This window comes from Panthera onca, chromosome B2 (assembly GCF_046562875.1).
Source record: "Panthera onca isolate mPanOnc1 chromosome B2, mPanOnc1 haplotype 2, whole genome shotgun sequence".
Lineage (NCBI taxonomy): Eukaryota > Metazoa > Chordata > Mammalia > Carnivora > Felidae > Panthera > Panthera onca.
The window spans coordinates 604,492-676,580 of record NC_138343.1 but is presented as its reverse complement, the minus strand read 5'-3'; the positions used below and the strand labels follow the sequence as shown (position 1 = coordinate 676,580).

Below are 72,089 nucleotides of genomic sequence, written 5' to 3'. Positions count from 1 at the left end.
AATGAAATCTTGCCATTTGCAACTGTGTGGATAGAACTGGAGGGTATTATGCTAAGTGAAATTAGTCAGAGAAAGACAAAAATCATGACTTCACTCACATGAGGACTTTGAGACAAAACAGATGAACATAAGGGAAGGGAAACAAAAATAATATAAAAACAGGGAGGGGGACAAAACAGAAGAGACAAAAATATGGAGAACAAACTGAGGGTTGCTGGAGGGGTCATGGGAGGGGGGGTGGGTTAAATGGGTAAGGGGTATTAAGGTATCTACTCCTGAAATCATTGTTTCACTATATGCTAACTAATTTGGATGTAAATTTAAAAAACATTAAATTAAATTAAAAATAATAATAATAAATAAACATTAAAAAAATAGATGGTGTATGGTATGTGCTGGAAGGTTGGCTTGTGCATGCACACCCTGAATGTATTACTCATGACCTTGAAAATGTAGACATCCTGACCTCTCTCTATAGTCCCGTGAAGCAGAATGTGCAGTACTGCTGTTCAGCATTCAAGGTCAGGGTCTGCAGGTGTGTCCAGCCCAGAGGGTCTCCTTTGTAACCATGAGTGAATGAGTGGCCAGACTTGATCCCCTGGGGGTGCTGGTCATGTGAGGAGAGGACAATCTACAGATGGCTGCTGGGCTAAGTTGCTATGCTATAAAAGTTTGCTGTACGTAGATCCCAGCAGCCTGATGTTTTGTCCAGCCAGCTGCTCCTGAACTTCCTGCACAAAAGTTCCCCCAATACACCTGGGTCTCCTCACTGTCTGAGTTTTCTCTTTGGCTTCACCAGACCATCTCCCGCCCTAAGTACAGAGTCTGCTGGGATGCAGTTAAACATGATAACATTCTATATCCAAGACTAAGAACAAATTCCAGAAATCTCATCCTTATCCTGTGGTTTGACAATTAACACAAAGTCCCCTGATCCCCCCAAGTCAATACCTAGGGCCTCTTGGTCTCATGAGCCCACTGTGTTCTTCTCCTCAAGTATCATTTGGCATTAGTGTAGACCACAATGTTAACACAGCATGTCTCTTTGGGCAGAGCCTGATCTTTGTTACTGGAGGAGCAAAGGACAATACAAAGAAGATAGAAGTCACAGCTCCTGCCCTTGGAAAGTTTGATCAATAATGAGCAGACAGACACAGCAGAAAGCAGCAGCATCTATGAAAAACATAGGCAATACTAAAGTGCAATTATATAGACACAGAAAAATGTCTGATTTGATTAAAGTGACTTAAGTCCGGCATCTCTGCATAGAGTTTGTTAACTTACATTTAAGGGCTAACCATGGATATGTAGGCTGAAAGTCTAGAAATTTTCGCTTTCATGGAATTGATATTCAGTTAAATGATTTTTGGTGAATCCAACCACTTTCCCATCACAACTCATCCAATGCATTACTTTGGCCCTGATTAACATAAAATGTCCTTCTACAAATTAATACATTTAGAAAAAAATTAAAGAATCATATAATTTGCCACACAGCATATAACTGGCTCTAACACCCAGTGAGGACTTGAGGATCCTGGCAGCTGGCCACATGAGCCCAGAGATGGCTGAGCTGTGGCTGACACATCTTTATTGCAGCTGGCTGATTCCCAGGCAGTCAGCTAAGCTGTACTCAGATTTTTGATCCCTAAAAATCTTGAGGTTAATAACCATTTCTTATTTTAAGCTGCTAAATTTTAGGGTAACATGTTACTCATGAGTATAACTAATAAAAGTAACATTCGAATCTCTTTTTTAAATTTGAAAAATCTACAATCGAAGGAAGCCATGTTAACCCAGAAAAATTAGTACAGATATAGTTGGCAACTTATGTAATATATATTGTACATATTTACAAAGTGCATAATTAAGGAACAGTTTGTGTGGAAGGTACATGCTCAGCTGTGCCCTAAATGCTTCATAAGAAAATCAACAAATTCAGGGGCACCTGGGTGGCTCAGTCCAGCATCAACTCTTGGTTTAGGCTCAGGTCATGATCTCATGGTTCATGGGATCGAGCCCCATGTCGGGCTCTGCACTAACAGTGTGGAGCCTGCTTGGGATTCTCTCTCTCCTTCTCTCTGCCCCTCCCCTGCTTGTGCTCTCTCTCTTTCTCTCTCTCTCAAAATAAATAAATAAATGTAATTTTTTTTTGAAAAAGCAAAGAGAAAAAAAATTACACAAAAGAATGTTGTTCGTCTCAAATGGAAGTAAAAGCTGGAGAATTACATAAAAGCCAGTAGTATAAATATTTAAGGCATCTAAGTTCACGGGGAAGATAACGCCAAAAGAAACCGTGGGTGGCTGAGGAAGGAGCCATGTCTCAGACTCTCGCATTCCCTCTCTCTCTCTCTCTCCCCCTCTCCCTCTCTCAAAAATAAATAAACATTAAAAAATTGTAAACATGTAGCTAGTGGATAAGCTTGGAACATGAAATTGTAGACTTAGTAATACATGGCCATTTGTATTACCACAAATTTTATTTTTTTTATTTTTTCCCACACAAATTTTATTTTATTTTCAGATATCACAAAAATACTGAGACTTCGAATTGAATCTATACAAATTGGGGGGAAGGTGACATCATTAAATATTTCAATGCATAATATGGTTTATCTCTCCATTTTTATATTTTTAATTTACTCTCAATAATATTTTAGACCTTTTCCCCTTAGATTTTCAAATAATTTTTGAATAATTGCTTACCTAATCTTTAAAAATGTTGTGTGTTTTATTTTATTTTAATTCACTCGTTAGGATCTTCAGTATAATGTAGAACAGAAGTATTGTTAGCAGAAATCCTTCCCTTTCAAAATTTCACTATCAAAAACCATGTATTCTGTGGGTATTATGTAGAGATTTTCTATCAGTTTAGGGAGGTTCTCTCTTAGTCCTAGATTTCCATGAATTGTGGTTTTTTATAATGAATAAACATTGGATTTATCGCATGCTTTTTCTATGCATCCACATAATATATCACACTGATGGAGTGTTACTATTAAATCAACTTTAAATACCTGAAGGAAGGCAATGTTAGCCACAATGTGTATTTTCACTGGAATCGATGTGATCCTATTTTGTTCAGGATTTTCACTTTGATGTTCCTGGTTGATATAGGCCTGCAAGTTCTATTTCTTGTACTATTATTGCTGGTTTTTACATGAATGTTCTAATAGTTTCATTGAATGCTTAACAGATACTTCTTACTTTTTCTATTCTATGGAAGACTTGGTAAGATTGGCATAATTTTATTTTATTTTTTATGGAATTTGCCAATAAAACCATCTAATAAAACCATCCAGGAAAACCACCTGATTTTTCTTACAGGAAAGTTACAATTACAGAGTGAATTCATCCAAAGCTCTATGATGAATGCATGACTCCAGCTTTTTTATTCTTGTGTCAACTTTGGTAAGTTAGGTTGTTTGTTTATGCAAATTTTCAAAAGAGTTGACATAAAGTTGTTCATAACAGTGCCTTATATTTTTCAATTGGGGGAAAAGAGCAATTATAATTTGGAAATGACATAAATTTGTTTTTTTTTTTTTAATTTTTTAATGTTTATTTATTTTTGAGAGAGAGAGAGACAGACAGAGCATGAGTTGGGGAGGGACAGGCAGAGAGGGAGACACACAGAATCCGAGGCAGGCTCCAGGCTCTGAGCTATCAGCGCAGAGCCCAAAGCAAAGCTCAAACTCATGGACCATGAGATCATGACAAGCTGAGTTCGGACGCTTAACCAACTGAGTCACCCAGGAGCCCCTAAATTTCAGTTTCTTGTTGTTCAGTGCAGATGATGCTAGCCTAACATGGGGTAGGCACACCAGACAAGCTTAAAAATCACCAGTAGTGATAAATGCACACCGAGATGTAAAGAAACCACTATACAAAAATTTTGACATTCATTTTTCCCTCAGATCCTAAACTACATTTGTTTCATTTATTTTTAATGAACCAGATATGAAATTTTATACTAACAAATTAACTCATTTGAATAAGTTTTTTTTTCATTTTCAAATAAAACTGCCCAACAAGGCACAATTGTTAAATGTGGGCATGACTGTTAGTGCGAATGAAAATTGGTGCAGCCACTCTGGAAAACAGTGTGGACGTTCCTTAAAAAATTAAAAATAGACCTACCCTATGACCCAGCAATAGCACTGCTAGGAATTGACCCAAGGGATACAGAAGTACTGATGCATAGGGGCACTTGTACCCCAGTGTTTATAGCAGCACTCTCAACAATAGCCAAATTATGGAAAGAGCCTAAATGTCCATCAACTGATGAATGGATAAAGAAATTGTGGTTTATATACACAATGGAATACTACGTGGCAATGGGAAAGAACGAAGTATGGCCCTTTGTAGCAACGTGGATGGAACTGGAGAGTGTGATGCTAAGTGAAATAAGCCATACAGAGAAAGACAGATACCATATGGTTTCACTCTTATGTGGATCCTGAGAAACTTAACAGAAACCCATGGGGGAGGGGAAGAAAAAAAAAGAGGTTAGAGTGGAAGAGAGCCAAAGCATAAGAGACTCTTAAAAACTGAGAACAAACTGAGGGTTGATGGGGGGTGGGAGGGAGGGCAGGGTGGGTGATGGGTATTGAGGAGGGCACCTTTTGGGATGAGCACTGGGTGTTGTATGGAAACCAATTTGACAATAAACTTCATATATTGAAAATAAATAAATAAATAAATGTGGGCATGAAAAACGGGCCAGCTCAACAGTGTAATATTTATTGGCAAACATGATTTTAAAGAGTCCACTACATGCTTTCTTATATTTAAAGCTGTGTAAGACTCATTTTAGCTTGATCAGTTGGGGACAGGGCACCAGTCAAATAATTCATGAAGCTAGCTTGTGTGTTTGGAATGAAATTATTTTGTAAGAGGTAAGTAAAAGATTGAATTTTATCCTAATGGGAAGGAGGATGAGTTGAAAATACTTTATTTCCAAACCATCATCTCTATTAATTCTTCATTCCAGACTTCTGCATTTCCATCAGTCTCTGCCTGTGTGATGATTCCACCATCTTCTTCCAGCAGTAACACTTCCCCTAAGCTTGTCAGTGTGAGATGTGACTCTGCCTTGGTGCCGTCTAACCATTATCGGCCTTGTTGAAAAACTCAGAGTTACCTGTGGATCTGCCTTTACACTCTGTGTCTTTCATTTTTATAATCATCATGGTAAAATTTCTGGCAAATCAGTGGTACATTGATTTCTTTCATTACATCTTGTATTTCTTCTGGGTGCCAACTGAGAGAAGGTAGGAAAGCCCCCACTTCCTTTGTTGTAACAACACTGTCGCCATTTTTGAGAGATGGATTCTTCTGTTTGGTCACAGATCAGCCGCCATATGTGCAGAGGAAAGACAAGGGGTCAGACAAGTTCAGGGGGTTGAGTACCTGTGTGTATACCCCTGCTACTGCTGGGCACACTATTGCCACCCTGGAAGCAACCTGCATGTTCCTTATGTGAGCAGAAGCATTCTTCATTCCTGATATTGATTATCCTGACTTCCCTCACTATCACTGATCAATCTTGCCATGGATTGTAAATTTTATTAGCTTTTTTTAAAAATTTGAGTACAGTTGATACGCAATGTTCCATTATTGTGAGGTGCACAGCATGGTGATTGACAGGCTCACACATGATGCTGTGTCCACCACCTGTCTCCAGACATCACTGTTACAGCATCACGCACACATTCCCTACCCTGTGCCTTTTACCCTGTGACTTATTCATTCCTAACTGGATGTCTGAAAAAACCAACACTTCACTTTAATTGTTAGTATTTTTATTCTTATATTCATTCTTTCAAATTTTCTACCTTCTTTAGGTTTGATTTCCTCTTCCTGTCTAACACATTGAGATGGATATTTACATCATACATTTTTGGTTTTTCCTCAATTCTAATATATGTATGTAAGGCTATAAATTCCTCATGAGCACACCCATAACAGAATCCAGTAACTTGAAATGTCATTTATCTCTCATTCCAAAATGTTTCCTAATTTCCAATGCAATATTATATTAACCCATGCATTGTTTAGAAATGTAGCCCTTAATTCCTAAGTAAATATTTTATTTTTGTTGTTGATGACTAACTTAACATATTGAATGCCTTCAATTCTCTGAGTTTGTTAAAACTTTTAATTGTCTAATGTATAGTCAATTTTTACAAATATTCCACTTGCCTTTTGAAAAACACATACTCTGAAACATTGAATTTAATGTCCTATGATGATCATGATGAACTCATCTGTAATTATAGTTCAAATTTTAATCTTTACTCGTTTTAGTCTGCTTGTCTTAACAGTTACTGAGTGAAATGTAACATTTTCACCATGTAATTGTAAATCTATGTATATTCGATATTGGTGTTGTAGATTGTTTATATATTTTGAAGCCACTTAAAAACAGGAGCATACAACTTTAGAATTGTTTCATTTTACAGATGAATTAATACACATTGATTTTTAGTGATCCTCTTTATCCCTGGGCATGAATAAAGGTTATCCAGAGAATCAGAACAGAGTGTGTGTGTGTGTGTGTGTGTGTGTGTGTGTGTGTGTGTTATTATTTTATATGTCTCTATCATCTATCTATCCTGTCACCTATCTACCCATCTATCTATCATCTATCTATTGATAATCTATCACCTCTATAACTATCATCTATCTATCTATCCATCAAGAAATTTTTCATAAGGAATTGGCCAGTGTCATGACGGAGGCCATCGAGTCCACAACCTGCACCCAGTTCAAGTCTGACAGCCAGCAGTTTGCACGGATATCCCCATTCAATGGCTCTCAAGCAGGAGAAGTCTATTGCTTAGGAAGAGTCAGCCTTTTGTTCTTTTCAGACCTTCAGCTGGTTACATGAGGCCCACCCACATTACAGATGTCAGTCTACTTTACAAGTCTACCAATTTAAATGTGAATCTCATACAAAAACACCTTCATAGAAACATCCAGCATAGACACTTTGTCGGAGGTTCCGGATGATGGCGGCGAGGGAGGACGCGGGGCTCACAGCGCGTCCTGCCGATCACTTAGATTCCACCTACACCTGCCTAAAGAACCCAGAAAACCGCCAGAGGATTAGCAGAAGGGAGTCTCCGGAGTCAAGCGCAGACGAGAGGCCCACGGAAGAGGGGAGGAAGGGCGGCGAGGCGGTGCGCGCTCCACGGACCGGCGGGAGGGAGCCGGGGCGGAGGGGCGGCTCGCCGGCCAAGCGGATCCCCCGAGTCTGGCTGGCAAAAGCGGAGGGGCCGGACGGACTGTGTTCCCACAGCAAGCGCGACTCAGCGTCTGGGAGGTCAGAAGTGAACAGCTCTGCTCGGAAAGCGGGAAGGCTGGAGGACAGAGGGAGGGAGAGCTGCCGAGCCCCCGGACGGCAGAGCTCAGCTTGGCGGGGAACAAAGGCGCCAGCGCCATCTCCCCCGCCCACCCCCCAGCCAAAATCCCAAAGGGAACCGGTTCCTGCCAGGGAACTTGCTCGCTCCGCGCAAACACCCAACTCTGTGCTTCTGCGGAGCCAAACCTCCGGCAGCGGATCTGACTCCCTCCCGCTGCCACAGGGCCCCTCCTGAAGTGGATCACCTAAGGAGAAGCGAGCTAAGCCTGCCCCTCCAGCCCCCGTGCACCTTGCCTACCCACCCCAGCTAATACACCAGATCCCCAGCAACACAAGCCTGGCAGTGTGCAAGTAGCCCAGACGGGCCACGCCACCCCACAGGGAATCCCGCCCCTAGGAGAGGGGAAGAGAAGGCACACACCAGTCTGACCGTGGCCCCAGCGGTGGGCTGGGGGCAGACATCGGGTCGGACTGCGGCCCCGCCCACTAACTCCAGTTATACACCACAGCACAGGGGAAGTGCCCTGCAGGTCCTCACCACGCCAGGGACTCTCCAAAATGACCAAACGGAAGAATTCCCCTCAGAAGAATCTCCAGGAAATAACAACAGCTAATGAACTGATCAAAAACGATTTAAATAATATAACAGAAAGTGAATTTAGAATAATAGTCATAAAATTAATCGCTGGGCTTGAAAACAGTATACAGGACAGCAGAGAATCTCTTGCCACAAAGATCGAGGGACTAAGGAACAGTCACGAGGAGCTGAAAAACCTTTAAACGAAATGCAAAACAAAATGGAAACCACGATGGCTCGGCTTGAAGAGGCAGAGGAGAGAATAGGTGAACTAGAAGATAAAGTTATGGAGAAAGAGGAAGCTGAAAGAAAGAGAGATAAAAAAATCCAGGAGTATGAGGGGAAAATTAGAGAACTAAGTGATACACTAAAAAAAAATAATATACGCATAATTGGTATCCCAGAGGAGGAAGAGAGAGGGAAGGGTGCTGAAGGGGTACTTGAACAAATTATAGCTGAGAACTTCCCTGAACTGGGGAAGGAAAAAGGCATTGAAATCCAAGAGGCACAGAGAACTCCCTTCAGACGTAACTTGAATCGATCTTCGGCACGACATATCATAGTGAAACTGGCAAAATACAAGGATAAAGAGAAAATTCTGAAAGCAGCAAGGGATAAACGTGCCCTCACATATAAAGGGAGACCTATAAGACTCGTGACTGATCTCTCCTTTGAAACTTGGCAGGCCAGAAAGGCTTGGCACGATATCTACAGTGTGCTAAACAGAAAAAATATGCAGCCGAGAATCCTTTATCCAGCAAGTCTGTCATTTAGAATAGAAGGAGAGATAAAGGTCTTCCCAAACAAACAAAAACTGAAGGAATTTGTCACCACGAAACCAGCCCTACAAGAGATCCTAAGGGGGATCCTGTGAGACAAAGTACCAGAGACATCACTACAAGCATAAAACATACAGACATCACAATGACTCTAAACCCATATCTTTCTATAATAACACTGAATGTAAATGGATTAAATGCGCCAACTAAAAGACATAGGGTATCAGAATGGATAAAAAAACAAGACCCATCTATTTGCTGTCTACAAGAGACTCATTTTAGATCTGAGGACACCTTTAGATTGAGAGTGAGGGGATGGAGAACTATCTATCATGCTCCTGGAAGCCAAAAGAAAGCTGGAGTAGCCATACTTATATCAGACAAACTAGACTTTAAATTAAAGGCTGTAACAAGAGATGAAGAAGGGCATTATATAATAATCACAGGGTCTATCCACCAGGAAGAGCTAACTATTATAAATGTCTATGCGCCAAATACCCGAGCCCCCAGATATATAAAACAATTACTCATAAACATAAGCAACCTTATTGATAAGAATGTGGTCATTGCAGGGGACTTTAACACCCCACTTACAGAAATGGATAGATCATCTAGACACACAGTCAATAAAGAAACAAGGGCCCTGAATGATACATTGGATCAGATGGACTTGACAGATATATTTAGAACTCTGCATCCCAAAGCAACAGAATATACTTTCTTCTCGAGTGCACATGGAACATTCTCCAAGATAGGTCATATACTGGGTCACAAAACAGCCCTTCATAAGTTTACAAGAATTGAAATTATACCATGCATACTTTCAGACCACAATGCTATGAAGCTTGAAATCAACCACAGGAAAAAGTCTGGAAAACCTCCAAAAGCATGGAGGTTAAAGAACACCCTACTAACGAATGAGTGGGTCAACCAGGCAATTAGAGAAGAAATTAAAATATATATGGAAACAAATGAAAATGAAACTACAACAATCCAAACGCTTTGGGATGCAGCGAAGGCAGTCCTGAGAGGAAAATACATTGCAATCCAGGCCTATCTCAAGAAACAAGAAAAATCCCAAATACAAAATCTAACAGCACACCTAAAGGAAATAGAAGCAGAAGAGCAAAGGCAGCCTAAACCCAGCAGAAGAAGAGAAATAATAAAGATCAGAGCAGAAATAAACAATATAGAATCTAAAAAAACTGTAGAGCAGATCAACGAAACCAAGAGTTGGTTTTTTGAAAAAATAAACAAAATTGACAAACCTCTAGCCAGGCTTCACAAAAAGAAAAGGGAGATGACCCAAATAGATAAAATCATGAATGAAAATGGAATGATTACAACCAATCCCTCAGAGATACAAACAATTATCAGGGAATACTATGAAAAATTATATGCCAGCAAATTGGACAACCTGGAAGAAATGGACAAATTTCTAAACACCCACACTCTTCCAAAACTCAATCAAGAGGAAACAGAAAGCTTGAACAGACCCATAACCAGCGAAGAAATTGAATCGGTTATCAAAAATCTCCCAACAAATAAGAGTCCAGGACCAGATGGCTTCCCAGGGGAGTTCTACCAGACATTTAAAGCAGAGATAATACCTATCCTTCTCAAGCTATTCCAAGAAATAGAAAGGGAAGGAAAACTTCCAGACTCATTCTATGAAGCCAGTATTACTTTGATTCCTAAACCAGACAGAGACCCAGTAAAAAAAAGAGAACTACAGGCCAATATCCCTGATGAATATGGATGCAAAAATTCTTAATAAGATACTAGCAAATCGAATTCAACAGCATATAAAAAGAATTATTCACCATGATCAAGTGGGATTCATTCCTGGGATGCAGGGCTGGTTCAACATTCGCAAATCGATCAACGTGATGCATCACATTAACAAAAAAAAAGAGAAGAACCATATGATCCTGTCAATCGATGCAGAAAAGGCCTTTGACAAAATCCAGCACCTTTCTTAATAAAAACCCTTGAGAAAGTCGGGATAGAAGGAACATACTTAAAGATCATAAAGGCCATTTATGAAAAGCCCACAGCTAACATCATCCTCAACGGGGAAAAACTGAGAGCTTTTTCCCTGAGATCAGGAACACGACAGGGATGCCCACTGTCACCGCTGCTGTTTAATATAGTGCTGGAAGTTCTAGCATCAGCAATCAGACAACAAAAGGAAATCAAAGGCATCAAAATTGGCAAAGATGAAGTCAAGCTTTCGCTTTTTGCAGATGACATGATATTATACATGGAAAATCCGATAGACTCCACCAAAAGTCTGCTAGAACTGATACATGAATTCAGCAAAGTTGCAGGATACAAAATCAACGTGCAGAAATCAGTTGCATTCTTATACACTAACAATGAAGCAACAGAAAGACAAATGAAGAAACTGATCCCATTCACAATTGCACCAAGAAGCATAAAATACCTAGGAATAAATCTAACCAAAGATGTAAAAGATCTGTATGCTGAAAACTATAGAAAGCTTATGAAGGTAATTGAAGAAGATATAAAGAAATGGAAAGACATTCCCTGCTCATGGATTGGAAGAATAAATATTGTCAAAATGTCAATACTACCCAAAGCTATCTACACATTCAATGCAATCCCAATCAAAATTGCACCAGCATTCTTCTCGAAACTGGAACAAGCAATCCTAAAATTCATATGGAACCACAAAAGGCCCCGAATAGCCAAAGTAATTTTGAAGAAGAAGACCAAAGCAGGAGGCATCACAATCCCAGACTTTAGCCTCTACTACAAAGCTGTCATCATCAAGACAGCATGGTATTGGCATAAAAACAGACACATAGACCAATGGAATAGAATAGAAACCCCAGAACTAGACCCACAAACGTATGGCCAACTCATCTTTGACAAAGCAGGAAAGAACATCCAATGGAAAAAAGACAGTCTCTTTAACAAATGGTGCTGGGAGAACTGGACAGCAACATGCAGAAGGTTGAAACTAGACCACTTTCTCACACCATTCACAAAAATAAACTCAAAATGGATAAAGGACCTGAATGTGAGACAGGAAACCATCAAAACCTTAGAGGAGAAAGCAGGAAAAGACCTCTCTGACCTCAGCCGTAGCAATCTCTTACTCGGCACATCCCCAAAGGCAAGGGAATTAAAAGCAAAAGTGAATTACTGGGACCTTATGAAGATAAAAAGCTTCTGCACAGCAAAGGAAACAACCAACAAAACTAAAAGGCAACCAACAGAATGGGAAAAGATAGTTGCAAATGACACATCGGACAAAGGGCTAGTATCCAAAATCTATAAAGAGCTCATCAAACTCCACACCCGAAAAACAAATAACCCAGTGAAGAAATGGGCAGAAAACATGAATAGACACTTCTCTAAAGAAGACATCCGGATGGCCAACAGGCACATGAAAAGATGTTCAACGTCGCTCCTTATCAGGGAAATACAAATCAAAACCACACTCAGATATCACCTCACGCCAGTCAGAGTGGCCAAAATGAAGAAATCAGGAGACTATAGATGCTGGAGAGGATGTGGAGAAACAGGAACCCTCTTGCACTGTTGGTGGGAATGCAAATTGGTGCAGCCGCTCTGGAAAGCAGTGTGGAGGTTCCTCAGAAAATTAAAAATAGACCTACCCTATGACCCAGCAATAGCACTGCTAGGAATTTATCCAAGGGATACAGGAGTACTGATGCATAGGGGCACTTGTACCCCAATGTTTATAGCGGCACTCTCAACAATAGCCAAATTATGGAAAGAGCCTAAATGTCCATCAACTGATGAATGGATAAAGAAATTGTGGTTTATATACACAATGGAATACTACGTGGCAATGAGAAAAAATGAAATATGGCCTTTTGTAGCAACATGGATGGAACTGGAGAGTGTGATGCTAAGTGAAATAAGCCATACAGAGAAAGACAGATACCATATGGTTTCACTCTTATGTGGATCCTGAGAAACTTAACAGAAACCCATGGGGGAAGGGAAGGAAAAAAAAAAAAAAGAGGTTAGAGTGGGAGAGAGCCAAAGCATAAGAGACTGTTAAAAACTGAGAACAAACTGAGGGTTGATGGGGGGTGGGAGGGAGGGGAGGGTGGGTGATGGGTATTGAGGAGGGCACCTTTTGGGATGAGCACTGGGTGTTGTATGGAAACCAATTTGACAGTAAATTTCATATATTAAAAAATAAAAAAAATAAAAAAAATAAAAAAAAAAGAAACATCCAGCATATTTGGATATTTTGCCAGCTATCTGAGAAAACCATGGCCCAGTCAAGTTGACACATAAAAATAACCATCACATTCTGATAATACCATTTTCCTAAAAATTGTGTTCTGCTATAAATATAGATATACAACATTTCCTTTTGTTAATATTTGCATGATATAACTTTCATTTTCTTTTACATTTAGCTTTTCTGCACCTTTCTGTTTGGGATGATGTAGCTCTTGTAAGCAACATCAACTTGTCAGGGATTTTTTCCTACCAGCCTGACACTCTGGCCTTTTAACTGAAGTATGTCATCCATTTAAGTTTAAAGTAAGAACTGGTATTTGGGAGTTTAAATCTACTATCTCATTTTGTATTTTCTTTCTGTCCCTTGTCCTATGTCCTTTTCTTTCCTTTGTTCCTCTCTTTTTATAGACTTTGAATTATTTACAACTTTTATCAATTTAGAAGCTATACATTCTTTACCTGGTCATTGGTGGTTATGCCTTAAACAAAAAATCGCATCCTTGGTTGATAAAACTCAGTTGTTAGTTGGTATTTTACCCCCCTCCAGCACAATACTTTGGGACCTTCTAATTCCACTTACCTTCTCCCAACAGGAGAAGGCTATTGCTGTAACGGATATTAATTCTATAAGTAATTCAACCTTCACAGCATATTACCTTTATTATTTTATGCAGTACATATTCATTTAGATTTACCAATATATTTAAATTCTTGATTCTCTCATCCTACTTAGAAACCATCCACTTGTGTTCATTTTCTGCCCTGTTTGCTACTAGTGAGATGTCAACTTGTATTTATCTGAAATTGTCTTTATTTAACTTTCATTTTTGAGAATACTGCATTATGTAGAAAATTCTAGGATTCTAGTTCTTTTTTTTCACCCACTGAAGGTATTATTTTCCTCTCTTAAAAATAATCTAGTCTGTTGTTACTGTTGAAAAAATCATCTTTCAATCTTCCTATGGTTCTTTTGCAGGTTATTGTTCTTGTTTTTAAGTTTTCTTTTGCCACACTCTTCTTCAATCTCAAGATAATATGTTTGTGTATAGAATTTATTATTTGTCATGCCTGGGTTTACTTGGGCTTTTTAAGAAGGGATTAATGTTTTCAAGTTTGGAATATTTTTAAGTTTATTTATTTTTGAGACAGAGAGAGAGAGAGAGAGAGAGAGAGAGCAGGGGAGGGGAAGAGAGAGAGAGAGAGACACAGAATCCAAAGCAGGATCCAGGCTCTGAGCTGTCAACATGAGTCTGGCACGGGGCTTGAACTCACAAAAACTATGAGATCATGATCTGAGCAGAAGTTGGACACTTAACAAACTGAGCCACCCAGGTACCCCCAGTTTGGCATATTTTTAACCACCATCTTCAAATTTTGCTTAAGGCATGTTCTTTGTTCCGTGTGCAGTACATTCTTTGCGCTTTGTTCTCGGTGACATCCAGTTCCTTGAGTTTTGCTACAGCTATGTCTAATCTGCTATTAAATCCATCTGCTCAGCTCCTAATTTGAGTTCTTAAAATTTTCCTTTCTGGGATTTCTAGTGTTTCTTGTCGTTGTGGTTATTTGTTTGTTTTCCAAATCTGAAATTTTATTTTTTATGGTTTCTAATTCCCTGAATTACTAAATTCTGGAAATGTTCTCCATGAACATTGTATGTTTTTCATATAGTCTGTGGGAGTACAGAGGACAGGAGAGATAAAGTAGGGCAAGAGCAGTGCGTGCTGAATGCAGCACGTGCTGAACACAGTACCTGCTCAACCAAGGGAACACAAGACGTGCTGGAAGAAGCAGAAGGGTTTTTCTTTCCAGGATGAAATGCTCAGGTTACTAAGGAAGGTTGAGTCCACCTTTACCCCTTACTTTGCCCCGTGCATTCTTCGTGAGTTTGCCAATGTATATGCATAGACACTCACATAGTTAAGTCATGGTATGTCTCACATGATATATTAACTTATGTTTCTCCTTTCATTTCCACATACTATTGTTCACTCCCCAATAAATACAAGAGAGCTACCCAGCCCTCTCTTGCTTAAGGAAGTTTTTCTTGGTGCAGTCCCTCCAGCCTCTCATCATTTCAAACCATCTCGACTCTGAGTAATGCTTTCAGTCTTGTGTCGCACCAAGCAGTGTGACAATAGTCTGTGGCCAGTTGTTCAATAAATACTAATAACTGAGGTTAGGTTTCTGTTGTCCATTTTCATGCTGATTGTTTTCATTTTTTCTTATCTACTCATACATCTACTTATCCCTGATTTCTTTTTGTTAGTGGACAGTATGATGACATCACTTTCCAGTAATACACTATCAGGTATTCACCTGAATATTGAAGTCCTAGTCTGATCTGAGGATATTATATTTTGTTGAATGCATTTTCTTTATTCGCTGAGATGAACGTACAGTTTTAAACCTTCATTCTGTTAATGTGGTGCATCACATTTACTGATTTGTGTATTTTGAACCACCCTTTCAGTCCAGGGATTGATCCCATTTAATAATGCTGTATGATCCTTTACAAATGCTGTTGAATCCCATTTTCTAGTATTTTACTGAGGAAATCCCTGTATTTATCAGGGATATTGGCCTGTAACTTGTTTGGCTTTGGTTGAGGTTAATGCTTGCCCGTGAAATGAGTTTTGAAGTGTTCCCTTCTCTTAGAATAATTTGAGGAGGAATGACTTCTTATTTAAGTGTTTGACAGAAATCTGTAGAGCTGATTGATCTTTTGGGGGAGGGTTTTAACCCTGCTGTAATCTCCTTACTCATCATTGATCTGTTCAGATTAGGGTGTGTTTTTAGGAATTTTTTCATTTTTTTCTAAGCTATCCAAAGTGAACAACTGTTCATAAGTCTCTGTGTATTTTTGTGGTATCGAGCTTGTCTCCCCTTTAATTTATACTTGTATTTATTTGAATCTTCTCTTTCTTGGTTTATCTAGGTAAAGGATTGTCAACTTTTGGTTACATTTTCAAAACCCAAAGTTGTTTTGATGACTTTTATGTTCTCGTTAGCGTCTGTCATTTACAGCTGACCTTGGACAACATGGGGCTTAGGAGCACAAACATGTAAATTTTGACTACCCCAAAACTTAACTGAGCAAACTACATAGGAAAGCATAGGAATAATTTTACCTGCCTCATCCCATTACACATCCAGAGCAGCTTGATGCTAAGAAGGATCACCTCAGAGACATTTCACCACTTGGGGAAAAAAGAAGAACCCCCAAGAATCTGTCCTGTGTCCCCCCTTTGGCCCATCCATCATTGGAGCTGCACTGCCATCTGCTACTGCTCTGTACATTTCTGATAAGCTGTTAATATCCAACATGGATAAAGAACTCAGAGAACTGGAGATCCTATGATCCATTTTCCATTACCATCAACCCACACAAGTCAGATGCCCTTAATTTTCATTTCAACCTTGCTGCCTGGTATAGCATCTTGTCTGATGGATACTCTGTTAATTACATATCTAAGGAAATGTGGTGTTTCTACCCATTAAGAATTGGTTAGTTATAATAGGTCAATATCAACATACACCCTTCTTCCATCTTTTCAGTCTAATCAGGACCTCAGTGGATTGTATGATGCCCATCTGCATTCATTGGGGGGGGGGGGGGACCTTCTTGGCTCAGCTTCTCAGCTTACCAGGTCAGACACTTATCTCTTTCAGAAGCACCCTCACACAGACACACCAAGAAATAACATTCTACCAGCTCTCTGGGCATCCCTTAGCCCAGTCAGGTTGACACATAAAAATAACCATCACAATGTTCAAAGTGTACAGTGCCAACCAAAGAAGGTTGCTTGGCCATGGTATCCTTTTTATTAAGGTTCTGTTATACAGGTGTGACTGACAGAACCACTGGCCACGTAGCTGAGCTCAGCCTCCAGCCTCCTTCTTCTCTGGAAGTCAGGTTTGTATCACCATGACTCAAAGCTGCAAACCTCTAGCCATATGGTTGGTGTTTCTGGCAGGACCAGCCCCATCCTGAAGCTGTCTTGGGGCCCATATAAGGTCATCTTATGAGCATAAGCCCAGGTGTGATCCAAGTGGTTTATGAATAACAAAGACACTGTGTCACTTGGAGAATTCTGAGAGTTTTAGAAGCTCTATTTCAGAAACTCAGGACAGAGAGCACATAAATTCTTTATTATATCATATGTGCCCATCCCATTTGCTCCTCATCCTTCCTACCTCCTTTTAGTTCTCAATCCCATACTATTATCCTTACGTGTTTACTTACGGGTTTGCTTGTTGGGTGGTCCCCATTACACTAAACTGATTTTCACAAGACTGTGGAGTTTTTCTCACTCCTGTGTTTTCTGCCCCTACTACATTGTCTGATATAACATACGCTCAATGACCATTTCTTAAGTAAATCAGTGAATAAATACTGAACCAAGAATGATTATACATAAATAAGTGCAGAACACAGTGACAAGTGCTACAAATCCCTGAGAGAAAAACAAATCAAGTAGACCATTCACCACAACGAAGGGATGACTCTTAATGGACATCAGACGTCCGCCCTGTTAGTCCCAGAGGTGCTCCTGGCAGTCTTTCAACAAAACTTCCTCCTGAAGATCTTCTTCAGAGCCAACCACACTTCCTTATTCCTAAGAGTGTATATCAGTGGGTTCAGCACTGGGGTGACTGCGCTGTATATAACAGCCACCATCCGATCCTGAACCATGGAAGTGGCTGAGGCTGGACGGATGTATGTGAAGCCCACAGGCCCATAGAAAAGACACAGCACCATGAAGTGTGAAGCACATGTGGACAGAGCCTTGTGAAGTGTGCTGCAGGACTGATGCTCAAACAGAAGGAAACCAACGACATAGAGGTAGGAGAGAAGAGTCAGGAAGAAGGCACCCATGGAAATCCCACCTGTGATGATGGAAATAAGCCATTGATTGACCTGCGTGTCACCACAGGCCAGTTCCAGGAGAGGCTTCACATCACAGAAGAAGTGGTGGAGTTTCAGAGAGTGGCAGAAGTTCAGGCGTGCAGTCAGGACAGAATGCATCAGAGCATAAAGGAAGCTGGTGAGCCAGGCTACGGCAGCCAAGAGGACACACACCTGGTGGTTCATGAGCATGGCATAGTGAAGTGGGTAGCAGATGGCCACGAATCGGTCAAAGCCCATAATGGCCAGCAAGATGGCCTCAGAACAGCCCAGAAAGTGGAAGAAGTGTAGCTGAGTGATGCAGCCTAGGAAAGATATGACCCTGCGAGTGGACAAGAGGGTTAGAAGCAGCTTGGGCAGTGTCACTGAAGAATAGCAGATGTCCAGACAAGAAAGGTTTCCCAGGAAGAAATACATGGGGGAGTGGAGTTTGGGCTCCAAAATAATGATCACCAATATAGCTCCATTTCCAACCAAGCTTATCAAGTAAATGATTAAGAAAAGCACAAAGAAGAAAGGCTGCAGATCCTGAACACTGGTCAGGCCAAGTAAGAGAAACTCACTCACTGTAGTGACGTTCTCCATTGCCTGGGGAGCAAATGTAACAATAACAGTGAGTTAATTTTTCTGAATTTTTAATTTTACATGATGGATGTTAAGTAAGGCAAGATTACTATTTGGAAGACCCTAGGAGTGAGCTACAATGTAAAGAATATTTAGGGGCAGTAAAGCTAAATTTACTTACAATAAAATTGAAGATTAACATACCTCATAAATTCATATGTAGTAAAATGACATTAGATTAATAAAAGCAGCTATAAAGAGAACTTTTTAAAGTAGGAGATGTGAGACATGACCATAACCTCACAAATATATTAGAATCCAAGGTTGGGCAAATTTAAGACACACAAGTAAGGGGAATTGTTGAGCTTATAATTCCAGGTTCTGGAAGCAATGCAGATATAGCCTTGTGAGGATTTTTTCCCTCTTCTTCTAAGATACATAAAAGCCCCAGGAAACCAGCACCTTCCTGACCACCCAAACCTTCAGTAAAATTAAGAGATGCAAAGCCCAGAAACTTCAAATATTGTGTAAGGAGAGGATAAAAACACACAATTAGGATCAGTAATCACAAGATTGAAGCCTGGCAGTGGGGCTGTTGATGTAGAGAAAAACTGGAAATAGTGAGAAGTCCTAACAGTGGGAGAACTTTGAATATACCCCAAATATTTTAGCCCAAAAAGAAAAGTGCTCCACACTTAGCAGGAATTTCTACAAGGGAAAAAAATTAGAAGAAGGCAAAGCATAAACCCTGAGGAAGAGAGAAAAGGCACAGGAAGTATAAGAACAAAGAAACCCTTGCTGTTTGTAAAATAAAATAATCACCACCCTGTTAACTGAAAAGTGGGCCCTTGACCTAAGGAATTGGAAAAACTTATACTTACCCACCCACACTGAGAGTCTCCTGCTGATTACTGGTTCAAAATATCATAGTCCAATGTAAGCTCCCAACTTCAAAAAGTGACAGAACTAGTGAAGACAGTCAAATCCACCACAGAATAAGAAGCTTTAACATACCTCTCCGTATGCAGACAGAAGAATTAGCCAAGAAGTCAGTAAGAATATAAACATCTGAACAACATCATTTACAAGTTTGATTAACATATATAGAACACTTAACCCAACAAGAAAAAATTTATACACACACAAGCAGAGAAAACACAAACTAAGAGAATTCATCACTACACTAAATATACCCTAAAAGAAGTTCTTGAGGAAGAAGTAAGGGATACTAGACAGAGGAATGGAAATGCAGAAAGAGACTGAGAACTGCAGAATGGGTGCACATCTGGGCACACACAAGGGAAAACAGACTCCAGACAGGTGAGAAATACTATATAAAGCAAGAGTGATTATGACCTGTGGATGTTCAAACTGTATAGAGTACAATGCATGAATGAAAAACAAGAAAAGAATTAAAATTATTTTCACACATAACATTTAAAAAATCAAGCATAGGTTGAGTCTTTACCAGAAAAAAAAAATGGCTGGCTCTGTTGGTGGAATGTGCAACTCTTGATCTTGGGGTCGTGAGGTCGTGAGCTTGAGCCCTGCATTGAAGGTAGAGATTACTTTAAAAAAAAATCTTTAAAAAAAAAAAAGCTTCAAAATTTTCAAAAGATGGAACCATCCAAAGACTGTTCTTTGACTATGGTGGGATTAGAAAACACTAAAAAGATATCTAGAAACTCACTAAATGCTTCAAGTTAGGCAATACACACCAAGTAATTCACAGATAAAAGGAGAAATAGGCATTAGAAAATATTTTTAAGTGAACGATAATGAAGATAAGACATATCAAAGCTCTTGTTCTTCAGCTAAAGGAAGAAATAGAGGGGAGTTTTTGGCCTTGGATTCATATGCTAGAAAAGAAAAAAATATTGAAAACCAATACCTTAAACTTTCATTTTAAGAAGCCAGATGGATAAAGGAAGGATACTAGCAACCCAAGTCTGAAGAAAGTAGAAGGAAAGGAATAATAAAAATTATAACATGAATCATAGAAAAGAGCACAACAGAGCAAAGTCAATGAAATAAAAACCTAGAAGTTTGAAAAGATTAGTGAAAGTCAATGTCCAATGTAAAAGTCATCGTGAACACCTTCATGCCAATGAACTTAACAATGCAGATGTAACTTACAAATGAATTCAAACCAAAAGTGGATTACAAAACTTCCAGTAACAAAGAGGAAATGTGATTGATAACTCTATAGGAAACCAGAGCTGCTATTTAAAATCTTCCCCAAAAGGAAACACCAAGTCCATATTGCACGGGCGAATTCTACCAAATAGTTAAGAAAGAAATAATAGCGACTCACACAAATTCTTCCAAATAAAGAAAAGGGTGAAACGCCTCAACTTCCTTTAGAAGGCAGCATAACTTTGAATATCAACACTTTGAAAAGGACTGAACAGAAAATTGCAACCTCCTGTGTTTCATGAACACAGGTGCAGAGTCCCTTTCTTCCTGTCTGCTTGGTGATCCTGGGTGTGAAGCCACCTCCTCGGGCATCTGGGTTATTGCTCCAGTCTTTCTACTCTTGCCCAACCCGCCATTCTCAGCAGCATCCAGGAGTACTCTGCTAAATATAAGCCTAATGCGCTACACCGTCTAGTGATTCCCATCTTATCAGAGTAAACATTCAAAGTCAGTACACTAACCTGAGTCTATTTCCACTGCCCTTGTGAGTGTTCAGCTGCCCCGGCTCACTGCTGTTCCTGGAACACACCAATCACACTCAGTTCAGGGTCCAGGCACAGCTGTCCGGGTCTGGGCACTCTTACACTTGTGAAATCTGCATAACTAATCCCCACACCTCTTAGTCTTTGCCCCACAGGCACTCCCTCAATGTAGATTGCTCTGATTGCCCTGTGTTAATTTACCAAAAAATGAGAAAAGCGTACTGTGTCATTCTTCCCTGCTATGGTGTCACCAATGGCACTCGTCCTACACTGGTACATTGGATTTTATCATACATGTTGTCTTTCATCCTCAACTTAACTATAAGCTCCAAAAGCAAACAAACAAATAAACAAACAAAAACTATTGTCCATTTTATTCACTATTGCACCCCCCAGCATCTAGAACTGGAAATTTTTTTGTTTTTGGTGCTGTCTCTATATTGATTGAATTAACTAGTAGATTATTATTACCAGTTCAGTGTTTGTCAACGATTAAAATTACCCCAAAGAGGTCAGATCTGTGCTTTACTAAGTCCAGTAATCTACAATATACCTGCAGTATTCCCCTGAATGTGATGCTATGTCACAAAGGACTCCTCCACTTTATCAGAGCCCCCAGCAACACAGAAAGTCAGGAATGGATATTTGCAATCAAGTAAATGGTTTTTAACCACGTAAGGCCAGTTGTTGTTTTAGCAAATCACCTTTATCATAAACTGACTTCAAGGACACTAGTGATTCTTAGTGATTATTTAGCATCAGTAAACAGTTTTAAATTTTAAATAATTATATGATTAGCGAAAGGACACAAAAGTCAAGGGGCTGTTTTCCATGGATGTGGACAATAGGAGAAATATTCTAACTGGAATTATTAGTAGCAGAGGGAAGAGGGTTCATCTCAGGAATCACATATGTGATTGAAGGACATTGTAACCAGGATAAACATCAGGGATTTGAGATGTACCCATGTGAAAACACATGATTATACTATAGTTCTGAAAATTATTTTCCTTTTTCCTGAATGGTCACACCATCCATCCTCCACTAACAATAATACTACTGCAAAGTTATGTAACTATCTGACACAAGGTGCAATGTAGCACTCTAATGCTAGGACTAGAACCTGCCACATACATTAAGACATTACTCAGTTAATTCTTTTCTTTCTCCCTCACTTCCTTCTTCCCTTTATCTTCTCTCTTTGTAAAACACACACTAAGAAATTCTATCAAAACATACACCTATACTTGATAACAATCTACTCTGAAAAACACTGTAACAAAAAAAGTAAAAAATACACACACAAATTGATTAGGGAGTTTGAAGCTTCGCAGCTGATGACTTGTTCTGGGAGCCACCTAGTGTGTCCCACTCTGATTTTCACAGCCTATATTCAAAGAGTTCCCAGTTATCCCCACCCACACCTTCCAGGCACCCTGACCCAACATCAGAAAACCATTCTCTCAGCCACTTTGCCCTGTACTTCTCTCTGCACGTACCTTACAATGACATAATGTCTGCTCAGAATTCAGAGATCAGATGTCTCTCTGGTTAAATTATCAGAGACAGTTCTGGCTGCTCAAAACTTCTTATGTCCATTTTTATTACAAACAGCTTATATCTAAAAGATTGAATCTCAGCAAATTTCATCTCTCATTCTAACCAGAGAACAAACAGACTAAATCTTGGAAAACCTCCCCAGTGGCATCCTGGGAATTAATGTCTTGGGGTTTTTCTCTCCAAAGACTTATTCTCTCCATATTTCTATTCCCATAAATATCAATTTATGTGGGGGGGGGGAGGGAGGTGGTGTGATTATGAAGCCACTACATTGATTTTTTTTTAATGGCAAAATGCATACGGGGTAAGAAGATTTAAGTAACTGCTGCCCTAGCATCATACACCATGGAGACTAGAAAACAGTGGAACTACAATTTTAAAATGTTGGCAGAAAAAAAAATTGTCAACTCAGAATTCTATATCTGGTCAAAATATTCTTTAAAAATGAAGGCGAATTGAAACATTTTCACTTAAAAGAACATTAAAAGGGTCCATCACCGAGAGACCTGTGATAAAACAAAGCTGAAGGATGTACTTCAAGCTAAATGGGCACATGTCCCGGTGCAAACTTGAACTTCCAGGAAGAAATGAAGAGCAACAGAAATGATAAATATGGAGTAACTATGAAAGACACTTTTCTGTGAAAAATTGAGTCCTTTTCCTCTAAGATTAGGAACAAGAGAAGGATACCCACTCTCACCACTTCTCTCCAACATAGTACTTGATGTTGTAGCCAGAACAATTAGGCAAGAAAAAGAAATAAAAGGCACCCAAATAAGAAAGGAAGCTGTATAATTGTTTCTCTGCACAGATGACATGATCTTGTAAAGCAAAACAAAACAAAACAAAACAGACCTACAATGCCACCCACAAAAAAAGTGTTAGGATTAATAAATGAATTCAATAAACTTGCAGGATACAAAATCAACATACAAAAATAAGTTGTGCTTCTGTACACTAATAAGAAACTATCTGAAAAAGAAATTAAGAAAACAATCACATTTACAATGGTAAAAGAATAAAATACTCAGCAATATATTTAACCAAGGAGATGAAAGATCTGCACACTAAATACTATAAAACATTGACAAGAGAAATGGAAGAAGAGACATAAATGGAGAAATATCCCATGTTCATGCTTTGGAAAAACAAATAATATTAAAATACTCATACTACACAGAATGATATATAGATTCAACGTAATCCCTATTAGAAATCCAATGGCATTTTTTAAAGGAATAGAAAAAATAATCCTAGAATTCATATGAAATCAAAACAGACTCTTAAGAGTCAAACTGATATTGAGAAATAAAACCAAAGCTAGAGGTGCCATACTTCCTGATTTCAAATTACATTACAAAGCTCTTGCAAACACCACGGTGTGGTAGTGGCATAAGAACAGACCCATAGATCAATGGAACAGAATAGAGTGCCCAGAAATAAACCCACACATACATGGTCAACTAATCTTCTACCAAGAATAAAAGCAAATGAGTAAAGGACAGTCTCTGAAATAAAATTGCTGGGAAAACTGGATCTCCACATATAATTGAATGGAGTTGGATCCATGTCTTATACCATATACAAAAATCAACTCAAAATGGATTGAAATTTAAACACAAAACCTAAAACCATAAAATTGCTACTAGAAAAATAGGGGAAACCCCCTTGACATTGGCCTTGGAAATTATTTTTTTGGATGTGACACCAAAGCACAAAAAAACAAAAGCAAAACTAAACAAGTGGGACTATGTTGAACTAAAAAGCTTCTACCCAGCAAAGGAGACAATCAAGAAAAGGAAGAGGCAACCTACAGAGCAGGAGAAAATATGTGCAAATCCTGTATATGATAAGGGGTTAATATCCGAACGATATAAGGTATCCCTACAACCCAGTAGCAAAAAAAAAAATTAAAAATTAGCAAAGGACTTGAATAGACATTTTTTTTCAGAGAAGACATACAAATGACCCACAGGTATATGATAAGCTATCTAATCTACTAACCATCAGGAAAATGCAAATCAAACCAGACTGAAATATCACCTCACATCTGAATTAAAATCCATGCAATTGCCTTTCTTTATAGATGTATGTTGTGTTCCCTGTTTTAAATTTAAATAGCATGTGAACCAAATATTTTATAATTTTTAAAAAAATAAGATATTTTTGTCCTTCTGAATTTTATTGTGTGTACAAGGCTGTTTTTATAAAAATGTGTCCCAACCTAAGAAGCACAGAAGCATCAGATCATACAAAGTAGAGTTATTTTCAGGGGCACCTGGGGGGCTCCAGTCACTTAAGTGTCTGACTTCTGCTCAGGTCATCATCTCAGGGTTTTACAAACCCTGAGCCTACATCAGGCTCTCTGCTGTCAATACAAAGCCTGTTTAGGATCCTCTGCCTCCCTCTCTCTCTGGCCCTCTGCCACTCGCATGTGTGTGTTCTCTCGCTTTCAAAAATAAACATTTTTTTACGTTAAAAAGAAGTAGAGTTATTTACAGAGATTCCTTAAAGAAGATGGGAACATGCCACATATTTAGAGGTGAAGAATACAGACAAGAGTATAGAGACTATGGCATGGTCTTTTCCAAATGGAGATAAATCAGAATTTGTTCTACACAGTCAGCAAAAAATCTGAAATGTCCCTTCAGAGCTGAACTTAAGAGAACCCATTTCATACTGATGTACACATTTCTGTGGAGGTCTACATCCCTCAGGCATAATGCAGAATTTAAGATGTTTATTAAATTGCTGTCCAAATTGAAGTGAATGAGTCATTTTATGGAAACTAAATTAAGACATAATTATTTGTGTAGTCTCAATAGAAAAATGTATTGGCAGTGATGAAAACAAGGAGAACTTCTACATCCTTAGAAAATTTTCTCAAGATTTTGAAAGCACAGTGAAAATAAGAAGGAAGGTGACAAAAGAAAATGACTTTGAGACAAATGTAGCAAGAACCAGAAATGCAGGCCAACAGATAGTCCACCATAGGACAAAAGCAAAATGGAAGAACAGTAGAGTAACTAAAGAATATATTTGACACAGATGTTAAATAATCAAAAATCATGTACATGTGGAGACAAGCATTATATTTGTAGTTATATCCATGAGCTTCAAATTAACTTTTTAAACTATTTAGAAAAAGTTTCAAACATACAGAAAAGACACAAGTGTTTCAAGAATAGGAAGGGGACAAAAATATATAGTAACCCTTTACTTTGCCCCTTTGTTTAATCATTGAAATTAACTTTTAATTAGAAATGTTGGCAAGAAGCAATGAGATTGTATCACTAAGAAGCTAATTTTCTATTATTAATCATCACAGAAAAGTAAACACTACAGTTCAAGGGAAATGAAATGTGAAGGTTGCAACCTTTTCTCCCACCGCTTTCAAGGCCTTTCTGATGTCCTTATTCTTCAAAGTACAGATGACAGGATTTAACATGGGAGTGACAACACTGCAGAGGACAGAGACCAGCTGGTCTCTCTCCAGCGACCATGTTGAGACGGGCCACACGTATGTGAAGATGGCACTACCGTAGTACAGAAGGACAATGACCAGGTGCGAGGCACAGGTAGAAAATACCTTTTGCCTCTCCTCTGAGGAGCGGATCCTCAAGATAGCAGAGATAATATAGAAGTAGGAAAGGATGATAGCCAAGAAAGGAGCCCACCCAATGAAGACCGCAATGGACAGCAATGCCAAATCATTGACGGAAGTGCCCCCACAAGACAACATCAGCAAAGGGGAGATGTCACAGAAGAAATACTGAATCTGGTTGTTGCCCCAGAAGGGCAGGTAGAAGGTCAGAAGTGTGCACTCCCTTGTTGAGGAACCCCCAGTCCAGCATGAGGTGGCTAACCGGCCATACAGGGCTCTGTTCATAATCACTGAGTACTGTAGAGGTTTGCAGATTGCAATGTAACGGTCATACGCCATGGCCCCCAGGAGGAGACACTCTGATCCTTCTAAGAAAATACATGCAAACAGTTGTGCCCCACATCCCCCATAGGACATGCTCTTCTTCTCTGACAGGAGATGCACCGTCATCTGGGGGACGTTGGTGGTGGTGTAGCAGATGTCAAGAAAGGCCAAATTCCTCAGAAAATGATATATGGGGGTGTGTAGATGTGGATCAGCCACAGACACCAGGATAATGAAGATATTTCCTCCCAAAGTACAGATATGGGTCAGAAAGAAGACAGTGAAGAGTAAAAATTGTGAATCATTTAGGTTGGAGAATCCCAAGATAATGAATTTGAACAGAGTTTGGTTTTATCTTTCTTCCTCTTGAGAATGAGAAGCCTACAAATTGTGTTATTCAAATGGTGCAAGAGTGAAATCTGCAAAACAAGAAAATATAGCTTGATAGGTAAAACACTCATCATCTCTATCAGCATAAACACTGAGCATTTAGCATCCACAACAAATCACAGAGGCATGCAACAATCATCACCAGAAACCCCCATACTCAAAATTTCCTATGAGACATCTCTCTTCAGGACATTAGGAACATCTTTACAAAAATAAGTAAATATTTAAAAGCCCACATGGGAAGTGGCAGGCCCCTTTCCTCGCTCTCCACCATGTCCTGGAGATGGTTGGTGAATATCCATCAGACAGTTTGTATGAGCTGTGGGGTCATTTGAGTCTCTTCCTGAGAAGCTTCCTTGTCCTTCTTATCCTCTTAATCCTTCATGTCACTGAGTGCTAATTTTTTGTATATACCTTTCCAACATTTTCCTATGCACATACATTCAAAATAGAGATAAGATTATAGTTTTGTATCCTACAGCATATTATGACATTCCTCCTGTCATTAACACTCTTCTACAATATGGTTTCTAATGGCCACATTTACATCCATCATATGGATGCACCAGACTTGCATAGAGCCAAACATTCATGACCCAAATAAATTAAGTATTATAATAATGATTGCAGCATATTATGACTCAGAGAGGAAATACGAAATAAAACACTGAGTAAAGTAAATAATGCTTGGTATAGGGTTGGTGCTCATAAAATCAAAATCCATTGGTCTTTCCCATTCCTAAATTTCTCCAGATCCATGAAAAGTTTGAATTACTCTGATTCAAATGTTGGAATTTATAAGCATTCACACACAAAATAAAGGAGAATGTTAAACCTGGATTTCTTAGATGTAAGATAAAACTTTGTTTACACTACATACTTAAAATTGTCAAAATAATAAACAGTAAAAAAACTGGGTAGGATATTTGTTTTCAAGGAAACAAAGTAGATTCTAAAATGATCATTGGTGGGGCGCCTGGGTGGCGCAGTCGGTTAGGCGTCCGACTTCAGCCAGGTCACGATCTCGCAGTCCGTGAGTTCGAGCCCCGCGTCGGGCTCTGGGCTGATGGCTCGGAGCCTGGAGCCTGTTTCCGATTCTGTGTCTCCCTCTCTCTCTCTGCCCCTCCCCCGTTCATGCTCTGTCTCTCTCTGTCCCAAAAATAAATAAAAAACGTTGAAAAAAAAATTTAAACTGCATCAGGTGGGAGCAGTCAGATCTGTCTGGATTTGCCCCCCAGGCCACAGTAGGGCAAGGAAGAAAAAATAAAAATAAAAATAAATAAAATGATCATTGGTAATTCAAGGCCAAATAATAAATTTTATTTGGCTTTTTATTTGTAATTGTTTAGTTTTTTTTTCCTAAGTTAACCAAACTATTTGTTTCCATAACACACACTATAAACAATTGAAGGCAGGAAGAACATCATAAGAAATATTGTTGAAATTGAGGTTCAGTGAGAGGAATCAATATGGCAGAGCAGCATGGAGACCTTGAGCTGCTCTTGTCCCTGAGACACAGCTATATCAACACCAAACCATTTTGTACACCTAGGAAACTGATCTGAGGATTAACACAACAATCTACATAACTTGAGCCGCAGAACTTGGCAGGTATGTGGTGTAGAGAGGTGAACTGGGGAGAGAAAAGCCGTGGAAGGTAGGGAGTTTTTTTTGCAGAGAGAGGACAGAGAAAGAAAAAGGAAAGGGGAGAGTGTGGTGCATCAATCATGCAAGAAAAACACCCCCCTGAAAGAAGTTGGGGAGACATTGAGAGAAAGAGTGAAAACAGTCATAGGGGACTGAACAAGAAATCTGTTTCCCAAAACCAGAGACAGGAAAGAAAAGAGAGGATTTCAATACCACCAGGATTCTATAAACAATGGAATCTGAAGTTTCAGAGCTCAGTGCCTGGTGGTGCTCTGGTGAGGAAGCAGGGTGAATCCCCAGGAGCAGATAGCAGGGTCTTAAGGGTCTGTATGCCACAAGGGGAGAAGTGGTTCCCCTGCTTGGAGAGCACCTGGTAGAGGCCATATGGTCTCCCCACAGGCAAAGGTCCTGAGAATGGCCACATTTACTGGTATCAGGACAAAGATACCAGAGTGTGGTGAAACCTGGTGCCAACTGTGTGTGGTGATTTGCCAAAATCTCTGAACCTCTGCTGCTGTGCGATCTCATGAACATTTTCTGGGGGGAGCCAGCACCAAGCCATTGCTCAGCGAGACCCTCCCCCAGAGACTAAGCACAGGTCTAAGCCACAGGTGTCTCTGAAGTGTGGAGTTTTGAAACAACCCCATCTGAGAACTCTGGCAGGCAGCTTGGACATGGACAGGGTAGAGGCGAGGAGCGGATGGAGGCCTGAGACAAAGGAGGGGTGCTTGATCACAGGTGGGTGAGAGTTCGAAGTTCCTATGACAGAGACTAAGGACCTGGGTGAAGCCATTACCACGTCTCCTACACACACACATGCACATACACACACATGCATGCCACACTGGCCACTCCGGTAAGCTAAGCAGTACCACATGGTGGAGAACGCAGCCATTATACCAAGTCCCACCCAACTGCACCCTCCAAGCACATCCCCTAGGAGACCAGCACAAGTCACACCACCTGCTTAGGGTATGGACTACAGAGTGCCTCATAGTTTCAGTTCTAGAGGAAACTAGATGTAATTTCATTCAGGTTTCACTCTGTTTGCTGGTTCATATATTAGTTCACTTTCTTTGCTTCTGTTTATGCTTTGTTTTCTTTTTTCTTTCTTTTTTTCCTCTTGGTTGAGTACAGAAAGAGAAAAATTTATTTTGATTTACTATTTTTTACTTTATTTTTAATTTTATAAATTTTTTATTCTATTTCATTTTATCTTATTTTATTCAGTTATATATACTTTTTTAATTTTTAAATATTTGTTACCTTTTTTTCCCTTTCCCTTTTTTCTCTATTCTATCAAGCTTCTTTCAACAAGCGGAGTAAAACACACCTAGGATATAGCTTTCTTTATTTAATTTTTTGGTTTTTTTAAATTCTTTTAATTTTTATCTTTTCTTTTATTGATTTTTTATTTCCCCAAAATGTCAAAATGAAGCAATTCACCCCAAGAGAAAGAACAGAAAGAAATGGCAGCCAGAGAATTCATCAACACAGATATAAGCAAGATGTCTGATATAGAATTAAACCACAATTATAAGAATACTAGCCGAGCTTGACAAAAGCATAGAAAATAGCAGAGAATCCCTACTACAGAGTTAAAAGAAGTAAATTCTCACTAGGCCAAAATTAAAAATGCTATAACTGGGATGCAATCTCAAATGGATGCTATGACAGCAAGGGTGGACAAAGCAGAGAAGTGAATCAGCGATATAAAGGATAAAGTTATGGAGAACAATGAATCAGAAGAAAAGTGTGAAGCAAAGGCCAAAGATAACTATACAAGACTTAGAGCACTAAGTGACTTATTAAAAAGGAATAACATCTGAATCATAGGAGTCCCAGAAGATGAAGAGAGAGAAAAAGGGGCAGAAGGTTTATGTGAGCAAATTATAGCTGAAAACTTTCCTAATCTGAGGAAGGACGCAGACATCAAAATTGAGGAAGGACAGAGAACTCCCATTAGATTCAACAAAAATGACCATCACCAAGTATATCATAGTCAAATTCACAAATTACACACACACACACACACACACACACACACACACACACACACAGAAAGAAAGAATCATGAAAGCAGCAAGAGTAAAAAAGTCCTTAACCTGCAAGGGAAGACAAATAGGTTCACAGCAGACCTATCCACAGAAACTTGGCAGGCCAGAAAGGAGTGGCAGGATATACTCAACATGCTGAATCAGAAAAATGTTATCCAGCAAGGCTATCATTCAGAATAGAAGGAGAGGTAAAGAGTTTCCCAAACAAACAAAAACCAAAGGAGTTTGTGACCACTAAACCAGCCCTGCAAGAAATTTTAAGGGGGATTCTTAAGTGGAGAAAAGGCAAAACAAAATAAAAAAGACAAAAAGCAACAAAAACTAAAAAGAACCAGAAACACCAAGTCTACAGGCAACACAATGGCACTAAATTCATCTTTCAGTATTCACTCTAAATTTAAAAGTTTTTAATATTTTTTTATTATTTATTTTTGAAAGAGGGAGGGAATGTGACTGGGGGAAAGGCAGAGAGCCTCCGAAGGAGGCTTCAGGCTCTGAGATATCAACATAGAACCTGATGTGGGGATCAAACATACGAGCTGTGAGATCATGAGCTGAGCCAAAGTCCAACACTTAATCAATTGAGCCATCCAGGGGCCCCTTTCAGTACTCACTCTGAATGTAAATGGACTAAGTGCTCCAAACAAAAGACACAGGGTATCAGAATGATTAAGAAAACAAGACCTATCTATATGCTGCCTACAAGAGACTCATTTTAGATTTAAAGACACCTGCAGATTGAAAATAAAGGGATGGAGAACCATCTATCACACTAATGGTCATCAAAAGAAAGCTAGAGTAGCCATACTTATATAAGACAAATTAGATTTTAAAACAAAGTCTGTAAAAAGAGATGGAGAAAGCATTATATCATAATTAAAGGGTCTACCCAAAAGAAGACCTAATTGTGAATATTTATGCTCCCAATGTAGAGGAACCCAAATATAAAAATCAGTTAATCACAAACATAAAGAAACTCATTGACAATAATACCATAATAGTAGGGAATTTCAACACCCCACTTACAACAATGGACAGATAATCTAAACAGCAAACCAACAAGGAACAATGGCTTTTATACAGGATGGACTTAACAGATATACTCAGAACAGTTCATCCTAAAGCATCAGAATACACATTTTTCTCGAGTACACATGGAATATTCTCCAGAATAGCTCACATAATGGGTCACAAATCAGTGTTCAGCAAGTACAAAAACATAGAGATCATACCATGCATACTTTCAAACCACAACATTATGAAACTCAAAATCAACCACAAGAAAAAATTTAGAAAGACCATGAATACTTGGCGATTAAAGAATATTCTACTAAAGAATGAATGGGTTAGCCAAGGAATTAAAGAGGAAATTAAAAAGTCCATGGAAAAAAATAAATGAAAACACGACAGTCCAAAACCTCTGAGATGCAGCAAATGCAGTCATAAGAGGGAAGTATATAGCAATCCAGGCATTCCTAAAAAAGGAAGAAAGGTCTCGGATATAGAACCTAACCTTACACCTAAAGGAGCTGGAAAAAGAACAGCAAATACAACCCAAAACCAGCAGAAGGGAAATAATAAAGATTATAGCAGAAATCAATGATATCAAAAAAATAAATAAAACAACAAAACAAAACAAAACAAAAAATAGTAGAACAGATCAATGAAACCAGGAGCTGGTTCTTTAAAAGAATTAGCAAAATGATAACCCCCTTGCCAGAATAACCAAAAAGAAAAAGGAAAGGACCCAAATAAATAAAATCAAGAAAGAAAGAGGAGAGATCACAACCAACACAGCAGAAATAAAAATAGTAATAAGAGAATATTATGAGCAACTAAATGCCAACAATTTGGGCAATCTGGAAGAAATGGACAAATTTCCAGAAACATATAAACTACCAAAACTGAAACAAGAAGAAACAGAAAATTTGAACACACCCATACCAGTAAAGAAATTGAATCAGTAATCAAAAATCTCCAAACAAACAATAGTCCAGGGCCAAATGGCTGCCCAGGGGAATTCTACCAGATGTTTAAAGAAGAATTAATACCTATAGTTTTGAAGCTGTTTCAAAAAATAGAAATGGAAGGAAAACTTCCAAATTCTATGAAGCCAGCATTACCTTGAATCCAAAATCAGACAAAGACACCACTAAAAAGACAATTACAGACCAATGTCCCTGATAAAAATCGATGCAAGAATCCTCAACAAGATATTAGCAAACTGGATCCAACAATACTTAAAAGAATTATTCACCACAATAAAACCAGATTTATTTCTTGGATGCAAGGTGGGTTCAATATTTATAAATCAATCAATGTGTTACATAACATTAATACAAGTAAAGACAAAAACCACATGATCCTCTCAATAGATGCAGAAAAAGAACTTAACAAAATACAGCATCCTCGTGTGATAAAAACCCTCAAGAAAGTAGGAATAAAAGGAACATACCTCAATATCATAAAGGCCATATATGAAAGAGCCATAGTTAATATCATTGTCAATGTGGAAAAACTGAGAGCTTTCCCCATATGGTCAGGAACATGAAAGGGATGTCCACATTCATCACTATGATTCAACATTGTGTTTGTAAGTCCTAGCCTCTGCAACCAGACAACAAAAAGAAATAAAAGGCATCCAAATTGGCAAGGAGGAATTTGAACCTTCACTCTTCGCAAATGACATGATACTCTATGTGGAAAACCCAAAAAACTCCACCAAAAAACTGGAGAAATGACATGAATTCATCAGTTTCAGCATATAGAATCCACATACAGAAATTGGTTACATTTCTATACACCATTAATGAAGCAGCAGAAAGAGAAATCAAGGAATTTATCCCATTTAAAATTGTATCCAAAACAATAAAATATTTAGGAATAAATCTAACCAAAGAAGTGAAAAATCTATACACTGAGAACTACAGAAAGCTTATGAAATAAATTGAAGAAGACACCAAGAAATGGAAAAACATTCCATGCTCATGGATTGAAAGAACAAATATTGTTAAAATGTCGATACTACCCAAAGCAATCTACACATTCAATGCAATCCCAATCAAAATAACACCAGCATTCTTCATAGAACAAACAATCCTAAAATTTGTATCAAACCAGAAATTACCTTGAATAGTCAAAGTAATGTTGAAAAAGAAAACGAAAGCTGGAGGCATCACTATTCCAAACTTTGACCTGTATTACAAAGCTATAGTTTTCAAGACAGTATGGTACTGGCACAAAAACAGATCAGATCAATGGAACAGGATAGAAAACCCGGAAATGGACCCACAAACCTATGCCCAACTAATCTTTGACAAAGCAGGAAAGAATATACAATGAAAAAAAAGACAGTTTCTTTAGTAAATGATGCTGGGAAAACTGGACAGCAACATGCAGAATGAATCTGGACCACTTTCTTACACCATACACAAAAATAAACTCAAAATGGATGAAAGACCTAAACATAAGACAGGAAACCATCCATATTCTGGAGGAGAAAACAGACAACAACCTCTTTGACCTCAGCCACAGCAACTTCTTACTTCACATGTTTCTGGAGGCAAGGGAAACAAAAGCAAAAATGAACTATTGGGACCTCATCAAGAAAAATGGTTCTGCACAGTGAAGGAAACAATTAGCAATACTAAAAGGCAGCAACCAACAGAATGGGAGAAGATACTTGCAAATGACATATCAGATAAAGGGTTAGTATCCAAAACCTATAAAGAACTTAGCAAACTCTACACCCCCAAAAAACAAATAATCCAGTGAAGAAATGGGCAGAAGACATGAACAGACACTTTTCCAAAGAAGACATCCAGATTGCTAACAGACACATGAAAAGACATTCATCATCACTCATCATCAGGGAAATACAAATCAAAACCACAATGAGATACCACCTCACACCTGTCAGAATGGCTAAAATTAACAATTCAGGAAATGACAGATGTTGGTGAGGATGCAGAGAAAGGGGACCCCCCCCCCTCTTGCACTGCTGGTGGTAATGCAAACTGGTGTAGCCAGTCTGGAAAACAGTATGGAGGTTCCTCAAAAAACTAAAAATAGAACTACCCTATGACTCAGTAATTGCACTACTAGGTGTTTATCCAAAGGATACAAAAATGCTGGTTCTAAGGGGCACATGTACCCTAATGTTTATAGCAGTGCTATCAACAATAGCCAAAGTATTATGGGGCTCTGTGCTGACATTGTGGAGCCTGCTTGGGATCTTTTATGTCTTCCTCTCTCTCTGCCCCTCCTATACTCATGCTGTCTCTCTCTCTCTCTCTCTCTCTCTCAAAATAAATAAGTAAAACTTAAAAACAATAAGAAATTTACATAATGTGTCCAGATACACGGTAAATAAATATCAAGTGCCTTTTAATATATCAGAAATTAGTCAGGAAATATGATTTTTAAAATAACACTTTGACAATAGCAACCACATACAAAATAGACCCTAAAATAATGTCATAAAAATGTGTATGGCCTACATATGCCATACATGACAAACTTTGATCAAAGTGACAAAAGTTTACCAAAGAAGGCTTGAATAAATGAAGAAATACATCCTCTTTGTGGATGGAAAGTCTTAATTATATAGAAATGCCAGTTGTACCCCCACATTAATAAATACATTTCACACAGACACACACACACACACAGACAATAACCAAAGAATGGAAAAAGTCCAAATGTCCATCTACTGATGAATAGACAAAGAAGATGTGATATATATACACAGTGGACTATTACTCAGTGATGAAAAAGAATGAAATCTTGCCATTTGGAAGAATGTAGGTGGAACTAGAGTATATTATGCTAAGCAAAATAAGTCAGTCAGATAAATACAAACATCATGATTTCATTCACATGTGTAATTTAAGAAACAAACAATATAAACATAGGGGAAGGTGAGCAAAAATAAGATAAAAACAGAGAGGGAGGCAAACCATAAAAGACTCTTAGAGAACAAATTGAGGGTTGCTGGAGGGGAGGTGGCAGGGGATGGGCTAAATGGGTGATGGTCATTAGGGAGGCCACCTGTTGGGATGAGCACTGGGTGTCATATGTAAGTGATGAATCACTAAATTCTATCCCTGAAATCATTATTACACTACATGGTTAACATAACTTGGATTTAAATTTAAAAAAGAAATTTGAAAAAACAAATTAATATTAGGTCTGATAGTCTTGTGTTTTAAAATTATGGGACAATAAAAAACACAATGAATCAATATGAATTATTTTATTTCTACTTAACTTCATGGATGCCATGCATTGTTTAAGTGTTATGAAAAATAAGCTTTTTATAAAGGAAATCTCTCATGAGTTAATCTACAGGGGACAGTGCTTGGCTGAATTCCATCTCATTGGAGAACTGAATGGACAATAAAGAAACAGCAATCCCAAAGCTCTGGCCCAGAGCTAAAGAAAGGTAAAAACTGGTTTCCAGAATTTCTATCAATATTAAAATGACATATCTCATCTGAATTCATTTACACAACAAATTTTCCTTTGCATCATCTGAATGTTCTGTCCTGTATACAAACAAGAAACTACCATCTTGAAAGAATCCCATTGTGAGAAGTCTTTTGGTGGTAATCACTAATCAGTGATTTCTCTAGGACAAACAGCACTGCACTCATCACCTGAAAAAAAAACAAAGGAGGCAGAAATCCTAGCAAACCTTGTCTCTACACTTCCACATGGTGTACTCCCTCCACCCCTTCCCACACTGAACTGTATGTGCTAACCTGTGGCTGTGTGTGCAGTCGGCCAGCATTCAGAATGCTGGGCATCATGCTTGGTGCTGGAACTCAACAACATACCTGGACCAGCTTTCGTGGACCACCTTTCACAAGCAGAATCTGTACTTCCAGTTTAGAAGGAGGTTTAAAAGTCCTTTAGTCTGGCCACTGGAATACCCTGCACAATTATTTTCTAGGTGATAATCCAGCCTAAGATTGAGCTCTGCATGGATGGAGCACACCTAGTGCTAGAAAGGGTGTGGGTCACTGGCTTTAATCTCCATCGCTGGCAGGACAGCTGAGCTCAGGCACCTCCAGCTCCTAGCTGTGTGAACACTAACAAGTTATAACCTTCTCCTCCTGAGGGAAAATAACAATACCTTCCTCAAAATAAAATTGTGAGCATTGAGTGAAGTGATGCATTGAGCCCCTAAGGAAGTGTAGAGTACATCATTATAACAAGAAATGGTAGACATTACTATTTCTGTTGTTATGTCATGTATTTGGTCCTACGTCCGCCCTTGGAAACCACAGGTAAAGTTTGCTCCCTCTTCTATATAAAAGACTTGACTGCGTGAAACAGTGACTCTCCAGACTACACTGGTACATTTCATTTCTTTGCTTTTCATATAATATGGACTTGATAACAGTCATTTAGGTGCTAGCAAGTCAGTGTGCCCTACCATCCAGTAGGATTTTGTCCTTTCACTGTCATGGACTGAGAGACTTCTCTCGTTAAAAGAACTCAGAAAGTCAGCATCACAGATGAAGCAAACACCTCTCCTGCAGTGATCAAATTAGCTGCTAAAGGAAGCTTCACAGTTTACGTGTGCTTGGGCTGCCCCCACCCCAAGCGAGGACACAACCTTGTCTGCCTCCCTAAAATAGAGCTCCATGAAATCCTTAATTTCTTATCTTCCCAACTGTTACCTACAGTTTTCCAAAAGCTATAGTTGAAGAAGATCATAAATCTATGAGTTAAGAGAAAAGAAGAGAAGCAGTAGGAAGGGGAACAAGGAGAAGAAAACCAATACTTGCCTGTAGTAGAACAGAAAGTACAGGAGTAGATGTCAAAACTCAAATCCCTGACCCCTATATGACACTGCTTTTCCTTTGCCTTCAGAATTTATGTTCAAGAAAATCCTGCTGAGGTTCCTTGAATTAATTTTATTAATATGGTAGGATTTCCCACACACACACAATTTCTCTTTTAATTTAAACTCTTAGCTTATTCCCTATGGTTTCATTTCTTAGACTGAAATTTTGTCTTCCATGGTCTGCATTCATGCAGATTGATGGCTGTTTTTCAGATAAAGTGACGAGGAAGTTTCATGTAAGTAGGAGGCCTTTGTGATAGCTGTCATCACAATTCAACTCATAAGCACTAGTGAGGAGCTGAACTCCCATGTATCCCTCTCTGAGAACCAGATTTCGCAGTTTAGGCAAAATTATGCATTTCATTTATTTAGAATAAGAACTTTCATAATAATATAGATCTAAGATATGTAAGCTATTACTTGACAGACATGAACCTGTCCGTGTTGGTTCATTGACACTGACTGACAATGAGATCAACGGGAAAAGCAAAGGCCTGACGTGTCATCAGTTCAATATTTTATAGTGTCTCTACCATGTGCTGTGCACTATTCTATGTGCTGGGGAGACATTAGCGAACAAAACAAGCAAGCATCTCTACTCCCATACAGTTTACATTATGGGGAGAGAAGATAGATAATGAATAAATAAATTATATAGTATGTTAGAAAGTAGACTAGGATCAGGGAAACTGGGAATGTTGGATGTAGTTTATAGCATAAACTAGGGTCACCAGAATAAGTCTCATTGAAAAATGACATTAAGCAAAGACATGAAGGAAATGAAGGGTTGGGGAGAAATGGACTGTGTTCAAGGTAAGGAAGCAGGGGGAGCAATGCAGCCAAAGAAGGAGAATGGCTGGTGGAATTCAGTCCTAACAAGGAGGTTGATGGAGCTATTTCAGAGCTAGTGGAGAAGAGTGTAGGAGGAGAGGATGTTATCAGAGAGTTAATAGGAGTACAAATCATACTGGATCTCCCATGCCATTGTAAAAACTTTGGCTTTTTCTTCAGAAAATACTTTCAGATTTCCCACTAATAAGTATCTCTGGGAATAAGTCTCTGAGGTCAAGAAAGCTTCCTTCTTCAGCCCAGCCACTTGTAGTCCCAAGAGAAATGCAGATTAATAATGTTCATCTCCCAAGCTGTATCTTCTCTACCTTCAGACACAGTATCACCAATGCAGTCAAAGGGTCTGGATCCTCTAGAATGTCATACTTTCTCAGTAAGATCATTGGGGAGAATACATATTTTTAAGGGCAACACTCATGGGGTGGAGATGAGGGAATCTAGGTGGTAAATATGGAAGGTAGCACCTGACAGAGTAAGGGGCTCAGATTTCAGAGAGGAACATAGTTGATGGAAACTCTGTCCTTGGGTCCAGATCTGTACTTGTTTCCAAAGCAGTATGTCAATCAGTCCCATTGTAAGAAATACCTTATGTGGTAAAGCTACCAACAGACATTTATAAGGACATATCTGGCAGGAAGTTAAATAGATGAGTCTAGAGGGTTGAAAAGATGGTGGAATTGAAAACACACTTTAGGAGCTATGTTTTTATAGATATTTAAAGCCTGGAACTGGAAGAAAGAGGCCAGAAGAGGCCCAAAAGTGAATAAGAAGACAGAGGAGGAGTCAACCAAGGAAGCTAAGAGAGAGTTCATCAGTGATAGCAATGGCAGAGCGTGGCAGGTCCTGGGAGCAAGGGGAAGAATGCATTTGGAGTAAGAAAAGAGGAATCAACCATTCTAAATCTTGCTGAGAGGTCAAGTAACTTAAGGACTGAGGACTGAGTGTTGGTATACATGAGAGTATTTTCAGTGGCATGATTAGGGCAAAAGCATGATTGAGATTTCAAAAGAGCATGGGCCATAATGGACAGTGAGTGATGGAGGCAATTAACTTTTTGAAGGATTTGCCATAAAGCATAGAAAAGTAGAGGAATAGTTGCAGAAGGCTGTGGGGACAGGTTAGTTTATTAGGGATATCATCCATCTGAGGCTAAGGTTTTAGATGGCTGAGACCTCACAATTTTAGATAGTTAGGATCTTACATATTTTAGATGCCCAAATATTATTCAGATAACCCAAGATGAACTGGGATATCTGAGATTCAACATGAACTATATATTTTCCAGAAGAATTACTCAAAGTGGCTATAGTAGCACTGAGATTATTCAAGCAAAATCATCAAGAAGATCCAACCCGGGGAAAGATATGGAAACATTGAGAGGTATGGCCATATCTGGACAAAAGATGTGCTGTTTGTAACAGAAAAAAGAGTAAGGGAAGACTTAATCTTGTAAGAGAAGGACATCTTCCAGTTTTCATTTTTTTAAAAAGAGTTGAAAAAAATAGAAAAACTCATATAAGTATGGAGAATAGGATGCCCCACATTTTGAATTCAATTCAGCAGACAGGCAGGGTCAGCATTGCCTGAGGTTTGAGTGAGACAGAAATGCAAATTCTCATGTTTCACTCCAAAACTAAAGACAGTCTCTGGGGTGGAGCCCAGAAACCTGTGACTTACCTGGCTCTCCAGGTGACCCTTAACCATGTGACAGTTTCAGAAACTCAAGTCTCAAGTACATAAAAAATGTTCTACATAAAGAGGGAAAAGATTTGTCCCTTTACACTAGACCACTCATCTATCAGAATACTTTATGATTAGTAGAAACAAGGAGGTAATTAGCACATACACAGAAAATGAAAAGGACACTGTAGCAAACACTTAGAGAGCAGTCATGAAGCAATCATCTTGAAACAGACCATACGCTCAGATGTGGGCTGGTGCTATACAGAACTACTAAAAAGAAAACATCATTTCTACTCCCAAGGTATTTACAATTGTTAAGAGAAAATATGTCATAAAAAGTAGAAAACACCTTAAGACAATACCCACTTAAGGGCTAGATCATCCTGTTTATATATTTCAAAAGATATAAAATAATGAGTGTTAGAATACTTGAGAAATGTGGTGGTGAAGGCAGTACATTTTCCACTGAGACCTGGAGATATTTGGACAAGAAGGAAAGACATCAGGAGAGAAGAGGCCTGGGGCTTTACGTCAAGGAAAGGACATGTAAGAAGGTAGAAGTGACCACGAGGTGGGCGGCCCAGGAGAGAGGGCACCGGGTGCTGGTGAGCAGTGGGAGCCCTGTTTTATAGGTGGGAGGGTCCTGCTGTGGAAGTTCTTGATAAGCAGGCACAGATGGACAGATGTGATGCAGTAGGAAATGAGATGTTAGAGGAGCCTGAGCATGGCAGGGCCGGGCCCAGTGCAGATGCTTTCAGCATGAATCACAGCAATCAGAGGGGGAGGTAAGGTGCTGATGGAATAAGCTGGGAGTGAGCTGACAGAAGTCCATAGAAGGTAACTGTGAAGATGGGGAAGACAGAAAGGAGCAAGACTTTGTAAGAAAATAAGTGTCAGAGCCCTTGGTCTGGATTTGCAGGATGAAGGAAGCAGATGCATCAATGTTTTCAGCCCACATCCTAGGAGGATACTGGAAGAAAGAACTTTTATTCACAAAGTGTTGACATGGAAGGGAACCACTTGGGAAGGACAGCATATTGCCCTCTCTGGCCTTCACTCTCCAATAATTAATATACTTGTTCACTTTGAGGCAAACTCAGTCTTTCATATGACAAACACTGGGCATTCAACAGAGAAGACAACTAGATGCGGTCTCTGCCACAAGGCACCGTCTGGTCTTAAGATGACTCCACCATCAACTAAATACCTTCAATAAATATTTACACAAGATGAATGTGATTACACCTCCTACATCACAACTGTAGTGAATGCTACAAAGATGCTATCACACGAAATAAAAGGTAGGTTTGGTTTAATCAAAGAAGCAAAGGAAATCTCCCAAAGAAAGTTACCAACCGCTTTGAGGTAGGGAGATGAGCACAGGGACTCAGGGAAGGGAGGCCACGCAGCTGGGGTGGCAGGGAGCAGAAAATGCGTGATTCAAGGTGAAGTTGGTGAGATGCCACAAGCTCAATAAAAACTGAGCTCTGTAGGACATGGTTGGAATTTCTGAATTTTCAGAATACCAATGTCCTCCAGACACTTATTTGTAAACAAGGAAGTGATATAATCAGATTTTCTTTTTTGACAAGATTTTGGCTGCGCTGTGGAGAACACACTGGTGGGGCAAGGGTGGGCATATTAAACTCTTTAGAGGCTCACTGTGCTTCAGTCACGACTGTGTAGATGGGCAGGAGCATTTACTGAGCTCCCACTGTGTGCGAAGCCCTAAACTAAGAGATGCAGCCTCTGCCTTCAAAGACTCATGCTTTTGGGGCGCCTGGGTGGCGCAGTCGGTTAAGCGTCCGACTTCAGCCAGGTCACGATCTCGCGGTCCGTGAGTTCGAGCCCCGCGTCAGGCTCTGGGCTGATGGCTCGGAGCCTGGAGCCTGTTTCCGATTCTGTGTCTCCTTCTCTCTCTGCCCTTACCCCGTTCATGCTCTGTCTCTCTCTGTCCCAAAAATAAATAAAAAACGTTGAAAAAAAATTAAAAAAAAAAACAAAAAACAAAGACTCATGCTTTTGTGATACAGATTCACAAACAAGTATTTCTACCATCCCACAATCCCAGTTTCTCTTTTACATGCAAAGAACTCCAGGAAGCCTCGCTGTTCCCTGCCTTCTCTCATCTCTGTGTCTCACACTGTGACCCTTTTTGACGTCCAGCTCTTGTACCTCCCATTGCTGTTCTAGGTTTTCGCTCATTCTCCATATCGATTGTTCAGGGGAACCCACTGGCAAGAGACAGGGTCCAGCGTTCTGTCTTCCTCGGCTCCCGATAGTGAGCAGCTCCCCCTCATGATGGCCCCTCTCTTACAGCACACCAGGACCTAGAATGAACTGCAGCAGGACCCCGGACTTTGTCCTGGCAGGGCTGTCCAGGGGCCCAGGGAACAGGCCAGTCCTCTTTGGTGTCTTCCTAGTACTCTACCTGGTAAGCCTCTTAGGAAACGCGCTCCTTCTGCTGGCCATCGGAGCTGACGTGCGCCTCCACACTCCCATGTACTTCTTCCTCAGCCAGCTCTCCCTGGTGGATCTCTGCTTCACTTCCACCACAGCCCCCAAAATGCTTGAGGATCTATGGACCAGCCACGGATCCATCTCTTTCTCTGGATGTCTGTCCCAATTATATTTCTTTGCTGTTTTTGCTGATATGGACAGCCTGCTTTTGACTGCCATGGCTATCGACCGCTATGCTTCCATCTGCCATCCTCTGCACTACCCACTGCTAATGACACCTTGTAGATGTGGGCTGCTGGTGGGTGGGTTGTGGGGGGTGGCCCATTTTGTCTCTCTGGTGCACATCTTGTTTCTATCCCAGTTGTATTTCTATACTAACCAAGAGATTCCCCACTTTTTCTGTGATTTGGGTCCACTTTTTCGTCTTTCTTGCTCAGATACCCACCCTAATGAGATCCTAATGATGCTTCTGACCGGATTGTTAGGAATTGGCCCTCTCCTCTGCATCATAAGCTCTTATACCCATATCTTCCAGGCTGTGGCTAGGGTTCCATCGGCACAGGGGAAAAAGAAAGCCCTGGCCACATGCAGCTCCCACCTCTCCATGGTCATCCTCTTCTACAGCACAGTCTTTGCCACCTACCTGAAGCCACCATCAACCTCTCGCTCTGTGGGGGCGCTGGCTGCTGCTGTCATGTATACCCTGGTAACTCCCACTCTCAACCCTTTCATTTATAGTCTGAGAAACAAGGATGTGAAGAGTTCACTGAAAAGGGTTCTGGGCATAGAGGGTTCATGGGATTATGACTAATCCCCATAAACAAGCACTTTGGAGAAAATCACTCTCCATATCATATTTACAGAGCAAGTCAGTTAACACTAAGGCTGGAATGGAGCATTACATAGTCTAGGGGAAAGAACACTGAACTAGAAGTAAAGAGAACTAAAATCTAGTCCCACCCCAGGGCGGGGGGTGGGGAGGTTGTTTCTTTCTTTCTTTCTCTAGATAGATATAATGGTAAGGATCTTCATTATTAATCTGTTGATAGAAATGGCAATGATAAAAAAATGGCAGTAGGGATGGCAACAGATGATCAATTTTTGATAGTATTAGTGTTAGAAAGCAATTTAAAGAACAGTTAATCCAAGATAGATAGATAAATAGATAGACAGATAAATGCTTATATGAATACAGCATTTTTCTTTCTCTGAATGTCTACCCTTCAGCTGGATACTGGCTGCCACTGAACAACAGCATATTGAGGGTAATACACACACACATACAACATAATAAAATATATATATTTAGGTATATTATATAGATATGCTATACCTAAAGGGGTTTTCCCCATATAAGTTTTATTCATGACTTTAGTTCTGTAAAAATAAAGTTGTCTACAAATTAGTCAATGAATAGATTCTTCTTTCTCTCATAGACGGTCATGGTTGCTGCAGAGAAAGGGTTATTACATCATGTGATAAGAGATGACACTCTAGGGGTGCCTGGGTGACTCAGTCAGTTGAGCATATGACTTCAACTCAGGTCATGATCTCACAGTTCATGAATCCGAGCCTCATGTCGGGCTCAGTGCTGAGAGCTCAGAACCTAGAGCCTGCTTCAGATTCTGTGTCTTCCTCTCTCTCTATTCCTACCCCGGTCACACTCTGTCTCCCTCTCTCAAAAATAAATTAACATTAAAAAAAGAGAGAGAATACACTCCAGTTCAGTCACTATGACATGTCCGCTGGTCTCTCTCTACATACCATGCACGACGTTAAGGCAGAGAATACATGTTACATCTCTTTGTGGTGCTCCTGTGATCATGTGGTTGCACGTTATGCATTGTGTAGTGCCTGATGATTAATTCTGTTCAGAAGAACAACTCAAGCTACAATGGATTAGAAAGAACCCTAAATTGGGAAGACTAAACTTGACATTCTCAGGCTGGGGTTTCTGTTCAGCGATGCAGATGACCAATTCTTAGCCTGGACTTACTTCCTGGATCATCTAGAAGTCAATCCTGTGTTTTCATATCCAACCTAATGACCTGTCATGGCATATATTCAGAAGTTATTTTGAAATGAATGAATAGACAATCTGAGTTCACATCCCTTCTGGCTTCCCAAGCAGTTTCTCCTGGTCCCCAGGATCTGTGAATACAGGCTTTTTTCTTTCCCTGAATTTCCCCCCTTCACCAGGATATTAGATGACACTGAACAATAACTTATCAGAGGAAAGCCAACCACTGGATGTTGTGAAGGTGAACAACAGAGGTCAAAAGTCCACTAAAGGATCAGGAAGCCAGTAAGGGTAACAATAATCCAGGGAATCAGTAGTAAAATGTAACACCAAGTTCATTCAGTGCTTAATTGGAGGACATATTATAGGATTCCTGAGAACCAGAACCAAAGCTGAAATCTGGCCTGGGAATATTAAGTGAAGATAAAGGAGAATAGATGGATACAGAGAAACTTTACATCATAAGAATTGGTTTCTGAGAGCTAATAGAACCCCCTTTCTGAACTGTCTTTTGATTGTTATTGATAGTATATAACCTTGGCTAAAGGTAAGATGGGAAGAATAGAATTATGTCTCCTAAATTAAAAAACAAAACAAAACAAAACACAGACATATGACTTGTGTACCTTCCTCCATGAGTTGTGCATTGGTAAAGATCCACACTTGTGACCAGGGATTTTGGAACAAGGAGTTGACAGTAGCTGTCACTAGTCACTTCTCATGCCTGTCCAGCACCACAGCACCCATTACTATCCACCACCATCATTTCCCTCGTTACCTTTCAACAAAATATAAGCTAATTCTACACCATCTATTGAGCAATTTACTATGAAGAAGTTATTGTGAGAAGCACTGAAAAGGGTGATCCACTGGCACCACTGAACCTTAGATAGAGGTGCACTGTTTATTATCATAACAGTCTAGTAAAGTGTTTTCCAGAGCTCTTCCGGAGCTATTTTGGTCAGTCTGTAGTTGCTTATTGTTTCTGTTGTGTTTTGGCGGGGCTGAGCATTGGGACCATCTAGCCCTCCATCTAACTGACATTATACCTTTTCTTTACATTGTATAAAAGAATATCCTATGTGATATAACGTATAATGTATTGACCTCGTTTTAATGATGAATATTTTTAATATTTCCATTTTTAGAGGCACTCCAAAGAAAGGAACCTTCAAAAGTTGTAAATCAAGGTTAAATTGATGTCCTGATAATGTCAGTACTACTATATTTATCCATCCAAGTGTTAATTGTAACTCTGCATGCCTAAGTTTCCTCTGAGGCTTCCTTTTCTATGTGTTCAGTTTAGGTTAAGTATATATCAATAAGAATTGTTCTCCCTTAAAAGAACTTAATGCATTCCCAAATCCCCAACTAGGAATCCCAGATAAAATTCACTACTTCACTACAAAATATGTTCCCTCCTTATTCCTTCATTGAGCAAGATCTCATCTGCTCTGCCTCAGATAATGAGAACACAGAAGTCTCCTTGCAATGCCTCTCCCATGCTGTGTTCGAACCTGTGCAAAGGGAAACACATTCAATCCTCACTTTCTGTGATCTGATGGCATAATACAGTACTAATCCAGAATCATTTGTCCAGAACAGGCAAATAGAACAGTGAAACTCCACATCTACAGGCTGGAAGGTTAAGAATCTCACGATCAGAGACAGCTCAAGGATACACACTAAATTATCCTTAAAGGTTTTATGTTAAATAATAAGAAATTATTGGATTTGAGGACAAAAGACAGTTAAATATTAACATTACATACGGTTCAACCTATACATGGGCACAGATTATGCTAAATGTTTCATTCTAACTACAGCCATATGCTGAGTCTCTAACTGTTTTGAAAAGAATTCTTAGAAAATGTGATCTTTTAGGAATTATTTCAGTGAGTGCTCTTCCATAAACCACCTGCCCCATTTCCAGGGCATTAGCATTTACTAAAGTTTTCCATCAGGCTTCTCTTCTTTGGCAATCTGAAAGCGACTTTGTAGCATCCTCAAAGAAAAGGTTTCTGTGAAGCAGCAAATCCTAATCTCTGAGTGTCCCGACTTCTTCAAGCTGAGTTCCCTTTACATGAAAAACATAAATGCCAGACCTTGCTTTCATGAATTTTCAGAATGAAAAGACCTGAGGTATTCTTTCAGTTTGGGTGTCATATATCTATTCCTAATAATTTTCCACCCTAAAGCCTGAGGCACACCTTGTTAAAAGTGTGGGGCCCACCCACACAGCCTTTGCAGATACATCTGGGCTGCCTGTCCTGGCAGCAGTCCTCCAGGTCTCAATTAGCAAGTACAACACTGTATATCTTCTTAAAATACACCACACATCCGCCAGGGACCAAACACTATCCAAAACAGGAAAAGAGAGCCACTGCAGACAACTGAATTGAAGGAAAAAGAGCCAATAATGCAACAGAGCACATGGAACTCACACCAGAGACACTCCATGGAAGTGCCAGCTCCTGGGAAACAGGAAACACTGCACTGCGGGCACTTCAGGACTTCCTCATAAGGTAAGTGCCTACAAGAGCAGGAAATGCTTTGACTTTACTAACATACAGAAATAGACACAGAAAGTTAGAAAAAAATGAGATGACAGAAAAATAGATCCCAAATGAAAGAATAGAAGCAAACCACAGCAAAATATCTAAGCAAAATAGATACAAGGAATATGCCTGATAGATAATTTACAGTAATGCTCATAAAGATACTCACTGGACAGGGTGGGAGCCAAGAAGGTGTAACAGCATGGAAGTTTTTTGTGTGTCTCGCGTCCATGAAATGCAGCCAGACCAACACTAAACCATCCTACACACCTAGAAAAGTGATCTGAGGATTAACACAACAAACTGCACAACCTGAACCACAGAATTCGGCAGGTACACGGCGAAGAGAGGTGAAGTGGGGGAGAGAGAAGCTGAGGCAGGCAGGAAGGTGCTTTTGCATGCAGAGATAGGACGGAGATGGTGGGAGAATACGGAAAAGCACGCATCCCCAAAAGCAGCTGGAGAGAAAGTGGAAAATTGGAAACAGCCACAGGGACTAAGCTAAAAAGGGAGAAAGGAGAAAGGAGAAAAGAGACGGTTTAAATTCCATTAAGACCATAAACAGGGAGAGTGCAGAGTCTGCAACACCACAGCTCGATACCTGGTGGTGCTCTGGTGGGAAGGGTGAAGCCCCAGGAGCAGAGTGGGGTCTGGGAGGTTCTCAGGCCACACAGGGAGAAGCAGTTCCACTGCTGGAAGGCCATTTGGTAGAGACTGTTGAAGCCACCTGGTCCCAGCAGACCCCAAAGAATGCCCACATTTGCTGGTACTGGAACAAGGTCTTTAAGGGTGAAGCCTGGTGCCAGATGTGTGTTGTGATTTTTCCATAATCCTTGAAATGCTGCTACTACACTATCTCGCAAACTTTTTTGGGGGTGGGCTGGCACCTGGCTGCTGTGTTGCATCCACACGACTCCTGAAACAATGCTACGGGCACCAGTGACAGTCACAACAAAGTTTATTACAATGAGAGGCAAGGCCGACCGATTGGGACCAACACTCTTGATAAGCATGTGGCCTCAAACAGCCGGGGTACAGAGTTTTTAAAGCCGATCACATCGTTTTATCATTATCTGGGAACAGAACAGAGAAACAGTTCCCAGATTAGTTAGAAACAGTTGCCAGATGAGTCAGAAACAGTTATTGAATGAGGTGATTATTTTAGACTTTCTGCCGCTAAGTTGCAACCAGTGGATCTGCTTGACCTTGTCTTTGATACTTTTTTTGAGCTTTTGTTTCCTTCATTGATAAAGCCTGATTCACAACAGTATGAAGTATGATTTACAAGAGTAAAAGCAAGGCTGTTATCTTTTGACCTTCAGTGTCAAAACAAAGTTGTTATTTTTCAAGCTAAGTGTTAGCCTTACAGTACAATTTAACCCTTATAGCAGGCTTGGGGCACTGGCAGCAGCAGGGACCAGCAAACGTTCCTGGGTGTGGCCAGCATTCAGCCATTGATTGGTGAGAGCCTCCCACAGAGGGGCTGAACGGGTCCAAGCCAGAGTCCTTAAGAAGTAAGGTGCCAAGGAGGAGCCAAGATGGCGGAACAGCATGGAAGTTTTTTGTGTGTCTCGCGTGTGAAGCTTTTTGTGTGTCTCTTTTGTGTGAAGCTTTTTGTGTGTCTCACGAAGAGCTGAACTTGGGGAACAAGAAGCCATGAAAGGTAGGGAACCCCTTTTGTGGGAGGAGAGAGGCCAGAGACTGGGAAGGGGGGAGCATAGAGGAAAAACACGCATCCCCAAAGCAGCTGGAGAGAAAGTAGGAAATTGGAAACAGCCACAGGAACTAAACCAAAAAGGGAGAAAGGAGAAAGGAGAGGGTTTAAATTTCATTAATACAGTAAACAAGGGGAGCACAAAGGCTGCAACTCCGCAGCTCGATACCTGGTGGTGCTCTGGTGGGAAAGGTGAATCCCCAAGAACAGAGTGGGGTCTGGGAGGTTCTCAGGCCACACGGGGAAAAGCGGTTCCACTGCTGGAAGGACGTTTGGTAGACACTGTTGAAGCCACCTGGTCCCAGCAGACCCCAGAAGGTGGCCACATTCGCTGGTGCTGGGGCAAGGTCATTAAGGGTGAAGCCTGGTGCCTGATGTGTGTTGTGATTTTCATAATCCCTAAAACGCTGCTGCCACACTGTCTTGCGAACATTTTCTGGGAAGGGTTGCCACCTGGCTGCAGTCTCGGGGCACCGGCAACAGCAGGGTCCAGTGGGCATTCCTGGGTGCAGCCGACATTCGGCCATTGTTCATTCGGCCATTGCTCGATGAGACCCTCCCACAGAGGGGCAGACCGGGTCAAAGCCTCAGTCCTTCAGAAGTAAGGGGCTGGGAAAAACAGCCGCATCTGAGACAAAACTTGGGAGAGAGGTACTGCCTGGGGCCTGGTCACAGAGAGTGAAAACACGGGGAATGGACGAGAGCTGAAGACAGGACAGATGCATGATTGCTGCTCTGGGAGAACAGACTGGGTAGCTGGGTGGCGCCATTTTCACCATTCCCGCGCATGCGCACCTACAAGCGCTGCAACAATCCACCCCCGTAGGCTAGCAGCACCACCTAGGGGAGAGTGGAGAGATTACACGGAGCCCTACCCAACTGGGCCAAATTTGCTCTTCAAGAACACAAGTCTCACCGCCAGCTTAATTTATTGACTATGAAGAGCTACATAGACTGACTTCTAGGGGAAAAGGAAGCAATTTCAGTCCTACTTCAATCTGTTAGCAGGTTCATCTATTCAATTTCTTTCTTTTTTTCTTCTCTTTTTCCTTTTTCTCTTTTACACTTCTTTTCTTTTTCTTGAATACAGAAAGAGAAGCAACTCATTTTTATTTTCAATTTTCATTAAAAATATATGTCTTTAATTTTTATTACTATATTTTTTACTTACATGTAAATTTTTTCAAATTCTAGTTTACTTCCATCATTTTATTTTAGTCTACCTCAGTGTACTCACTTTTTCAAATTTTCAAACATTTTTCTTTTTTTTCTTTTTTTCTTTCTTTTTCTTTTTTCTTTTTCCTTTCTTTACTTTTTCTTGAATACATAAAGAGAAAAGCTTCATTTTTACTTTCAATTTCTTTTAAAAATATTTTTATTTAATTTTTATTATCATATACTTTTTTCTTTTATGTAATTTTTTTTTCAAATTCTATCTTACTCCCATCATTTTATTTCAGTCTACTACAGTGTATTCACTTTTTCAAATTTTCAAACGATTTCTTTTTTCATTTTTTTCTTTTTTATCTTTTTTTCTTTTTCATTTCTTTTCATTTTTCTTAAATACAGAAAATGAAAAAAATCATGTTTCCTTTTAATTTTTATTAAAAATATTTTTCTTTCATTTTTTTCTCCTATATTCTCTAATTTTGGGTATATTTTTTCAAATTCTATTTTACCCACATCATCTCATTTTAGTCTACCTTAGTGTATTCATTTTTTCAAATTCTCAAACGATTTCCTCTTTTTTCTCCCCCCCCCCCTTTTTTTTTCATTTCTCTAATCTGTCAAACTACTTTCAACACCCAGACCAAAACACACCTAGGATCTAGCATCATCTATTCGACTTGTGTGTGTGCTTCTAATTTTTAATTTTAATGTTTTTAAATTTTAATTTCTGTAATTTCAACTTTTCTACCACATTAACTCCTTTTCTGCCTTCAAAATGACAAAGTGAAGGAATTCACCCCAAAAGAAAGAGCCTGAAGACACGACAGCCAGGGATTCAACCAACACATATACAAGCAAGATGTCTGAACCAGAATTTAAAATCCTGATAATAAGAATACTAGCTGGAGTCGAAAATAGATTAGAATCCCTTTCTACAGAGATAAAAGAAGTCAAAAATAGCCACAATGAAATTAAAAGTGCTATAACTGAGCTGCAATTATGGATGGATGCAGCAGCAGCAAGGATGGATGAGGCAGAACAGAGAATCAGCCATATAGAAAACAAACTTATACAGAATAATGAAGCAGAAAAAAAGAGGGAGATTGAGGCAAAAGAGCACGAGTTAAGAATTAGAGAAATCAGTGACTCATTAAAAAGGAACAACATCAGAATCATAGGGGTCCCAGAGGAGGAAGAGAGAGAAATATGGGTAGAAGGGTTATGTGAGCTAATCATAGCAGAAAACTTTCCTAACCTGGGGAAAGACACAGACATCAAAACCCAGGAAGCACAGAGGACTCCCATTAGATTCAACAAAAAGCGACCATCTACAAGGCATATCATAGTCAAATTCACAAAATATTCGGGCAAGGAGAGAATCATGAAAGCAGCAAGGGAAAAAAAGTCCCTAACCTACAATGGAAGACAGATCAGGTTTGCAGCAGACCTATCCACAGAAACTTGGCAGGCCAGAAAGGAGTGGTGGGATATATTCAGTGTGCTGAATCAGAAAAATAGGCAGCCAAGAATTCTTTATCCAGCAAGGCTGTCATTCAAAAGATAAAGAGTAATAAAAAGTTTCCCAGACAAATAAAAATTAAAGGAGTTTGTGACCACTAAACCAGCCCTGCAAGAAATTTTAAGGGGGACTCTCTGAGGGGAGAAAAAATGAAAAAAAAAAAATACACACACACACACACACACACACACACACACACACACACATACATACATACACATACACACCAAAAGCAACAAAAGATTAGAAAGGACGAGAGAACACCACCAGAAACTCCACCTCTACAAACATCATAATGGCAATAGATTCATATCCTTCAGTACTCATTCTAAACGACAATGGACTCAATGCTCCAATCAAAAGACATAGGGTAACAGAATAGATAAGAAAACAAGATCCATCTATATGCTGTTTACAAGAGACCCACTTTAGACCTAAAGACACCTACAGATTGAAAATAAGGGGATGGAGAACCATCTATCATGCTAATGTTCAACAAAAGAAACCTGGAGTGGCCATACTTACATAAGACAATCTAAACTTCATTTTTTGTATTTTTTTCATTTTTAATGTTTTTTAATCTAGATTTTAAAATAAAGACTGTATCAAGAGATGCAGAAGGGCATTATATCATAATCAAGGGGTCTATCCACCAAGAAGACCTAACAATTGTAAACATTTATGTGCCAAAAGTGAGAGCACACAAATATATAAATCAACCACACACATAAAGAAACTCATCGATAGTAATACCATAATAGTAGGAGACTTCAACACCCCACTCACAACAATGGACACATCATCTAATAAAAAAATCAACAAGGAAACAATGGCTTTGAATGACACACTGGACCAGATGGACTTCAGAGATATATTCAGAACATTTCATCCTAAAGCAGCAGAATATACATTCTTCTCCAGTGCACATGGAACGTTCTCCAGAATAGACCATATACTGGGACACAAATCAGCCCTAAGTAAGTACAAAAAGATCGAGATCATACCATGCATATTTTCAGACCACAATGCTATGAAACTCAAATGAACCACAAAAAAATTTGGAAAAGTAGGAAATACTTGGAGACTGACATCCTACTAAAGAATGAATGGGCTAACCAAGCAGTTGAAGAGGAAATGAAAAAGTACATGGAAGTCAATGAAATTGACACCACCACAACCCAAAACCTCTGGGACAGAGTAAAGGCCATCATAAGAGGAAAGTATATAGCAATCCAGGCCTTCCTAAAGAAGGAAGAAAGATCTGAGATACACAACCTAACCTTACGCCTTAAGGAGCTGGAAAAAGAACAGCAAATAAAACCCAAAAACAGCAGAAGACAGGAAATAATAAAGATTAGAGCAGAAATTAATGCTATTGAAACCAAAAAACAAACAAACAAAAAACAGTAGAACAGATCAATGAAACCAGAAGCTGGTTCTTTGAAAGAATTAACAAAATTGATAAACCACTAGCCAGTTTGATCAAGAAGAAAAAGGAAAAGACCCAAATAAGTAAAATCAAGAATGAAAGAGGAGAAATCACAAACAACACAACAGAAATAAAAACAATAATAAGAGAATATTATGAGCAATTATATGCCAATAAAATGGGCAATCTGGAAGAAATGGACAAATTCCTATAAATGTATACACTACCAAAACTGAAACAGGAAGAAATAGAAAATTTGAACAGACCCATAACCAGTAAGGAAATCAAATTAGTGATCAAAAATCTCTCAAAAAACAAGAGTCCAGGGCCAGACAGCTTTCCAGGGGAATTCTACCAAACATTTAAGGAAGAGTTAAAACCTATTCTCTTGAAGGTGTTCCAAAAAATAGAAATGGAAGAAAAACATCCAAACTCTTTCTAGAAGCCAGCATTACCTTGATTCCAAAACCAGACAGAGACCCCACTAAAAAGGAGAACTATAGACCAATTTCCCTGATTAACATGGATGCAAAAATCCTCAACAAGATATTAGCCAACCAGATCCAACAATACATTAAAAAAAATTATTCACCACAACCAAGTGGGATTTATACCTGGGATGCAGGGCTGGTTCAATATCCACAAAACAATTAACGAGATTCATCACATCAATAAAAGAAAGGACAAGAACCCTATGATCCTCTCAATAGATGCAGAGGAAGCATTTAACAAAATACAACATCCTTTCTTGATAAAAGCCCTCAAGAAAGTAGGGATAGAAAGATCATACCTCGAGATCATAAAAGCCGTATATGAACGACCCAACACTAATATCCTCAATGGGGAAAAACTGAGAGCTTCCCCCCTAAGGTCAGGGACAAGACAGGGATGTCCACTCTCGCCACTGTTACTCAACATAGTATTGGAAGTCTTAGCCTCTGCAATCAGACAACACAAAGAAATGAAAGGCATCCAAACCGACCAGGAGGAGGTCAAATTTTCATAGTAACCATCAAGACAGTATGGTACTGGCACAAGAACAGACACTCAGATCAATGGAACAGAATAGAGAACCCAGAAATGGACCCACAAACGTATGACCAACTAATCTTTGACAAAGCAGGAAAGAATATCCAATGGAATAAAGACAATCTCTTCAGCAAGTGGTGCTGGGAAAGCTGGACAGTGACATGCAGAAGAATGAACCTGGACATCTTTCTTACACCATACACAAAAATAAACTCAAAATGGATGAAAGACCTAAACGTAAGACAGGAAGCCATCAAAATCCTCAAGGAAAATGCAGGCAAAAACCTCTTTGATCATGGCCGCAGCAATTTCTTACTCAACACGTCTCCAGAGGCAAGGGAAACAAAAGCAAAAATGAACTACTGGGACCTCATCAAAATAAAAAGCTTCTGCACAGTGAAGGAAACAATCAGCAAAACTAAAAGGCAACCGACAGAATGGGAGAAGATATTTGCAAATGACATATCAGATAAAGGGTTAGTATCCAAAGTCTATAAAGAACTTACCAAACTCAACACCAAAAAAACCAAATAATCCAGTGAAGAAATGGGCAAAAGACATGAATAGACACTTCTCCAAGGAAGACATCCAGATGGCCAACGGACACAGGAAAAGATGCTTTACGTCACTCATCATCAGGGAAATACAAATCAAAACCATAATGAGATACCACCGCACACCTGTCAGAATGGCTAACATTAACAACTCAGGCAACAACAGATGTTGGTGAGGATGCGGAGAAAGAAGATCTCTTTTGCATTGTTGGTGGCAATGCAAGCTGGTGCGGCCATTCTGGAAAACAGCATGGAGGTTCCTCAAAAAACTAAAAATAGAACTACCCTACAACCCAGCAATTGCACTACTAGGCATTTATCCACGGGAAACAGGTGTGCTGTTTCAAAGGGACACATGCACCCCCATGTTCATAGCAGCACTATCAACAATAGCCAAAGTATGGAAAGAGCCCAAATGTCCATAGATGGATGAATGAATAAAGAAGATGTGGTATATATATATACACAATGAAGTATTACTCAGCAATCAAAAAGAATGAAATCCTGCCATTTGCAACTGTGTGGATAGAACTGGAGGGTATTATGCTAAGTGAAATTAGTCAGTCAGAGAAAGACAGATATCATATGACTTTGCTCATATGAGGACTTTAAGAGACAAAACATATGAACATAAGGGAAGGGAAATGAAAATAATATAAAAACAGGGAGGGGGACAAAACATAAGAGACTCATACATATGGAGTACAAACTGAGGGTTAATGGAGGGGTTATGGGAGGGGGGGTTGGCTAAATGGGTAAGGGCATTAAGGAATCTACTCCTGAAATCATTGTTGTACTATATGGTAATTAATTTGGATGTAATTTTAAAAAATAATAATAATAACATAAAAGCAAAAAAAAAAGAATTAATCTAATTCTATTTCATGTCAGGAGAAGGGAGGAGGCAGAAAGGAAAATGAAAGACAATTTTTTCCTTGATTTCTCTAAAGTATACGGGTAGTATATGTGAAATACAGAAAGAAACATACAAAAGTAAATTCTGGAATAAAATACATAAATGAATTCTGGAATGGCTTTGCAAAAAATAAAAATTAAAAAATTAATTAATCTTTGAAAAGCAGGAAAGAACATCCAATGGGGAAAACACAGTAACTTCAAAAAATGCTTTTTAGAAAATTGGACGGCTATACACAAGAGAAGGAAAGTAGGCCACATTCTTACACCATACACAAAAATAAATTCAAAAGGCATTAAAGACCTAAATATGAGGCCTGAAACCGTAAAGGTCCTAGAACAGAAGACAGGCAGTAATTATTCTGACATCAGCTGTAGCAGTTTCTTACTAGATATGTCTTCTGAGGCAAGGGAAATAAGAGAAAATATAAACTATTGGGACATCATCAAAATAAAAAGCTTCTGCACAGTAAAGAAAAAAAATCAACAAAACTAAAAGACAACCTATGGAATGGAAGAAGATATTTGAAAATGACATATCTGATAAAGGAATTGTGTCCAAAATATATAAAGAACTTACAAAACTCAACACCTAGGGATGCCTGTATAGCTCAGTTAGTTAAGTGCCAACTTCGACTCAGGTCATGATCTCGTGGTTCATGAGTTCAAGCCCCATGTCAGGCTTTGTGTTGACAGTTCAGAGCCTGGAGCCTGCTCGGATCCTGTGTCTCCTCTCCCTTCCCCTCCCCTGCTCTTGCTCTGTCTCTCTCTCTCAAAAATAAAAATAAACATTAAAAAAATTATAAAACTCAACACCCAAAACACATATAAAACAACCTAAAAATGGGCAGCAAATATGAACATACATTTCTCCAAAGAAGACATCCAGATGGCCAATAAACACATGGAAAGATGGTCAACACTACTCAAAATCAAGGAATACAAATCAAAACTACGATGAGATATGACTTCACATCTGTCAGAATGGCTAAAATTAATGACACAGGAAAAACAGATGTTGGCCAGGTTGCAGACAAAGAGAACCCTTTTGCACTGTTGGTGGGAATGCAAACTGGTGCAGCCACTCTGGGAAACAGTATGGAGTTTCCTCAAATAGTTAAAAATACAACTACCCTATTATCCAGTAATCACACTTTTATTCCAGAAATTTTTAAAAGCACTAATTCAAAGAAATACATGCACACCTATACTTATAGCCAACATTATTTACAAGAGCCAAATTATGGAAACAGCATCTTTCTGTAGTGGGTAGGCTTTTGTCTATTACACACCCTTTCACTACAATTTCACCTTTCAAGATTCCTGGCTTTACCCGAGTATCTCCTTTTAACTCATTACATGTGATGACCTTAGCTTTGTCTTCTATAAACAAAGTTGCCTAGAACATTGAAATCACTTGGGAAGTAATCAAAGGTCCTCATTTTTATATTTTATTTTTTAAATATAATTTATTGTCAAATTGGCTTGCATACAACACCCAGTTCTCATCCCAACAAGTGCCCTCCTCAATGCCCATCACCCACTTTTCCCTCTCCCCCACACCCCATCAACCCTCAGTTTGTTCTCTGTATTTAAGAATCTCTTATGGTTTGCCTCTCTCCTTCTCTGTTTGTAACTATTTTTCCCCCTTCCCATCCCCCATAGTCTTCTGTTAACTTTCTTAAGATCTACATATGAGTGAAAACATATGATATCTGTCTTTCTCTGACTGAATTATTTCACTTAGCATAATACCCTCCAGTTCCATCCACATTGCTGCAAATGGCATGATTTTATTCTTTCTCATTGCCATTGTATATATAAACCACATCGTCTTTATCCATTCATCAGTTGATGGACATTTAGACTCTTTCCATAATTTGGCTATTGTTGAAAGCACTGCTATAAACATTGGGGTACATGCGTTCCTATGAATCAGCACTCCTGTATCACTTGGGTAAATTCCTAGCAGTGCTATTGCTGGGTCATAGGGTAGTTCTATTTTTAATTTTTGAGGAATCTCCACACTGTTTTCCAGCTTCAAGACATTTTTAAAAAGAACATTCTATAAGATAAGAAGACCTAAAAGAAAACAATATTAATTAATATATAGTTTGTTCAATGGGGGAAAAGTGGAAGAATAGGTCATGTATAGGAGGGAACTTGGAATTTTATGGAGCTGGTATCACATTTGTGAAGAAAGGATCACTAGTGTGTCTGCAGAGACACAAAGTAGAGCCAGGGCTGGCTGATACTCTCACAGCATGTAAACAGTCTATAGTTCCATGTTGAATAACAGTGGTGAGAGTGGACATCCCTGCTGTGTACCCAACCTTAGGGGTACAGCTCACAGTTTTTCCACATTGAGAATGATATTAGCTGTGGGTCTTTTGTATATGGCCTTTATGATCTTGAGTTATGTTCTTCTGTCCCTACTTACTGGAGGTTTTTATCAAGAAAGAATGCTGTGTTTTCTCAAATGTTTTTCTTGCATCTATTGAGAGAACCATATGGTTCTTATTCTCTTTTCTCATTGTGGTGCACCACAGTGATTGATTTGCTAATATTGAACAAGCCCTGCATCCCAGGAATAAATCCCACTTGATTGTGGTGAATAATTCTTTTAATGTACTCTTGAATTCAATTAGCTGTATAGAGTTCAGAACTTTTGCGTCGATGTTCAAAAGGGATATTGCTCTGTGGTTCTCCTTTTTAGTGGGGTCTTTGTCTGCTTTTGGAATCAAGGTATTTCTGGCCTCATAGAATTAGTTTGGAAGTTTTCCTTCCATTTCTATTTTTTGGAACAGTTTCAAAACTATAGGTATTAATTCTTCCTTAAATGTCTGGTAGAATTCCCCTGGGAGGCCATTTGGCCCTGGACTCTTGTTTGTTTGGAGATTTTTGATTACTAATTCAATTTCTTTACCAACTATGAATCTGTTCAAACTTTCTATTTTTTCCTGTTTAAGTTTCAGTAGTCTATATGTTTCTATGAATTTATCCATCTCTTCCAGATTTCCCAAATTGTTGACATTAATTGCTCATAATATTCTCTTACCATTTTTTTGTATTTCTGTGGTGTTGGTTGTGATCTATCCTCTTTCATTCGTGATTTCATCTATTTGGGTTCTATTTTCTTTTGAGAAGACTGGCTAGGGGGTTATCAGTTTTGTTAATTCTTTCAAAAAATTTCCTAGTTTTGTTTATCTCTTCTACTATTATTTTGATTTCCATGTCATTTATTTCAGCTTTAATCTTTATTATTTCCCTCCTTCTGCTGGTTTTTGCCCTTTATTTGTTGTTCTTTTTCCAGCTTCTTTAGATGTAAGGTTAGGTTGTACATTTGAGACTTTTGTTCCTTCTTGAGGAAGATCTGAATTGCTATATACTTCCTTCTTATAACTGCTTTTGCTGCAGCCCAGAGGTTGGGGACTATGGCATTTTCATTTTCATTGGGAACAATGGAACTCAAGATAGTAACACCCAAGAGGAATTGTCTTGAATTGCAAGTATGGGAAAATACCCTGTTTATTCTCACAGCGATCATGCTCACACCCAGGGGACACTCTCTCCGTGTTTATATGTCTAAGGTCTGTGGCTCCTGAGAGGCAGGGAGAATTTCAGAAGGAGACAAAGACATTTCTGAACATGAAGAGCTCATGCTGCAATCCCAATATGAACAGTCACTTCAAATATCTTTCCTTCCATTTACAGCTGTTGGGAGTGTAAACCTGCAAAGCTGGGCAGGCTGTGAATCCGACAATCAGGTAAGAGAATGCCTAAAGACTCGGGCTGAGAGGACCCCATATTTTCTGTATGCTTGTTTATATGCAACTAAGTGCCCAGATCTAGAGCTGGTTTCCTATATTATGATGGATTCCTGATTGCATTTGTGGATTGTGAAGGCTCTTTATACACTTTTATTGCCATATCTCATTCACACCTCAGGAGGCCTGGTTCTCTAAATATTCCCCAGAGTAAATATGTAATCTCTCAGCATTAAAACTGCAGTGAAATAAATGACTGAGTAAGGACAAGTCTGATTAGAAATTGTCTTTAAATGTTAGAAAAAGGTTTCTTCCTCAAATGAATTTTTGATCCAATTTTGTTTGGTGAGTCAGAGAACCCAAAATGATATCTGCCATAGCATTTGTATCTTACACAGGAGAGGTAGGATTAACAGTGTGAAAAAATACTGTCAAAGAAAGCTAGTCTGACCTGCATGAAGCCAGCCTTTTACAGATGTACAGCACAGATCAGGTATGTTCTCTAAATTCCTTCAACTCTACAGCCTAGAATCCCCCAGGCTATGGAGAAGTACTGCCTCATCAACCCACTCCTTTATTCCTCTCACATCAAATCTTTCTATTCTCCTCTCAGGGATTTCCCAAGCTTAGAAAAAAATCCCCTTTTTGTAGGAGGCACTCCATGTCTGCATCGCCATTCAGATTTCCTTCCATTGTTTTCATTCTCTCCTTGTCTATGTTCCTTAATTAAAAACCCTTCAGGGGCTTTCTTACAAGGTCTGGAGGTAGCAGTCTGGACGCCCATTAAAGTTTTATCAGACGGTAGATGTGCACAGCCAGAGAAGATGGTAGGTTGGCTACGTGCTCTGAGTCTCTGGGAGAAAGAAACATATTAATGACAATCAAATAAGGGGAAAAAATGGCGGACCAATGTCCCATAACCAACAGTTCACCATAATATCTAATAGTCTAATGAGGCAAATCCTATAAAAGGAACGATGTTGAAACTGTGTAAAACAATAATGCTCAACCTCAAGGTAGCATTGTGTAGACAGGAAAATCCTCAGCTGCAAAGTCTCTGATTCTCAACAGGGGTACGCTCCATAGAGTAATTCATCCTTTCTCTTAAGCGATGCTGAATCAAACCTCAGTCACTGCATTTCTCCTCCTGGGAGTCACAGACATCCAAGCACTGCAGCCTTATCTCTTCGTGGTTTTCCTTGCAATTTACGTGGTCATTGTGGTTGGCAATGGAGCAGTCGTCCTGGTTGTCATCTCTGATCCAAGACTCCATTTACCCATGTATTTCTTCCTGGGAAATCTGTCGTGTCTAGATATCTGCTACTCCACGGTGACACTGCCAAAGATGCTGGAGAACTTCTTCTCTACACACAAGGCAATTTCCTTCTTGGGATGCATAACCCAGCTTCACTTCTTCCACTTCCTGGGCAGCACGGAGGCCATGCTGTTGGCCGTGATGGCCTTTGACCGCTTTGTGGCCATCTGCAGGCCACTGCATTACTCTGTCATCATGAATTACCAGCTCTGTACCCAGATGGCTGTCACAGTCTGGACCATTGGTTTTTTCCATGCCCTGTTGCACTCCATGATGACCTCTCGCTTGAACTTCTGTGGTTCTCATCAGATCCATCACTTCTTCTGTGATGTCAAGCCTTTGCTGGAGTTGGCCTGCGGGAACACGGAGCTCAACCAGTGGCTTCTCAACACGGTTACCGGGACCATTGCCATGGGCCCCTTCTTCCTAACACTTCTCTCCTACTTCACCATAATCATCTCTCTTTTCTCCAAGACCCACTCCTGTAGTGCGCTCCACAAAGCACTGTCCACGTGTGCCTCTCACTTCATGGTGGTCATTGTTTTCTATGCTCCTGTTGTCTTTACTTACATATCTCTTGCCTCAGGCAGCTCCATGCAGGACCAGGTCGCTGCCATCATGTACACTGTGGTCACTCCTATGCTGAACCCACTGATCTATACACTGAGGAACAAGGACGTGAAGGCTGCCTTGAATAGGATCTTCAGAAGGAGGGATGACCTGAGCAAATTCAGAGCACACTTCTAAGAAAGGAATCAACAGGAGATGATAAAGTTGGTGTGTGAGGTTAGACTGCTTCTCAGATCATGTACAATATGTGTAATAGGTGGAGCTGTCCAAAGATAAATGAGAAAGTCCATCCTGATTGTGTTAAATAAAGCATTCCTAGGTACCATAATGGAAACATGAACCCAATGGACACCAGCCATAGAATCCTAATGTTCAATTTGTGTTCAGGATATGAGTTCATAAAAATGATTTTAATGTATTTTTATGGATTCTCTAATGACATCAGGGATAGAAATATGCCTATATACTCATATATTAGGTACATGAATGCTACTTATGGCTCTTTGTGTGGCCCATCTACTTAACATATTTTATGTGAGAAAAAAAAAATTCTTATATTGTTACATTTTGAGGATGAATTTTGAGCCACATTTACTGAATAGGATAAGAAATGGTAATTCTCAGGGGCACCTGGGTGGCTCAGTTGGTTAAGCCTCCGACTTCAGATCTGGTCATGATCTCACAGTTTGTGAGTTCAAGGCCTGCGTCGGGCTCTGTGCTAACAGCTCAGAGCCTGGTGCCTGCTGCGAACTCTGTGTGTGTGTGTGTGTGTGTGTGTGTGTGTGTGTGTGTGTGTCTCTTTCTTCCCCTCCCTTGCTCGCACCTTGTCTTTCTTTCTCTCAAAAATAAATAAACATTAAAAAAATTTTTTTAAAGAAATGGTAATTCACAAATGAGTTAAAGGAATTTTTAGTCAGTATGTATCTCCCTAAGCAGGAGGCAAGTAAGTGATTAAAACAAATGATTTAAGCACTAATAAACATGGACAAATTAGCCAATGTTTATCTAATGAGTTTTGGAAACGTTATCTCTAGAGATGTCTTAAAGTCAACTGGAAAAACTGTAATTGAATACTGTTAAATATTACCGAAAGTGGAGACGGACTGGAAAAAAAATCTCAAAATCCCTCCCTAGCTAATCAGTATATTATTTTTCCCTCAATCTTTGGACACAAGAAATGATGAGTTTCAAAAACCTACCTATTTTTCTATTTTATTTTCCTATTTCTATGCTTTCTTCATAGATGATAAATGATACCATACATTGTAACACTGGGGAAAAGTTCAGAATTCATCAAAATGTTGTCTGTTTTCCCTACTTGTCACCAAACCCATACATAGTGAAAGATACTATGTCATAATTGTATGAATTGAGGCATTTCTGGAGCTAATGTCAGGAAGCACTATATTCCCTACTTTCTAAGTCTTGGGAGTGGATACTGGGCCTGAAGGATGGCAGGGGCAGCATTTTTGACTAGAGATGCAGATAAAGACTATGACAGGCCTTTATGAGCTCAGGGACTGACTGTTCAAATTCTCTGCATCCACTTTTGTGAACACAAACAATGTGGTTTGATCTCATCCACTGTTTTTGGTCCCCCAATTCTACTTTTGTTTATAAAAAAAAAGTAAAATGTGTCTGTGGAGAAGGCATCTTCTACCCTGAACTGTCTCAGCCCCTCATTTCTGTTGATCAGAATTGTTTACAAAATCCAAGCTCCACACAGGCCATGAACGAGAGAAGAACACATCATTATCTGGTTTGCTACTGCTGCCTAACACACTAGCATCCCCAAACACAGAAGCTGAAGACACCTATACCAGTCAATTGCATTCTTCTGAGGCTCAGGAACTGGGAAGAACAGAGCAGGGCAGGGCTGGTTCTCCTCGATCATGCTTGTGCCGTGGCTGAGCTGACGTGAGCATCCTCGCGTGGAAGAGCTGAGAGCTGGCAAAGTCTCTGTCTGGGTCTCCCTTGGTCCGCTCTCTCCATGTGGCTGTTCTGTGCTTTTGCAGCATGGAGGCCTCAGGCTTGACACTCTACGGGGGGGCCAACAGACCACGGCAAAAGCTGCCAGTCATCTCTCCAACAAACCCAAGAACCAGTATTGACGTCACCTCTGTCACCTTGGACAAAATAGACACAGGCCAACCAAACTTCAGAAAGAGGAAATCCCCACCTTTAACTGGAAAGAATATCAAAAAATTTTGTGGACATCCTTAATCCACCATAGTCCCAACTCTGTCTACCAATAATTAACATTGTCCCCACATACTTTCTCTCCCTCCGAATGATCTTAAAATCTCTTCCCATTACAACATCAGTCAGAATCTACATCTTTTCACCTACACTGGGTCAAGGTATACACGGGGCTTGTTGGGTACAGTTCCTCAAATATGGTTCTTTTTGATCTAAAGAACTTCAAATTAAAGGATCAATTTATCTGCCCTAGGTAGAGACAGACATAGATTTAGGTATATTATAGAATACTTTTCAGTTGTGCAAAAAAGAGGAAGTGCTGGCATTTGTGACAATGTGGACAGACCTTCAGGGTATAATGCAAATGAAATAAGTCAGTCAGAGAAAGATAAATACCATATCTTTCACTTATATGTGGAATCTGAAAACACAAAATAAAGAAAAACAAACAAACAGACAGACAGACAGACACATAAACAAAGAGAACAAACTGGTGTTTGCCAGAGGGCAGGGAGGTGGGTGGAAGGGTGCAATAGGAGAAGGGGATTAAGGGATACAAACTCCCAATTATAGAGAAAATAAATCACAGAGATTTAAAGTACAGTAGAAGGAATACAGCCAACAATATTATAATAACTTCATATGGTGACATATAGTAACTGCAATAATCGTGGTAGGAAATTCCATAATGCATATATATGTTGAATCACAGTGTGATTTCACAGCATGAAAGGTATGAGGTACATAGAAGTGAATTGGGGGAGAAAAAAAAGGCAGTTCCTCGGAGGTAGGGGAGCCCATTCCGGGGAGAGACAAAGGGGAGAGAAAGTGAGAGGGGTTGAAAAGGTGTTGCATTGAGGTCGTACCAGAAGAAAACCTCTCTGGATACACACTGGGGAGTGAGAAGTACTGAGTGTCCCGTTTGTTTGTTTGTTTGTTTGTTTGTTTGTTTGTTTGTTTGTTTGTTTTACAGTATGTGGAGCTCAAATTCTGAAATTTTGGAAGTGGGTGACTTTCTCAGGAGAGGAATTGTGGTGTGTGCTCCTGGGGAGAAGGGAGTGGGCCCGGAGTGCATAGTGTGGTGTAGCAATCTCTGGGGTGAACCAGAAGAGAACAGTCCCCTTCCTGGAGTGCTTGAGAAGAGGGTATATTGCCTCATCAGGGAAAAAGACCCTGCAAGTGCCAGTAAAAAGTCTTTCATCAGCAGGGGACAGAGACTCACCCAGAAGGAATATAACCTTTTCTGCATTTAGCGGTGCTATACCACAGATTCCGTGCAATGCACAGTTGTAGGACAGTTTTTCAGGGACAAAGGACTTCACATAGCATGGAGAGTCTCTACTCCAAGGTAGAGAAGCAGGTCCATGCAGTGCAAGGTCCTTTAAAACTTCAAATTGTGAATCCCAGCTTTGCACCAAAGAACGCACGAAAGCTCTGGTGTAGGGTGAGCTATTGGCCCTCGTTATTATGTGAACGCTGGCTGAACAGCAGGGGTCGACATCCCCAATCCAAGGAAGAGAGATTGGGTTGGGCCATTTTCCCCCAAACACCAAAATGGTGGCACTTCAGAGAGCATCACAACGACCCCCAGTGCAGGCAGGACCTGCTTAGACAAAACCCCATCCCTTTGTGCCTGGCAACTGTTTATTCACTGGGGCAGGGCAGACTGAGTCATCAGGCCTCTCCTTCAGACCAACACGGCCACACCTCACATGCACCAAGTAAACTAAAAAGACAATGCATCAAAATGACACCTGCAGTTCTCCCGGAGACAGAACCATGCTTACATTTTGTTCTTTTTTTTTTTTTTTTTTTTTTTCAATTCTTCTTTTTTACTTCTGTAATCAGCCTCATAATTTCTTGTCTTTTTTTTTTCAATTTCTTTTCTACTTTTTGGGGACCTCAGGCTTCATTACTCTTTTCTATTTCTTTCTTCTCTCTCTCTCTCTCTCTCTCTCTCTCTCTCTCTCTCTTTTTCTTTTCATTGTCTTTGAAATCAACCTTATAGGTTTTTTTTGATTCTCTGGGGGTTTTCTTGTTGCCTTTCTTATTCTCTTTTTTAGGGGACCAGCATTTTTTCCCTTTATCCAGGCCCACCTAGTTAAAGCTCCAAACACTCCCCACAGCAAGCAAGGAGGAGCTCTGCAGAGAACTGACCAGTGGGAAAGAGTAGCCAAAACGCAACAGCAGAAGGCATACAGCATACACCAGAAACACTCTCTGAAGTGCGAGGCCCTAGACAGCATATGACCCCTTTTTACTATTGCACTACTCTCAGGTGCAGGAAACATAACAAAGCTTTTAAAACACATGAGACAGAAATTTAGCCAAAAGGACAAGAGGGAGGAATTCTCCCCAAAAGAAAGGTCAAGAGTAAGTCACAGTCATTAACTTGCTCAAAACAGATATAAGCAATAGATCTGAACAAGAATTTAAAACACTCATATGACTACTAGCTGGTCTTGAGTAAAGCATAAAAGACACCAGAGAAACACTTGCTGCAGAGACCAAAGACCTAAGACTAGTCAGGATGAAATAAAAAATGCTATAACTGACAGGCAATACTGACTAGATACAGTCACCATGAGGACTGAAAGAGCAGAGCAGACACAGGTGATACAGAATATAAAATTATGGAAAACAATGAAACTGAAATGAAGAGGAAAGGAAACTATTAGATCATGAGGGAAGACTTAGAGAACTTAGTGATTTCATGAAATAAAACAATATCCATATCTTACAGGTCTCGTTAGAAGAGCAGAAAAAGGGGACAGAAAATTTATTTGAACAGATTATAGCTGAGAAGGGAGTGGCAGGAAATATTCAATGTGCTGAATAAGAAAAATATGCAGCCAAGAATTCTTTATCCAGCAAGGCTGTCATTCAAAATAGGAGAGAGAGTTTCCCAGACAAAAAAGATAATAATAATAATAATGATGATGATGATGATAAGGGAGTTTGTGACCACTAAAACTGCCCTAAAAGAATTTTTAAAAGGTCTTTCTGAGTGGAAAAAAAGAAGAGGAAAAAAAAAAAGACCAAAACAACAAAGACTACAACAGACAGAAAACATCACCAGAAACACCAACTCTACAGGTAACACAGTGGCACTAAATTCATATCTTTCTATAATCAATCTGCATGTAAATGGACTAAATACTCCAATTAAAGACATAGAATGGATTAAAAAAAAAAAAACAAGATGCATCTATATGCTGTCTACAAGAGACTCACTTTATAACTAAGGACATCTGCACATTGAAAGTGAGGGGATGGAGAACCATCCATCATGTTAATGGACATCAAAGGAAAGCTGGAATAGTCAAACCTATATCAGACAAACCAGACTTTAATTTTTTTTAATGTTTCTATATTTATTTTGAGGGAGAGAGAGCACAAGCAGAGGGGTGGGGCAGAGAGACGGGGGAGACACAATCTGAAGCAGGCTCCAGGCTTTGAGCTGTCAGCACAGAGCCCAGTGTGGGGTTCAAACCCACGGACTGTAAGATCATGACCCCAGCTGAAGTCAGATGCCCAATCAACTGGGCCACCCAGGAGCCTAAAACAAACAAGATTTTAAAACAACTGTAACAAGAGATGAAGAAGGGCAATAGATCATAATTAAGGGGACTATCCAGCAAGAAGATCTGACAATTATAAATATTTATGTCTCCAACTTGGTACACCTAAATATATAAATCAATTAATCACAAACATAAAGAAACTCATTGATAATAATACGAAAATGTAGGGACCTTAATACCACACTTACATCAATGGACAGAATATCTAAGCAGATAACCAACAAAGAAACAATGCCTTTGAATGACCTATTGAGCCAGATGGACTTAACATATATAATCAGAACATTTCATCCTAAAGCAGCAGAATACAATTCTTCTCAAGGGCACATGGATAGATGACATACTGGGTCACAAATCAGCCCTCAACAGGTATAAAAAGATCAAGATCATACCATGCATTTTTTAAGAACACAGTGCTATGAAACTTGAGATCAACCACAAGTAAAAAATTGGAAACAAGCCCTCAAATACATGGAGGTTAAACAACATTCCACTAAAGAATGAATAGGTTACTTAGGAAATTAAAGAAGAAATTTAAAAAATACGTGGTAGCATATGAAAATGAAAACACAACAGTCCAAATTCTTGGGATACATCAAAGGCAGTCCTAAGAGGAAAGTATACTGCAATTCAGGCCCATATCAAGAAGAAACAAAGGTTCCAAATACACAACCTAACATTAAATATAAAGGAGCTAGAAAAGGAGCAGCAAATAAAGCCTAAAGCCAGCAGGAAAAGGGAACAATAAAGATTAGAGCATAGGGGCGCCTGGGTGGCGCAGTCGGTTAAGCGTCCGACTTCAGCCAGGTCACGATCTCGCGGTCCGTGAGTTCGAGCCCCGCGTCAGGCTCTGGGCTGATGGCTCGGAGCCTGGAGCCTGTTTCCGATTCTGTGTCTCCCTCTCTCTCTCTGCCCCTCCCCCGTTCATGCTCTGTCTCTCTCTGTCCCAAAAATAAATTAAAAAAAAAAAAAAAAAAAAAAACGTTGAAAAAAAAGATTAGAGCATAAATGAATGATACACAACAAATAAAAGAAATAGTAGAACAAATCAATGAAACTAAGTGCAGGTTCTTTAAAAGAATTTTAAAAATTGATAAACCCCTAGCAACACTTATCAAAAAGAAAAAAGGGAGAAAATCCAAATAGATAAAATCATGAATAAAAGAGGAGAGATCACAACCAACACCACAGAAATACAAGAAATTAGAATAATATGAAAATTTAGATGCCAACAAACTAGGCAGTCTGGAAGAAATGGAAATGAATTTCTAGAAAATGATGCAACACCAAAACTCAAACAGGAAGTAATAGAAAACCTTACCATAACAAGTAAAGAAGTTGAATTGGTTATTAAAAATCTCCCAACAAACAAGAGTCGTGGGCCAGATGGCTTCCTGGGGTATTATTACCAGACAGTCAAAAAATAGTTCATACCTATTCTGCTCAAACTGTTACAAATATAGAAATGGAAGAAAAGCTTCCAAACTCATTCTATGAGGCCAGCATTACCTTGATTCAAAAATCAGACGAAGACCCCACTAAAAAATAGAATTATAGGCCAATACCCCTGATGAAACTGTATGCAAAAATTTTCAAGATACTAGCAAATCAATTCCAACAGACCATCAAAAGAATTATTCATCATAATCAAGTAGGGTTTATTCCTGGTAAGCAGGGATGGTTCAATATTTGCAAATCTACACCACATTAATAAAAGCAAGGAAAAGAATCATATGATCTTTTCAATAGATGCAGAAAAAGCATTTGACAAATACAGCATCTTTCTTGATTAAAAAAAAAAAAAAAAACACCTCAAGAAAGTAGGGATACAAGGAACATACCTCAACAACATAAAAGGCAATATAGCAAAGACCTAGATCTAATATCATCCTCATAGGGGAAAAGTTCTCCAGATGAGAAACATGACAGGTATGTTCACTCTCACCATTGGTGTTCAAAAATGTACTGGAAATCCTAACCTCAGCAATCAGGCAACAAAAAGAAATAAAAGGCATCCAAATCAGCAATGAAGAAGTCAACTTTCACTCTTTGCAAATGACATGATACTCTACTTGGAAAACCCTAAAGACTCCACCAAAAAACTGCTAGAACTGATACGTTAATTCAGCAAAATCGCAGGATATAAAATCAATGTACATAAACTGGTTGTATTTCTAAACACCAATGGTGAAGAAGCAGAAAGAGAAAGTAAGAAATTGATCCCATTGCCAATTGCACAAAACCCATGAGATGCAGAGGAATAACCTAACCAAAGAGGTACAAGATGTGTATGCTGAAAACTATAGAAGCTTATGAAAAATTGAAAACACAAATAAGTGGAAAACATTCCTTGTTCGTAGATTGGAAGAACAAATATTGTTAAAATGTCAATACTGCCCAAAGCAAGCTACACAGTCAATGAAATCCCTATCAATATAACACTAGAATTCTTCACAGAGCTAGAACAATCTTAAAATTTGTATCAAACCAGAAAAGACCCCAAATAGCCAAAGAAATGTTAAAAAAAGAAACCAAAGCTGGAAGCTTCACAATTCCAGACTTCAAGCTATATTACAAAACAGTAATCATCAAAAAAGTTTGGTACTGGCACAAGAACAGACACATAGATCAATGGAACAGAATAGAGAACCCAGAAATGGACCAACAAGTATATGATCAACTTTTCTTGACAAAACAGGAAAGAATATCCAATGGAAAAAGAGACAGTCTCTACAACAAATGGTGTTGGGAAAACGAGACGTGATAGACAGAAGAATGAAACTGGACCACTTTCTTACATCATAATCAAAAGTATTTCAGAAATCCTAAAAAACCTAAAAGTGAGTCAGGAAACCACCAAAATCCTAGAGGAGAAAATATAAAGGAACTCTTTGGCATCAGCCACAACAGCTTCCTACTCGACATGTCTCCAGAGGTTGGGATCTCATCAAGATAAAAGGCTTCTTCACAGCAAAGGAAACAATCAATAAAACTGAAAGGCAAATGATGAAATGGGAGAAGACATTTGCAAATGACATATCAGATAAAGGGCAAGTATCCAAAATCTATAAACAACTTACCAAACTCAACACCACCCAAAAAAACAAATAATCCAGTGAAGAAATGGGCAAAAGACATGAACAGACACGTTTCAAAAGACATCCAGATGACTAACAGACACATGAAAAGATGCTCAACATCATCATCAGAGAAATACAAATCGAAACCACAATGAGATACCACCTCACACCTGTCAGAATGGCTAAAATTAACAACTCAGGAAATGACAGATGTTGGCAAGGATGCCGAGAAAGGGGAAACACTTATGCATGTTAGTGGAAACGAAAAATGGTGAAGCCACTCTGGAAGAGAGTATGGGGGTTCCTCAAAAAATTAGAAATAGAACTACCCAGCAATTACACTGCTAGGTATTAACCCAAAGGATACAAAAATGCTGATTCAAAGGGGCCCGTGCACCCCAACAGTTACAGCACCACTATTGACAATAGCCAAATTATGGAAAGAACCCAAATGTCCATCAATTTTGAATGGGTAAAGAAGATGTGGTTTATATATACAATAGAATACTACTCGATGATCAAAAAGAATGAAACTTTGCCACTTGCAACAATGTGGATGAAACTGGAGTATATTACGCTAAGCAAATCAGAGAAATACATACACCATATCATCTGACTTATATGTGGAATTTAAGAAACAAAACAGGTGAGCATAGGGGAAGGAAAGGAAAAATAAGGAGGAATGCGTGGGTGGCTCAGTTGATTGGGCATCCGACTTCAGCTCAGATCATGATCTCATAGCTCCTGAGTTCAAGCCCCACATCAGAGTCTCTACTGTCAGCACAGTCACTGCTTTGGACCCTCTGTCTCCTTCACTCTCTCTCACTCTCTCTCTCTCTCTATCTCTCTGCTGCTCCCCAGCTCATTCTCTCTCTCTCTCTCAAATAAATAAGTAAGCTTTAAAAAAAGAGAGAGGGAAACAATTCATAAGAGACTCTTATATACAGAAAACAAACTGAGGGCTGTTGGAAGGGAGCTTTGTAAGGGGGTTGGCTATAATGGGTGGTGGGCATCAAGGAGGACACTTGTTGGGATGAGCACTGGATGTTGTATGTAAGTGATGAATCACTAGGTTCTACTCCTCAAACCAATACCACAATGTATGTTAACTAACTTGAATTTAAATGAATACATTAAAATACCAAAAAAAAAAAAAAACTTACTGAGAATTTCAAGATGATAAAAAAGCTTTAAATGAGGTGCACAGCCCTGTGTGGGGGCTCCAGTCACATGCACATGAAGCTGACCATATAATAAAAGAATATTGAAGACAATTTCATTTTGACTCGAGAAGAAAAATGACTTATAAACAAGACCTCAGAGAGACAAAACATAAAGAGAAAATGTACCGGTCATGACTTCATCAAAATATCATATTTCTAGACATCTGTGGGAACTGTAGATAAAATTGATGCGGGTGGTATTTTGAAAGGATGGAGACCACACTGCAGTTAGCTGTAGAACGGGACCCTTAGTTTGAACACGAGTCGCACAATTTATTGTAAAGCAGGAACATTTAATGGCAGTGAAATAAGCTGACAGTACACTCTGAGCATTTTCTCCACACGCAAGTGTCAACAATGTGAGACAAGGGAAGCATTCATAAACTGCACGGTGGTGGTCATTCCAATACATACATGGAAGTAAAATCACACCGTACACTTGAAACATATACAACTGTACTTGTCAATGATTCCTCAGTAACACTGAGGGGGAAACAGAAAAATTACATAAATCCTTTGAGCTCCTGTTATATTGAAAAGTAAATGTGATATCAGTACATCCCTCACTGAATGTTTGGAAAAATTAAATGATCATTTCATGTAAGAAACTCAAAACAATAGCTTCCACAATTAGAACATGATAAATGTTATTTCCATTCTATTTTTAACATATGCTTGAATGAGGAATATTTTTAAGTTTTTTTTTTTTTTTTTTTTTTATATTGAGAGACAGAGAAAGAATGTGAGCACAGGAAGGGGAGAGAATGAGGAGAGAGCAAGAATCCAAAGCAGGCTTCCTGTGTGGGCCCAGAACCCAATGTCAGGCTCCATCTCACAAACCATGAGTAAGCTACCTGAGCCAAAATCAACAGTTGGCTGGTTATCTGAATGGCCC

At 39.4% G+C, this 72,089-nt stretch overlaps 4 protein-coding genes across 4 annotated transcripts; 2 read left to right on the top strand and 2 right to left on the bottom strand.

Moving 5' to 3' along the window:
* Window positions 1–15,269: 15,269 nt before the first annotated feature.
* Window positions 15,270–19,537, bottom strand: OR12D3 (olfactory receptor family 12 subfamily D member 3). The gene has a single exon (XM_060614603.3). It carries the CDS (start codon window positions 18,462–18,464, stop codon window positions 17,535–17,537), a length of 930 nt encoding a protein of 309 aa, XP_060470586.1. The 5' UTR covers window positions 18,465–19,537; the 3' UTR covers window positions 15,270–17,534.
* A 6,419-nt stretch (window positions 19,538–25,956) lies between these two features.
* On the bottom strand, window positions 25,957–29,541 carry LOC132666545 (olfactory receptor 5V1-like). The gene is given in 2 exon segments (XM_060614552.3): window positions 25,957–26,990; window positions 29,479–29,541. Coding segments are annotated over 2 exon segments (1,026 nt in total). The 3' UTR covers window positions 25,957–26,027.
* Window positions 29,542–42,262: 12,721 nt separating this feature from the next.
* Window positions 42,263–43,408, top strand: LOC132666594 (olfactory receptor 1M1-like). The gene has a single exon (XM_060614602.3). The coding sequence runs from the start codon at window positions 42,424–42,426 to the stop codon at window positions 43,357–43,359; it is 936 nt and encodes a 311-aa protein (XP_060470585.3). The 5' UTR covers window positions 42,263–42,423; the 3' UTR covers window positions 43,360–43,408.
* A 16,926-nt stretch (window positions 43,409–60,334) lies between these two features.
* Window positions 60,335–62,790, top strand: LOC132677790 (olfactory receptor 12D1-like). The gene has a single exon (XM_060629561.3). The coding sequence runs from the start codon at window positions 60,335–60,337 to the stop codon at window positions 61,283–61,285; it is 951 nt and encodes a 316-aa protein (XP_060485544.3). The 3' UTR covers window positions 61,286–62,790.
* The last annotated feature ends 9,299 nt before the right edge of the window (window positions 62,791–72,089 follow it).

What these genes read in the sequence shown, in the direction of transcription:
- OR12D3 (XM_060614603.3), bottom strand. Translation starts at nt 18,464, where the DNA reads ATGGAGAACGTCACTACAGTGAGTGAGTTTCTCTTACTTGGCCTGACC.
- LOC132666594 (XM_060614602.3), top strand. Translation starts at nt 42,424, where the DNA reads ATGAACTGCAGCAGGACCCCGGACTTTGTCCTGGCAGGGCTGTCCAGG.
- LOC132677790 (XM_060629561.3), top strand. Translation starts at nt 60,335, where the DNA reads ATGCTGAATCAAACCTCAGTCACTGCATTTCTCCTCCTGGGAGTCACA.